Raw genomic sequence first — 70,227 nt, 5'->3', positions numbered from 1 at the left:
ATGAGCCCAAGCCTGGATGTTGTCCAGGTCTTGCTGCATGCTGGCTTGGACTGCTTCATTATTTGAGGGGTTGTGAATGGAACTGAACACTGTGCAATCATCAGCAAACATCCCCATTTCTGACCTTATTGATGAAACAGCTGAAGATGGATGGGCCAAGGACACTGCCCTGAGGAACACCTGCAGCAATGTCCTGGGGCTGAGATGATTGGCCTCCAACAACCACTACCATCTTCCTTTGTGCTAGGTGTGACTCCAGCCACTGGAGAGTTTTCCCCCTGATTCCCATTGACTTCAATTTTACGAGGGCTCCTTGGTGGACAACAGCTTAGAGCACATCTGTGATGCATTCTAAGGCCGTGGCTAAAGTATCTGTCTGCCTGTTTAAGAAAAGTTGGCATCCTGAGTCCGCACGGCTGTTGGTATGGCCTAAATGGACTCATTTGGGAGCTGTGCTTGAGCTCAATGGAGGCTGCCATTCTCTCCATCACAGACATTCCCACACTCAACCTGAGCCACAATTCCACTAATGCCGGAGTTGGACTCCTCCATCTTCTCCGCTATTGTGGAGAGTGTGTGCGGGACGTTTTCCAGTACCTCGCAAAGGTGCAGCTGTACCTCTATCATTCTCCATCTCAACGATGGCCCCTAGGGTTCAGCATCTGTGTCCAGCTGAGCAAAGCTTGGAAAGGAGTGCGCCCCCCCCCCCCCCCCGTCGTGGACTCTCCATAGCTGCCCCTGCCACCAGTGTCTGCTCGTGCTCACTTGTGAGTGGGGAATCACCAGTTGACAACCCAACCATCTGCCTAACGGGACTCACCAAAGTGTGAATATCTGCGCTGGTGCGTGGTTGGATATGATGTGTCGGTGCACCCTCAGATGAATGGAGCTCCTCTGAAGATTCATCCTCTTCCATGGCGCGTGCCTCATCCATCCTTGAAGGCCCTGGAAGAGACTATAAAGCAATATTAACAATCATCACAGAAGTTAATTTGCAATGTGCAAACTGAAGTGTGCAACAGGTCAAACATTGATAACATTCATGACGTGAGTGAAGGATGTTAAGGTTTTGTCACCAACTGTTTGCAGTTGCCGGTCTCGCCATCACTGACAGTCAGGCATTCAACAGTGCAACTGAGCTCCAAGGCCCACTCCTCCGCCAGCGGCACTATTTGTGGTGGCCCCCCCCCTCCAGTCCTACTCCTCTCCCATGCATTTTGCACTCCTCTCCTACAAGGGGAGAAAGAACAGACTTGTGAGTGAGGGTGGTGTGGTCACCTAATGGATGCATTGCTTTGGGTGAGGCTGCCAATGAAAGAGATGCATCAGAAGGTGAGTATCAGACAGACAGATCATATTGGATCAGGATTGGGGTGAGTGGGTTCACAAGTGAGGAAGTGCACAGAAAGTGAAGATAAGTTGATAATGAGACTTAAGTGGGTGTGAGGAATGATGTGATGGAGTAGACTTGGCAAGACAGAGGGAAGTGGGGCGGGGGGTAATGTACAACACAGGATGTAGGTGAATCAGTAACTGTACTCACTTTTCCTGACAGGGTTAGGTCATTAAAATGCTTCCTGCACTAAACCCATGACTTTGCCATGGTGCTCCTGCTGTTCAGCTCCTCGACCTTCTTGGTGGCAGAGGCAGGGTGTTTCCTCCGATCACCCAGGTACAGTATAGCCCTCCTGCTCCTCACACCGGCCAGTAGCAACTCAAGCGAAGAATCATTAAACTGTGATGCTTGCTCACTCCTTTGGTGCTCCATATCTGCAAATTTCTTCTTCCTCCCTCAAAATCCAGGGTTGCAATGGCCTTTACATACTCCAGTTCTCAGCACGTCACTCAGGTGCGCAGTACGTCTGCCGCGCAGCTTGGAGACGTGAAACCCGGAAGTTTCATTAAGGGCCTTCAAATGAGTCGCAATCGCTCGAGCCAATGCACGCAAAATTCTTTCGGGTTTCCCACACGGCTATTCACGACTGAGTTCCCGCCATATTAAAATTACGCCCTAGATGTTGGACAAGCAACCTGACACTACAGAGGGTTGAAAGAAATGGTAGGGAGATAGAATTGGTGTCATTAACATACTTGTGGAAGCTGACCTCACTTCAATCTGGATCGAAAAAAAAACATTTCTGTTTCTGTCACAATGTAAGGTGAATTATCTAGTCCAATGTATTAAAATATTAAAAGGTAGAATTATATAGACAGGGAATGTTTTGTGAACAGTTACTGAAGTTACTGCCCTGAAACTCTGAATCTTCAAATTCCCACCTATTTTTCTCTTTATAATGCTGACTGACCTGCTGTTCATTCCCAACACTTTTTATTTCAGATTTTCAGCCTTTTAGTGTCTTTCTTTTTATCTTAGGTATTTTAGGAGTATTATTCATGAGTTTCAGCTTGCGGTCCCAGGGATGAATAAGTCTCAGACATAAATACACTTTGCCAACTCATGCAATTTCATTCAAATATTGATTTAATGCACACGATTCAAGGAAGAGAAAAAAAAAGATCTCCCGCGAGGCTTGGTAACACTGTAAATATTAAACAGTTTAGGTTTTTTTCCCCCTTTTTGTAAATTATTCTATTTTTGTTCTCCCTGGTTTCCTCTTTGCCCCTTTACAATCTTAAGTAACCCCCTTCCCCCAGACCTACAAACCAGTGATGGGTTTACTTTCACATTTTCATTTACTTGCATTTTCCATCTATTGCACTGGACTGATTGTGAAATTGGTTGAACACAATAACACAATAAATGCTCCAGTGTGTTGAAATGAGGAATGATTGTGAACCTCCTTGATTCATACATCCTTCCCTAATTCCCACCTCTCTTTTAGAATCAGTGTGTGTTTTTTTAAAATCTCCCAGCCATATGTGTGATGAGTTTTGTTGGCACCCAGATATCCTGTGAGGCGAGACGTCCCTCAGAATCACTGCACGCCATCCTAGTTTATTTTAAATTACAGCAACCAGCTCTTCTCTCTGCAGGAGTGCAGGCAAATCTGAAGTCACAGAGGAGCCTGCGATTTGTTTGCCTGTTCTTTAGCTGCCATCCTGGTTAAGGAAAGATCGAGAGACAACAAGTATAATAGTCTCTCTCGATAATTGCGTATTGGAGAGCAGTAAAAAAGTGTGTTATACATAAGGTCATGTTACAAAGAAGGTGTTTTGTATAGGTCCTGTATTAATGAGATATCCATAAATAATGTGCTCTGTCAGAGATGACTGTATGTGAGAGATGGTTACAGTGAGGGATTGGTGTGTTGTACATACAGTGTGGGGGCTCTGAATGGATCTTGTTGATTGTGTTGTCTTTATAACAGACGGAGCAATCAGTGTGCCAGACTGTCAACATTGCTTTCTACATACTGAACATGTAGTACCCTGTCGATAGGCTGCATGCCAGATACATTAATGAACTGCAAGGAGATCCTTATGCAAGTTAATTTCTTATGTTATTAGGATCACGACCTCATTCATATTCACTGAAACATTTCCCCTGAATGTAGCAATCAATTAAACCCTTTTCTTATCTATTGTACCGTCTGCACCCCCCTTCCACCCCCCGCAAAGTGCCTGAGGATATTAAGAATTATAATTTTGTTAGTTGGCAATCAGAAGAGCCAGAATCTATTCCCTTGGATATGTGGCTTTCAGACTTTTACATCAGCTCAGCCAGAGATTGCTTGAGAAATTGCACCCAGGGTGCTTCTTAGAATGTCATGGATTGCTATCAGACTCCAAATTAAAGCCCAGAGGCTGCTACAAATAGCATCCAAAAATCCCCAGATGTACTAATCTAAGAAAGGCAACATTCTAAATTCTTGAAGACATAATTGTTAGACAAATCAGTCAAATTAACTTAGAAAATGTAGTAAACACTGTACACAATTTGTTAGCTTAAAAAGATCACACTTGACAGGTGACATCGGGATTGTATAATTGTGCAGAATTTAAAACAAATCTGACAGGTAACAATTCTACAAAATTCAAATATTTTTACTGTCATTTTTTTGTGCCAGAAATTTAGGAACATTTACAAGATAGAACTGCGTTTTACGTTTAAATTTTCTTTTATTCCTTTACTCTTGTGATTATGGAGATGAACCAAAAGTGAATTTTATTCTGCATGTTTGTTTAAGGCTGCTGTTCTTACTGATGATGTTGAGGAAGCTTTATCCATAGGTAAACCTGACCCAACAAGCTAGATGTTACTGTTGTAAATGGGCAAATGCTTAAAGCACTTCTATGACATTCCTGTGTTAGCAGAGGAGTTATTCATTTAATACAAATGGATAATCACCTGTGTTAAAAGACAACAAAGAATGTCATACAAACACATTGGGCTCGATTTTCATACCCCCGAGCGGGTGCGTTCGTGGCCGGGGGTGGGGGGCTGCGAAAATTGGGGATTCCCGGGGCAGGTCTGGAGCCCGGCTCCAACCCGCCCACTTCTGGGTTCCCCAGTGACGCGCTGACATGCGCGCGCAGCCCCCGCATGTGGGACTCCCGCCGGCAATTAAAGCCGGCGGGGTGCCACTTAAGGTAATTATTTAGGTACTTCAGGTCGTTTAGAGACCTGATTAACATGATATTTTAGGAGGGGTGGGATTTTCCAAACAACTGGGACTGTTTCCTGTACTGGGGGAAACACTCCCAGTTGAAATGGACGTGTTGCAGCCATCAGCCTGTGGCAGCTGCAAAGGTCCATTTGACAGGTTGGGGCGGGGGGGGGGGGGGAGACCCTCACTCATTGCAGGAGGCCACTCTGTCACTTTGAACAAAGTTTGGCCTCCACCACCCTCCTCCTAACAATAAAATTCACCAACTTGCACACTTACCCCGGTGTCCAGACACATTTACCTACCTTGCGGACCCCCTCAAATGTACATCTTCCAGATGGGGGCCGCCGTAGCTGCAGTCATGACCTCCTCGGAGGACGAACAGCATCACCAGCCTCGCCGGCCACGCCATCGACCTCTGACGTGGAGCTCCACAACACAGTGCTGTGACACATCCACCTGCACAGCAGGAGGGACGGCAACGGCAGAGAGAGATGCATTGCAGAAGGCACTACCCTCGCCTCAGGGTCTACAGACCAAGGCTCAGCTTCCTGGACCTCTCTGAGCAGCAGTGCACACAGAGGCTCAGAGTCACTTGACATCTGCAGCCTCCTTCAGGCCGAGCTGCTCCCGGCTGGCCCGAGCACCACCTTCTTACCTGTCACTGTCAAAATCACCACTGCCCTCAACAACTTCTCTTCCGCATCCTTCCAGGGTGCCACCGGGGACATCGACGACGTCTCTCAGTCATCTGCACAAAAGAGCCCTGCATATACACCTACACCCACTCTGCAGTGACACAATGGGTGGCATCAGTTGTGGGTCTTCATAGTGATCCTCAGGAAAGGGCATTATTGCACAAACCAGACAAGATTTGCAAAGACGTGGCAGTAGTGGTGCCAATATAATATGTAATGTGAGTTGATCAGAAATTAAATATAAGTAAAAACCATGACAAACCCTCAAACACCCTTGTGCATCCCCTTCATGCTCACATCACGTTTGCCTTACGCTTCCTACTGCACATATGTGATGCATGCCCTGTGGCTGCAGCACAGGTAGTGGCAGGTTGAGTGAGTCTGACTGTGAAAGAGATGCATGAGAGGGTGAGTATGAGATAGAGCCAAGAGATTGTATGAGGATTGGGTAGAGTGGTAGTGGCGGGATGAGTACTGGCGAGGTGAGTAAGTGCAGGTAAGATGAGGATGAGCTTTGAGTGGGTGTGAGGAGTGATGTGATAGAGTAGTGTTGGCAGTGCAGAAGGAGACGTGGGGTGGGGGCGGTGATGTGGCAGATGGAGTGTAGGGGAATGAGTAAGTGTACTCACTTCGGCTGAGCTACTTAGGTCAATGAAGCGCCTACTCCACTGTATGCAGGTGCGTGATATGTTGTTGGTGCTGGTGACCTCCTCTGCCACCTCGAGCCAGGCCTTCTTGGTGGCAGAGGCAGGCCGCTTCCTCCCGCCCACCGGGGGGGAAGATCTCTGTCCTCCCCCTCCTCCTCACCCCATCCAATAATACCTGGAGTGAGGCATCATTAAACCTGGGAGCTGCCTTCCCCCTGGGCTGCTCCATGCTGTAATTTTTCCTATTTTCTGCAGCATCAGTCAGTGGAGGACTGCCCCTTTAAATAGGGCTCCTCCAGCTGACAGCCTATGATGCAGGTGCGCAGTCCGCCCGCTGCGCAGCTTTCCAGCGCAAAACCCGAAAGCACAGGTAAGTGGCTGCAATTAGCCTGCGATTGTGTGCGGAGCACCCCGATTTCACTGGGCGCGTTACCCACGCGCCCAGTCGACCCGCCGCTGCAAACCCGCCATCCTCCTAATATCGGGCCCATTAATTTAGTTTGGCAAATATCAACAACACTAATTGCTAGGCTCGTAAGTCTCATGTGGAGAACTTTTATTTTGCGGGTGAAGCTTCTTCTTAAAATATTTTTCACTCTTTATCTTTCATGGTCTCCACACACAACCTGTGGCCACAGTTGCAAGCAGATAACCTGCTTCTGGTTCTCTTATCTCTGCTCTCAAGCTATCTGCTGGGTGGGATACAAGAGCCCATAGGTGACACACTCTTCAATCTTCCCTTTCTGAAAGGAATCAGCTGGCCTCTGTCAGATATTAATTCCCTCCGTTTGGAAATGGAGTGATACGGAGTTAAAATGAAGGTGGTGGACGTACCACCTTGTTCCCACTCCGCCACCATTTCTCCCGGGGCTTTCCACTGGATGGCGGCGGTGCCCACCTGAGGCAAGCGGGATCCTTGTTAATCCATGCAAATCAGGGTTCTACGATGTACATTAGGATCCCGATGTGATTTTAATCATCCACTGGGCAGAGCCTTGGAAGTTCCGTTCAGTAATACCTGGCATTATCAACTAATTCTGGAATTTCCTGAAACCATCAGGGTGATTTCCTCTGTTACCTGTGTTCAACAAAATTAATATGGGGGACCTGTATTATGCAAGGGCATCCTCCCAAAGTTCCATTACACCCATCACCCAAAAATTAAAAATGTTCACCTTTGTGTTTAAATACCATCATAGTCTTGCCCCTCCCTATCTCTAACTTTCTCCAGCTCTGTGTTCTTCTAATTCTGGTCTTGTGTATTCCCCACTCCCTTTGCCCCACCATTGGTGGCCGTACCTTCAGCTGTCAAGACATTAAGTTCTGGAATTCCCTCCCCAAACCTCTACACCTCTCCCTTAAGACCCTCCTTAAAACCCTCCTCTTTGACTTTTATCTGTCCCCCTAATGTCTCCTTCTTTGGCTTGGTGACTTTTTTTGTCTGATTACGCTCCTGTGAAGTGTCTTGGCATGTTTTATGATGTTAAAGGAATTACATAAAAACAAGTTGTTGTTGAAAGCTCTGCGTCCTGTCCAGTTGATGTCTCTTTTCCAAAGGGAAAGTGATGAAGTTGTTGACCCCTCCAAGCAGAGCATTTGTCGCTTGCTTGATATGTGTGTGCATTACAGATTGCCTGATATGGCAGCTGTTTCCAGGGATGGCTTGGAATAATCCAGTAGCATGAAAGCATCATGCTGTGGTAGCCTTCACTTCTATGCTAAGAGCCTTTCCTGTTCTAGATGTTGCCAGGAGGTCATCATGCAGCACATGGAACATCTCTGTGACAGCCTGTCTTCTGAAGCAGAGACTGGTCGCCTCTGACATGTCCGGGTATATATAAAGAGAACTATAATGCAAAGCCTAAAGTAGTGATGGGTGCAGACAAAATGCATTAGATCTTTTTGAACTCCTCTTCCTCATCTGAATCATGCAGAGCTATGGAACCCTCCCTCCTCCCCAAAGGAATTCTCATTCTCACCACTTTGAATGGTGCAATTTAAATACCATCAGCAACCAAGAATAATGAAGGGGGGAACTGGGAAAAAGAAAAAAACTCACAAAATGGCAGACCACACTCCAAAACCAACTGATGCATGGAGCAAAATGAATGTAGAAACACAAAAAAAATTTTGAACAGCAACTCAAATTGCATTCTCCCTTTAAGAAGCCTATTGAGCAGACTCGATCCCAGGAATTCCAGGGTGCCCATTTTATACAGGTGAGGTATGTACTGTGGTCCGAGCCTTGCCCAAAGATTTGACATTTGGCGTGGGGCCAAATTTAAATATTCAGCGCAAGTTACACTTGCACATGTCTGTGGCATTTGTGTCTGCCCCCAAAATCGTACATCAAAAAGCATGGCGCAGAGCAATTTGGGTGTATGAGTTTGGGGACCCAATTTTCCGAGGCACACCAGCCATCAGTGAAGTTCTCCATGGCAGGCGGAGTTTCAGAAAATCAGCATTATGCAGTATTTAATATTTTCTTATGTACAGTTTTCATGCACTGATGCATTTTATGTTCAAGAAACAGGTATGGGTAGAACTTAAGAAAGACGGTACTTTTCTCTGGACTTACATACATTGCATCAGCTGTATTAGATTTGGAGATATTGATTTCATACCAACCAGGCCTCCAGGTACCAGTGAAGGTCACACTATGCTCACATCCTGTGGCAAAGTCAGCTCTCAGTCTCCTACCACAATAACTAGGCGCCATCTCACGGCAGGAATACTCAGTCATTTCTTAAATCATGGCTACTTTGCTCATGTTACCTCACTGTATTCGCTGCCCACAGGCCCCACAACAGCTACAGACAGCCAGTGACATTCTTTTGTTATTGTTGACTTTGCCCTCACTTGACATCTATCAACGCTGCCCATATTCATGCAATTGCAGTCCTATTCTCATAGGAGAGGCTTTCATCTTATAAAATTGTGGATGTGGTGTGTGATGCCAAGAACATCACATAAGTACTACTGCCTATTGTAGTAGCAATTGCAGCTGATTTAACCATGCCAATTTAGAGCTAGGCATACCACTTCTGTCAGGTTAATTGATTGGTGGATGGCTGACAACTAACATATTAATCTGTAGATCTCTCCGTGGTACTATATGGGAAAAAAGTTATTGTGCAATAGCAAATTTGACAACTTTGTCGATGGATTTGGACGTTAATACAGGCTCATTTGCTGGATTAATTGATACAATGGCAGATTGTAGGTCATCTGACTGTTTCTCAATGCAATTGATAGATAATTAAGGAATTTGCCCAAATGGTAAAGGCAATCTCACACTCCGGAAGACTATAAGAAGAGCTAGTGAACTTAAATGTTGGAATTTTTAAATTATTATTATTAAATGTGCTTCTCTGATTTTATTCCTTTTTTTTGTGTGGGACTGATTTGTGAGAAGCATTGTAGTATTAATGGTCAGATGGTTTGCAGACAACCATCAGATCGGAGAACAATAAAGTGGTCACTACTCAAATGCCATGAGTAGCTTTAATACTGTAATGTTACACCACTGAAAGATTTAAGGGCCCCGGGGGGTTGGCAGGGTCTAACATTGGCAGAAGGGGCAGCAAAATGAGGCATAGGTGCAGGCTGCTGATGGAGATTGGGAGCCAAATGTTTTTACATTCAGCCTCAAGCCTGCCCGCAGGACCTCTTGTGGACTCTCCTCTCAATGGGGATCCAGAGGTAGGCCACAGCACCACATTCTTTGGATGCCTCAGTCCTGGAGCATCTAGCCAGTCAGTGAGCGAACCGAGAAATGAGGCAAGAGACCAGGGTCACCCCCTGAGGCGTCATTTCCAAGCTTCCACCTGGTCTGTGCCTTCTGCAGGCACTGACCAAGTTCGGCCCACTCTTTCCCAGAATTCCTGGGGCAACATTAAAGGGGGTCGAGATTTAGCGATTCAGGTCTCCGTCCCATCCCCCTGACCTTTGTTTCCTGTGGAATTGGGCAGCCGTTAGGGATAAGGGTCAGGAAAATTGACCCTTTAAAATTCAATTAATGTTAAATAAAAATAACCAATTTGACCACACTTTACTTCAGTAAGCTTTGTTATAAATTGGATAGCCAGGTAATGAAGGATAGAGGCTAGTCTTCAGTTGTTTCCAAGCCTTCATTCAGAGCTCCACATCATACACACCACACCTAGATAACCTTTCACATATGGATACGAAGAGCCCCAATTGATACACACCACCTGAATACAATTAACACTAATTGACATAAATCACATGCATATAATTAACAAGCTTTGTCTTCCTTCTTTCTCCACTCTCCTATATTTATACATTTATTTCTAATACAAATCAGTTTTATCTATACTACTCCTTTTCATTAGAGAAATAAGTTTTTAACACTTCTTCTACCTTTCTCTCACAGCCTCTCCTTTTGAGGGAGGCAGTCAAATCCAAAAATTAGTTGTAAGCTGGATCCAAAAGCTATTTCCACATACAGTTGATGCCTAGAAGTGTAAAATTTCTAGGCATCAACATGTGCCTCAAGTGGAAACCTACTACCACCTGACAAGTTACCACATTGGCAGCCCAGGCTGCGAGACCATGCCCTGACAGGATGGGATCATTTTACAAATCCGTGCTCCAGGTGGGGAGCCTCGCCTGTCCCCACCATTAAAAATGGATGGGCGGAAAGTCTTGGGGTGCCCACGCCTGATTTTCCAATTTGAGCTGTTGACGGGTAAGGCTCCCCACCAGTAGCATGGACTTATAAAATTACTACCAATAACTCAATGACGGTAAAGATAGGGTTAATGTGGAAGACAGATTGGCCATTTGGTAAGAGGAGTCTTACCAAGTGCTAGGATGAACCTGCTTAGATTATTCATCTAACCGGGCTATTTAGCCATGTGTAAATCATTAATTAGGCGAGATTTGGTCTGAAGCTGTGCTGTAAAATTTAATTCATCTGTAACTGTCTTGCCAAACCTACCTGTCTGACTCGAAAAGATTATTTCATAAGCTGTTTTTTCAAGCTGCTAAAGTAATGACATTGAAAGAGTCACTTATCCTTACGTTTTACTCTTAAGATTTAGCCACATTTTATAGTAGAGTACATTAATCTGCAGCTCAGATTGATAATACCAGACTGAGGAAAGAAGACATTATTGTATTCATTTTGTAACATATATTCTAATATACTTATTATTGGCTTAGCCCAACAGCATGAATATTTTTGTAAAGCCCATTTAATAGAGGGATAGTGCCAGAAGATCTGAAAATAATTAATGCTATTCCAATCTTTTAAAAAGGTCAAAAGTGTGATCCTGTCGAGTATAAATCTGTTAGCCAGGCGTCTATAGTGGGAAAAGTATTGGCGTCCTTTATAAACAAAGCAATTCGAGTGTATCTGATGAAAATGGAGGTGATAAATCCAAGCCAACATGAAATTATGAAATGCAAGTCATGCTCAATATATTTATTGCAATTCTTTGGGGTATTCAGAGTGACTGAATGGAGGTAATGGGGTCAATGTTATTTATCTTGACTTCAGAAAATATTTTATAAGAATCCTTCACTAGAGATTTATGGCTAAAGTGGGATCAAGGAGGAAGCAAAATGGAAAGTTAATTTAATAGACTAGCTAATTTCCCATATATCGATTATGGATAGTATGCGGTGTGGAGAAGATTTGTGCTGGTTAGCTGCTTAACTGGTCTCCCCCTTTAAGGACCGTGCTCAAGTACGTCCTATATTGAAGGAAGATATTCGGCCCATTGTGAGTGATAATCCGTGGAGGTTCTCCCGGCATTAACGGCATTTTTCCGTGGTTTCTGCGTCTTCCACTGACGTTACGGCAAACAAGCAGGAGAAGCCCCGGTAGATGTCCACCCCCCATTGTGTCTATGCTGACTCTTTGCTAGAGCAATTCAAAACTAATCCCACTGCCCTGCTCTCCTTATTGTTCCATATTGTCTCCTGCTTTATCCACTTTTCCCTTAAAAATTACAACGGATCCTCAACTATTTCCCATAGCAAAATATTCTAATTTCCATCAATCCTAATCTTCCTATTCTAGCACATGGCTGGGGGAATAATCCAAAGATTACCAAAGTAAAATCCTGCTCCTAAACTTGCTTCATAATCTCCTATTGTAGGATTTCAGGCCTTTCCTATATCATTGGCTCCCACATAGCCTACAGTGACTAACTGTTCTCCCTCCCCTAAACCTTTACCAGCCGTTCCAAAAATGGCCTTTACTTTAACATCAGAGAGGCAACAAAGCAGCTGGGACTCTCGGTCTAGACTGCAAAAGACAAGGGCTGATTTTAACTCGGGGTGGGAATCGGGAGCGCAGGTACCATCTGGCCCCCGGAAGTGAGGCCTGAGAGATTTTAACTCCCGGGCCTCATTAGCATGCCACGACATCGACTCTCACCCAAAGCTGGTGGGAATGACGTCATGACCAGCGGGTAGGAGTCAAATGTGGAAGGAGGTCAGGCCACAGAAATGGTCTCTGGCAAGGTAAGTACAGATTAGGGGGAGCAGGTCAGCGAGTTTGATATCAGGGGAGGGGAAGGCGAGTGGGGGGGGGGGGGGAAGCCCGAGATATCCTTGTTGGGGGGGGGGGGGGGGGGCTCAAAGGAACCTTTAAAACATTTTTTTTAAAAACTTACCTGGGCCTCCTCTGGCCAGGACTTTTGCTGGCGGGCTGGAGATGTGTGCGGGTCTTAGCCAAGCCTGCTGTTAAGATGGCGTGCACTACTCGATGATGTCATCCGGATGTGACATTACCATTTAAAATAGGCCCCCACTCTTCAGGGTCCAGCAACCTTCCCATGTCTGAATTCAGGCAAGTAAAAATGGTGGGGGTGGGAATGTGTAGCAAACCCCCACCTGCCATCTTAACCCTCTCCTCCCCACCCAAACTGTTCCTGCCAAGTGGGATTGGGGTCATTATCAGTCCTATAGTGTCTAACCCTCTAACTCTATTACTACTGCATTCCTAATTGAATTGCTAATCTCCCTCTCTTCAGCCATCATGTTTTTTGGTGCCATTATAATCAATTAGTTCTCATCCTCCCCACAGAAAGCCAGTGCTTCAGACTTGATAGAAAGGATAATTTGCCATGTCCCTCCTCACTTTCCCTGAACTGGGGATAGTCACCACTCCTTCCTCTACCACTGCCAGCTCCTCATCTCTCATCAGGGCAACTGCCCTCTGAAACTCTTGCTCCCAAAACCTCTCTCACTCATTATGTGTCGGATTGTCTTTAACTCTGTCTCAAAGTTCTAAGATCTTGAGCTCAAATCATTTCAATTGGAGACACTTCCCTCAGGAGATATTTGTGCAAGTTAACATCTGCTGCTCAAAGCTCCCACATACCACCAGAGTCATCCATCACTGTCACTTCCTTTGCTGCTAGGCTTACTATAAATGGAACTTAAGTTATTGTTAAGTTTTAAGTTTATATTTTTTTTAAAATCTACTTATATTGAACTACTCTGCTCCAAATTCCCACTCTGACCAAATTCTCATTTTGTAAGTACTGTTTTCACTCTATTCTCACCTCACTCTGTCACTGGCTCACTCCGTGGTGTGTTCTCCACTCAAATTCTTGGGTGATCTTACTGTCTTTTCTCCAGCTCGCACCCTAAAACTTCAGCATTGGCAGGCACAAAGGAGACTCTGGTCCAAACAATCGCTATCACCTCTGACCTTTGCGATGATTCTGTTCTGAAGTGCTTGTTTACAACTAAGCCACTTCAGAAGGTATTAAGAGTTAATCATATATTATAGAATTGGAGGCACGTGCAGGCCAGATCGGGTAGGGCTGCCAGGATACCTTCACTGAAGGGCATTAGTAAATCAGTTGGGCTTTTACAACAATCCAGCAGCTCTGGGTGTTCATTTTTCTCGGGGCTAACCCACCAATCACCATATTTATTGAATTCAATTTCACAATTTGCTATGGTAAACCTTGTGGTTGCTGGTCCAGTACCATAACCACTACCGTACCCACCTAATGATCCGTCCTTAATCCTTCTTCGTCTGATGACATTCTTGCCCTTATCTGATCTCGAATGGAACTCCCACATTTCTTCCGTTGCTAAAGCTACTTTCAAGAAACTTTGGGGGTGACATCAATGGAAAAGTAAAATAGAGAGTGTAAAGCGGGCTGCCAATTCGCTATCGGCCATTTTGCCCTAACGCCCAAGACAAATTGCAACCCCTTTATGTCAAAGACTTGATTTTACTCTATCTAAAGCCAAGCCCAGCTATGAATTGAACATTCAGGGATGCTCCAAGAAAGATGTTCACACCTTGTCTCCAATCTCTCTTCTCTCTCTTCCCCCTCCCCATCACCTTTCTTATTTCTCTTTATTTTATAAATACTACCAAGCTCAGCATTCCCCTGAACTTTGCTCTCGGTCATTCTAAGCTGCAAATATGACATTCCACACGCTTTTCCACCTCCCTGGATCCTACTATGCAGAAATCAAGACTCATTATGATAATCAGGGCTGTACGTAAGGTTTCAAGGAATGCTCGTGTTCTCTGCATCCTCAGAAGAATGGGTGCAATCAGGAGTGCAAATTTTCTTTAAAAATCTGTCTGGTCTGGGGTTTATGGAATGGCTAACGATTTGATGGCCCTTGAGGATCCCTTTCAATCGTATCTTTTTCTGCTCTTCCAATAGCCAAGTAGATTAAGATCTTTATATTAAAAAAAAGTCATGAGAGAGAGCTCATTCCAAAGAATAGATTTTCTCATAAAGATATTCTAACTGTGGCATTTATCTCTCTGGGATTATTGCTCAATGCTCAAAATTGCTGCCTTTTTCATTGGAAAAAATCTAAAACTATTCAAGCGAGAGCTCGGTCCAACATAATAATGCTTTTTTTATTACAACACTGGCATCGATAATTTGAATATCAAACAAGTTCCATTCTGAAGAGAATATCATGGGCTAAAAATGTGAAATCACAGCCCCATTGGTTGTTCCGTCTGCCAGGCACCAGCCTATCCCATCTTGTGGCTGAATTACAATATCTCGCGTTTGTTTCCTTCAAATGATCCCCAACCCTAAGAGTCACCTATTCAACCTTCTTTTAAAGTTTTTCCACCTCAATTTCAACCTCCATTTATGCAAGCTTAACGACAGGCAACATTTCCATGGTCCTAACGGCGGAATTAGCTGATCTCCATTGCGACAGGAATATGGGCATTACAATTGACCTGTGCAACCCTGGGTAGGGAGAAAGGGGGAAAGGAAAACAGCCAAGGCTCCTATTCCAGATCAGTATCCCCGCTGATAACTGCATGTTTATTGATGTCACTTGAGAAGATCAGATTCAACTGTGATGCCCTTCCTAGTTAAATAGCCAGTCATCATCCACTGTCTAGGCTCATACATGAAGAATGGCCATGTGGGCAACCAAAGAACTGTACCTCATGGATAATGAAGCAGTCCATTCCCACATTCAGCAAGACCTGGACAATATCCAGGCCTGGGCTGATAAGTGGCAAGTAACATTTGTGCCACACGAGCGCCAGGCAATGACCATCTCCAACAGGAGAGAGCACCTTCAGGAGGAGAGAGACAAATATTTTAAAAAGTAAAAGTTAATCCAGACAACTAGCTTCATATTATAAAATTGAAAGTTAGAGTTAAAACAGAATCTACATGCTGGTCTTTAGCCCACCTGTTTTATTGGTCCAGACTTCTATAAAAGAAGCACAAGGGTGTGGTGGATGTCCTCCAGAAACCCAGGTAAGAATTAGGGATGCAGATGATGCCCTTTGAATACCCAAATCAGGGCTAGGGATGCAGATGTAACACTGGATGATATCTGTATATTGGAGTTAGGGATACAAAAGTAATGTGGATGACCGTGACCAGAGTCAGGGATACAAATTTCACAGTGCATCCATGACAGAAGTCAGGTTATGCAACATCTACAAACTTTGGGTGGTGATTATTGCAAGGCTATTATTGGTACGATCAAAGAAACAAAACCATTGATCCAGCAGCAACCCCAAAGCTCAGAACAATTATTGAGTGCGTAGATTTGCGGTCCTGGTTGACATCAAATTGTTGTGGGGGGGGGGGGGGGTACAGTTAATACCGAGGAGGACAGGGACAAAATACAGGGAGACATTAGTAAACCTGCAGAATGGGTGTGTAATTGGCAAATGAATTTCAATATAGATAAGTGTGAGATATTACATTTTGGTAGGAAGAATAAGGGGGCCACATACTGCTTGGATAATAAATGGGGGTAGAGGAGCAGAGGGATCTGGGGATACAGCTCACGAATCACAAGGTAGCGATGCAGGTTAATAAGGCCATAAAAAAAAGCAAACCAAGCAGTGGGGTTCATTTCTAGAGGGATAGAATTGAAAAGCAGAGAAGTTATGTTAAACTTATATAAAACATTGGTTAGACCACACTTGGAGTACTGTGAACAGTTCTGGTCTCCATATTATAAAAAGGATATAGGAGGTACTGGAGAAGGTGCAAAAAAGATTTACTAGGATGATACCAGAACTGAGAGATTATACCTATCGGCGAAGATTGAGCAGGCTTGGGCTCTTTTCTCTAGAAAAAAAGACTGAGGGGTGACCTGATAGAGGTCTTTAAGATTATGAAAGGGTTGGATAGGGTAGATAGGAACATAGGAATATAGGAACAGGAGTAGGCCATTCAGCCCCTCGAGCCTGCTCCGCCATTTGATAAGATCATGGCTGATCTGTGATCTAATTCCATATACCTGCCTTTAGCCCATATCCCTCAATACCTTTGGTTGCCAAAAAGCTATCTATCTCAGATTTAAATTTAGCAATTGAGCTAGTATCAATTGCCGTTTGTAGAAGAGAATTCCAAACTTCTACCACCCTTTGTGTGTAGAAATGTTTTCTAATCTCACTTCTGAAAGGTCTGGCGCTAATTTTTAGACTGTGCCCCCTACTCCTAGAATCCCCAACCAGCGGAAATAGTTTCTCTCTATCTACCCTATCTGTTCCCCTTAATATCTTATAAACTTCGATCAGATCACCCCTTAACCTTCGAAACTCTTGAGAATACAACCCCAATTTGTGTAATCTCCCCTCGTAACTTAACCCTTGAAGTCCGGGTATCATTCTAGTAAACCTACGCTGCACTCCCTCCAAGGCCAATATGTCCTTCCGAAGGTGCGGTGCCCAGAACTGCTCACTGTACTCCAGGTGTGGTCTAGCCAGGGTTTTGTATAGCTGCAGCTTAACTTCTGCCCCCTAGATATAAAGGCCAGCATTCCATTAGCCTTATTATTTTCTGCACCTGTTCATGACACTTCAATGATCTATGTACCTGAACCCCTAAGTCCCTTTGGACATCCACTGTTATTAACTTTTTATCATTTAGAAAGTACCCTGTTCTATCCTTTTTTGATCCAAAGTGGATGACCTCACATTTGCCTACATTGAATTCCATTTGCCATGTAGATGTAGAGAAGTTGTTTCCACTTGTGGGGGAGATCAGAATAAGGGGCCATAAATATAAGATAGTCACTAATAAATCCAATAGGGAATTCAGGAGAAACTTCTTTGCCCAGAGAGTGGTTAGAACGTGGAACGCCCTACCACAGGGAATAGTTGAGGTGACTAGCATAGATACATTTAATAGGAAGCTAGATAAACACATGAGAGAGAAAGGAATAGAAGGCTATGCTGTTAGGGTTAGATGAAGTAGGGAGGGAGAAGGCGCGTGTGGAGCATAAACACCGGCATGGACCTGTTGGGCCGAATGGCCTGTTTCTGTGCTGTACATTCTATCTAATTCTATGTATACTTAAACTGGGCAAATTTGTTAACGGGTAAAACAACAGAAGATCGGTGGGAGGTGTTCAAAAAAGAATTTAATGTGATACAAAACCAATTTATAACCCTAAGGGGCAAGAGCTCTACTTGCCAAAAAAAACAGCCATCGACGACAAAAGAGGTAAGGGACAACATAAAACTAAAAGAAAAAGCATACAAAAATGCAAAAAATAGCACAGATCCTGGCAACTGGGAGAGATACAAAGAACAGCAAAGGGTAACAAAACAGATGGGAGTATGAAAAGAAACTTGCAAGGGATATCAAAATCAACACAAATTTTTACAACTATATTAGGAAAAGAGGGTGGTCAAGAGCAATGTGAGTCCCTTAAAAAACGATAATGGTGATATTGTAAATGAAAATAAGGAAATGGTGGACAAGTTAAATAATTACTTTGCATCAGTATTTACAGTAGAGGGAGAGGATAGCATGCCGGACACCCCAAGGAAACTAATTTTAAATCAGCGACGGGGGAATTACCGTAATTAACGTAAACAAATTAACAGTAATGAAGAAAATAATAGCACTAAAGAGTGACAAATCCCCAGGACCAGATGGTTTCCATCCCAGGATTTTAAAGGAAGTAGGTGAGAACATTGCAGATGCCCTAACTATAATCTTCCAAAGTTCTCTCGATTCAGAAACTATTCCTTTAGATTGGAAAATTGCATGTTTCACTCCACTCTAAGAAAAGTGAGGGGGGAAACCAGGGAATTATAGACCAGTTAGCCTAACATATGTTGTCGGGAAATTACCAGGTTCTATAATTAAGGATAGAGTGACTGAACACCTTGAAAATTTTCAGCTGATCAGAGAGAGCCAGCATGGATTTGTAAAGGGTAGATCATATCTGACGAACCTGATTGAATTTTTTGAAGAGGTGACTAAAGTAGTGGACAGGGGAATGTCTCTATCCAGAGACATTCCCCTGGACTTCCAGAAGGCATTCGATAAAGTCCCTCATAAGAGACTGTTAGCTAAAGTTGAAGCTCATGGAATTGCGGGCAAGTTATTGACCTGATTAGGAAATTGACTGAGCAGCAGGAGACAGAGGGCCCGAATTTAGCAGGCCTGCGGGTTCCCAGCGGGTGGTCCTCCGGGAGCGTGGTCAACACGCTCGGCAAAATTAGTGGGTTGCCCACGCGATCGTAGCAGGCAACCCACTAATAGGAATCAATTACCTGCTCCTCCGGGGTCCACGGCGCTGGCCTGCGTGTCGGTCGGGCTGCGCATGCGCAGTACGATCTGTCAGCTGGAGGCTCTCTAGTTAAAGGGGCAGTCCTCCACTGACAGATGCTGCAACCAATGGGACAAATTGCAGCATGGAGCAGCCCAGGGGGAAGGCTGCTCCCAGTTTAATGATGCCTCACCCCAGGTATCATCAGATGGGGTGAGGAGGAGGGGGAGGACACAGATCTTCCCCCCGGCGGGCGGGAGGAAGCGGCCTGCCTCTGCCACCAAGAAGGCCTGGCTCGAGGTGGCAGAGGGGGTCACCTGCGCCACCAACATATCGCCCACCTGCATACAGTGCAGGAGGCGCTGCAATGACCGCAGTAGGTCAGCCGCAGTGAGAAGACGAAGTCTTTCCCCTACACTCCGTCTGCCACAACACTGCCCCCACCCCACATCTCCTTCGGCACCGCCAACACTATTCTGTCACATCACCCTTCATACCCACTCACACCCCATCCTCATCTTACCTCCACCTACTCACCTCGCCAGTACTCACCCTGCCACTAACACGCAACCCACTCCTCATACAATCTCATTGCTCCATCCCATACTCACCCTCTCGTGCATCTCCCTCACGGCCAGCCTCACTCAACCTGCCACCACCTGTGCTGCAGCCACAGGGCATGCATCACATATGTGCAGTAGGCAGCGTAAGGCAAACGTCTCGTCAGCATGAAGGGGGTGCACAAGGGTGTCTGAGGGTTTGTCATGGGTGTTACCCATATTGAATTTCAGAGCAACAAACAGCACACATTATATTGACACCACCACTGCCATGTCTCCGCGAATCCTGTCCGTTGTGTCCAATAATGCCCGCTCCTGGGTATCACTATGAGGACCCACCACTGATGCCACCCATCGTGTTCCTGCAGAGTAGGTGCAGGTGTATTTGCAGGGCTCGTCCGCGCAGACGACTGAGAGACATCGGCGGTGTAGCCGGCTGCACCCTGGAAGGATGCGGAGGAGAAGGTGTGGAGGGCAGTGGTGACTTTGCCAGCGACAGGTAAGCAGTTGGTGCTGGGGCCAGCCAGGAGCAGCTCGGCATGAAAGAGGCTGCAGATCTCCACGACTACATGTCGAGCGAATCTGCGCCTCCCTGTGCACTGCTGCTCGGAGAGGTCCGGGGAGCTGCGCCTCGGTCTGTGGACCCTGTGGCGAGGGTAGTGCCCTCTGCGACGCGTCTCTCTCTGTGGTAGCCCTCCCTCCTGCTGTGCAGGTGGGCATGCAACAACACCGTGTTGGGGGGCTCCACGTCCCTGCGGCGGACGGCGTGGACTGCGAGGCTGCTGGTGCTGGTCATGCTCTTCGTCCTCCGAGGGTCTCCACACACCACCCAACTGGCAGGTGTTGGTCTGAGGGGTTGTGCAGGGTAGGTGTGTGGTTCCTCGGACTGGGGCTGCAGTTTCGTGTCGGTCTGTCCTCTGGCTTGGCGGGGGGTGGTGGAGGGCAGGGGTTGCCCTATGTGACGCGGTGGCCTCCTGCGTGGGTGAGGGCTCTCCCCCGTGGAGCGCACCTTGGCACCTGCCACAGGCTGCTGGCTGCAACACGCCTGGTTGGAGGGAGACTGTTTCCCCCCAGTGTGGGAAACTCACTGCCTTGAACCTAAAATCCCACACTTCCTCTTTTGACAGCTGCTTCAGCTCATTAACTGACCACAACGAGCAAGGTAAGTACTCTCAAGTGGAACCCCGCTGGCTTTAATTGCCTGTGGGATTCCCACCAGCGGGGCTTGCGCGCGCAGCCCCGCACGTCAGCGCGGTACCCGGAAGTGGCCGGGATTTCGTCGCGATCCGGTCACGTGACCGGAGATCGGGATTTTCGGGGCCACCCCGCTGGGAACCTGCCGGAAACACGCTCCTAAAATCAAGCCCAGAGAGTGGGGATAATGGGCAGGTACTCAAATTGGCAGGATGTGACTAGTGGTGTCCCACAGGGATCTGTGTTGGGGCCTCAACTATTCACTGTATTTATTAACGACTTAGATGACAGGATAGAGAGCCACATATCCAAGTTTGCCGATGACAGAAAGATAGACAGCATTATAAGCAGTGTAGATAGAAGCATAAAATTACAGAGAGATATCAATAGATTAAGTGAATGGGCAAAACTGTGGGCAAATGGATTTCAATGTAGGCAAGTGTGAGGTCATCCACTTTGGACCTAAAAAGAATAGATTCTAAATGGTGAAAAGCTCAAAACAGTGGAGGTCGAAAGAGAGTTTGGGGTCCATGTACATAGATCATTAAAAGTCATGGACATGTACAGAAAATAATTAAAAAGGCTTATGGAATGCCGGCCTATATGTCTAGGAGGACTTGAATTCAAAAAGTGTAGAAGTTATGCTATGGCTATAGAAAGCCCTGGTTAGACCACACCTGGAGTACTGTGTTCAGTTCTGGGCACTGCACCTTAGGAAGTATATACTGGTCTTGGAGGGAGTGCAGTGTAGAGTTACTAGAATGATAGCTGACTCCAAAGGTTAAATGAGGAGAGATTACACAAACTAGGGCTGTATTTCCTGGAATTTAAAAGATTAAGGGGTGATTTGATCAAAGTTTACAAGATATTAAGGGGAACTGATAGGGTAGATAGAGAGAAACTATTTCCGCTAGTTGGGGAGTCTAGGACTAGGGGACATAGCCTAAAAATTAGAGCCAGGACTTTCAGGAGTGAAGTTAGGAAACACTTCTACACACAAAGGGTGGTAGAAATTTGGAACTCTCTTCTGCAAACGGCAGTTGATGCTAGCTCAATTGTTAATTTTAAATCTGAGATTGATAGACTTTTGTGAACAAAAGGTATTAAGGGATATGGGGCTAAGGCAGGTATGTGGAGTTAGGTCACAGATCAGCCATGATCTCATTGAATGGCGGAATAGGCTCGAGGGTCTAAATGGCCTAATCCTGTTCCTACGTTCCTATTTGTTCTTGGCTGGCCGTGTAAATTATGTCATTAGTCATTATTTTACAACATTATTCTTGGTCCCTTAAAAATAAGTCTTCCAGTTAGTTAGCCTGTTGGTACGTAAGACTGCCCAAGGATGAAGTCATTTATTGACCATGGGAACTTTGCACTCAACTGGAGCCTCAGGTTATCAGCAAAGTACAGTACCTGCAAGATGAGGGAGTGGAAGCTTTTACTGTTGAGCTACACCATCAGATTGCTTTTGTTACCTCCAGACCCAATAATTCCAATGCTCTCTTGACTGGCCTCCCATCTTCCACCCTCCATAAACTTAAGCTCATCCAAGACTCTACTATCCATATCCTAACTCGCACCGAGTCCCGTTCACCCATCACCCCTGCGCTCGCTGACCTACATTGGCCCCCAGTCCGGCAACGCCTCAATTTTGTAATTCTAATTCTCGTGTCCAAATCACTCCATGGTTTCGCCCCTCTATCTCTGTGACCTCCTCTAGCCTTACACCAAGAACTCTACATGCATTGCCCACTTCCTTCGCCCCACCATTGGCAGCCGTGCCTTCGACCATCTAGCCCCTTTGCTCTGGAATTCCCTATCTAAGCCTCTTTCCATTAAGAGGCTTTTTAAAACCTACCTTTTTGACCAAGCTCTTGGTCACCTGTCCAAACGTCTCCTTCTTTGACTTGGTGTCAATTTTTGTCTGATTACACTCCTGTGAAGCTTAAGTTTTACTACGTTAAAACAACTTCCATTTATATAGTGCCTTTAACAGTGGGCATATCTTTACATAGGTAGGTGCCTCCAAAGGGGCACTGTAGAATCATAGAATGGCTACAGCACAGAAGGAGGCCATTCAGCCTGTGCTGGCTCTCTGCAAGAGCAATCCAGTTAGTTCCACTCCCCCACCCTTTTCCCTTAGCCCTGCAAATTTTTTCCCTTCAAGTACTTATCCAATTCCCTTTTGAAAGCCACTTTTGAATCTGCCTCCACCACCCCTCCAGGCAGCGCATTTCTGATCATATCCACTCACTGCACAAGAAAGTTTATAGAAGAGTTTGTTCTCTAGCCAAATTATACATCCATTTCCTGAACAGTGCAGCAATCACTTCCCAAGCAATGTTACAATAGTCTCACGCAGTTCCCTAAAAGAGAAAAGACCCATTGCCAAAAAGATTATAGATGGTGATTCACATTTGCAGGTAAGACAGTGGGAGTCATTGAGTTCTCTTCAGATCTACCGCCAGCATACCTGAACGATTACCTCCTAGGTCAGCACGAGCCTGTGTACACTGCTTCTCAGATAATGACCTATAAGGCCAATAACATGGATACGGTCTCCTACAAGTGACCCTTGCTCTTCTTTGTACTGAGTGTTCACCCTCTAGAAGTAGCATTGAGATAGGTTGTAGAACTGCACTGATTGTTCTTACAGCAGTAATAAAATCTAATTGGAATTGGAACTGGTCTTACAGCACACCTGGGGCACGTGGTTTCAAAACTCAGTAAATGGCTGAGTGGCTGCTGTTAATGAGATCTGTCCTGCTAATATTTAGCTCAATTGGCATTTTAGGTGCAGCAGCAATAATCCATTACCACGGTTTTAAATTCAGTAGCACAAGTGCTGCTAACCACACCCAATTGGATATGCACTATTCCATTTTAACTGAGTCATAAGATGGCCATATCAACATTTTCTCTTCGATTACATTTCTTTAAATGATTCACAGGTGGGGAACACATTCCCGACGATTCTGCATTAAACATAAGCATTTCTTCCATAAAGCAAGATGCACGTGTTAACAGTTCTGAACTTGCTGAGGGCACTTTTAAACTGCAGGGCTGCCAAGGTGTGCAACACATTTATTTTTAATGCTTTAATTTCTTGGAAATCTCTGCAAATCGCCTGGAAAGCTTTAGTTTTGAAAGACTATTTGCAGAAACGTGCCTCACAGCTCGTTACTTTATCCGTGCAGAATGTGCTTCTGCCGAATCTGCAGTCTCCCCTTTCTACCAGGCCCTTAGCGCCATCCAGTGGCTAGAGTCACAACCACGTCTTTAACTCTTTTCTTGGTGGTGTTGGACTGGCTGCGGAGTTCCAGAATGTTCTGTGGTTAGTTTAGCAATCTACCCAGTTAATCGTTACTAAATGTATTAAAGAAGAACAGCGCCCAAGCTCTATCAGCTATTTCTGTTGACAATTGGCTAAGTTTCAATTTGAAAATGTCCAGTTATTGCACTCTCTTACTTATTTTCCAATAATTATCTACTAATGATAAATAATCCTTCTGTTTAATCGGTGCTTCATCACACTGCAAACACCTCACGACACATTGAAGTCACATAAATCCGCAGATCAAAGACCAAACAAAATCCCAAGTAACTCATTTTATTTTTGGATGCTAGTTGTTTCATAGTTTTTAAAAATTGCAATAAAAAGCGTGACCTAAGCATTAAAAATGTTACAGATTCACAGCAACAATCGAGGCTACAATAAGGGGCGAAATTCCTAAGAGAGCCCGTTTTCCCTGTAATTTATGACTTGCTAGCAAAATTACTCGGAAATTGCACATTTCAAAGTCATGCTCTCTCGCAATTTTGCAAATGGGTCGTTAATATCAAAGCAAAAAAAATGATTTACCCAAGGCTGTGAAATTTGTGCCTTCATTTTTAATATATTTTTTCAAAACAAGCATTAAAAAAGGTACTTGAGATGCTGTTGTATATTCCCAGCATCTTTTTTTTTTAAAATGTGATTATTTGAAGAATAATTTCATCCCGTCCTTAAGCCTTGCTGTTGAAACATTAGAACAAAGGCAAAGGGAACAATCAGGGAGATCTCCATCCCATCTTTGAGCTAATTATAACTGGCTTGCCTGCCTGGATGCAGATGACAACTAGCCTCACTGCAATGAACTATAATTGTCCTTGTCTCGTGGCATTTCACGTTACTACCACATCAGTGTAGAGTCTCAGGCTGTGATATTACACTATGCTTCAGGCAGTATTCACCTTTGATAAATTGCAGGAGATTTCAGACAGGATTTGTTTCTGCAGAGGAGGAACGGAAGGTTCTAGATGAATGCCACGGGCTTTAATGTGCTCTGTGTTATCGTCATTGAATCAAAAAAGTCATAAGAAGTTTGGTTCTGAATCTGCAACATTAAGCTGCCTTTTCCTGGTCGACCTGCTGTCTATTCTCACATTTTCTGCTTTTAATTGAGGGGCTTGGAGTTTGCCAGTTAGTTTCGTACCCAGTGTTCTAATCACCTTTATTGCAAGAATTAGTCCTCGTTCATCACAATATTCATAGCACCATTGTTTAAGCCTTACAGTATACGTCATATTTCAGTTTTGCTCCTATTTTGGTGCCTGCTAGACATGCTTCAAATTTCGCATCCATCTCCTGACTCTGTTCTTCAGTGAAGAGGCTTTTCCAGTCACCAACTGCACCTAAATTTAAAAAAAAAATGCAACGTCAATAAAAGTGATCTAGTTCAGCCAATTATGTAGAATCCTCTGACTGGCTCCCTCAAAGCAAAGTAAATAGGATGTGAGATGGCCTTGGAGAGGGAACATGTGGTGTCCACCGATATGCTTGAGGCCTTCCGCGACTGGTGGGTACCATAGCGAAAAGAATGTCTTATAGACGCTGGCAATAACTTTATGATTGCTTTGAATTAGATCCAACCGTGTTTGGATGCTCTGAAAGGCTTTGCCACAACTACTTTTTCAGGCATATTATTCCAATATTTGTCACCATTTGTGTGAAGCGGTTCCACCTGGAATATGTTCAAAGTGAATTGAACACTTCATTGTGCATTTTCACTCACTTTCCCATCACCTGGAAAAACAGGAGACATGTCACTAACAGCCATCAACGTAGACCAGCCTGGAATTCAGTACACCGTTCACTGGTCTTCAGCAGTACCGCAAAATGGATGACAGCGAATCGGCAGCCCATAGGAACAGGAGTAGGCCATTCAGCCCCTTGAGTTTGTTCTGCCATTCAATGTTCCTGTCTATATAGACATACAGACAGACACACAACGAGGATAGAATCAGGCTCAGTTTTAATGTTCCAGATGGTTAGTCTACCATACTTGCAGTCAAGGATCACATGCAAGTAATAGGCAGTAACTGGTCAAGGGTGAAAAATTCTATAAAATTTGCTGGTGTGAAAGTGTGGCAAGGTAGGTGTACCAACATGTGACCAATGTTAATATGTCACCATCTTTATTGCCCATCACTGTAAACTGATGGTGCACAACTGCAGAGGGAGGATGCAGCAGATTTTGCCAACTTTTCACCTTTCCAACTACACAGGAATGCTCATGTACGTCCATGAATAATTAAGGTGATTGGCTAAAGGACCAGAGGACTCGAGATCTGGAATGCGCTGCCTGAAAGGGTGGTGGAAGCCGATTCAATAATAACTTTCAAAAGGGAACTGGATAAATACTTGAAGGGGAAAAATTTGCAGGGCTATGGGGAAAGGGCAGGGGAGCAGGGCTAATTGGATAGCTCTTTCAAAGAGCCAGCACAGGCACGATGGGCCAAATTGCTGTATGATTCTATAAGGCACTGTGTAATGTTAGCATATCAAAGTGATGACCAATGTGGCATGTAACAAGTGCCAAGTGTAATTCTTGCACAAGGTTCCTCAATGCTCCACTCACCCAAGATGGTTAAGTGTTCTCGACATTTGGGTGGCACACGTTATCTCTCACATTACTGTTTCCAACATGTGCCCCATTTGTATATGCTTACAGGAGAAGGCTGCACATAACAAGGGGTAGCACACAGACAGGAGTGGGTTCCATCAACCTGCGAACCTTAAATGCTTATAAAGAGAGATCTGAAGTTTATGGGTGTAGAGGTAAGAGAGAGAGTGGACGTAGGGCAAGGTCAGAGGCCTCCCCCAAGCTCACGTCAGGTATCATTCTTCGCGTTTTGTGTTTTCTCTCCTTATTTTCAGTCACTCACTCTCATTCCCTAACACACAGGCATGAGTTGCAATATAATGCCCAACACACTGCAATGTCATGCAGTGCAAAGCTCTGCTGCAAGGAGATCCTATTGCTGGAAGTTGCGAAATATCTCCTTTTCCTATATGTTACATCTGGTGAGCATCATCACCAGTAAAAAGTGTTAGCAAATCAAGTGGGAAAAAAGCATTGCCAAACACCTGTGGTGAAACAATCCACATGAAAAAATAAATGTCACGTCACACTTCCTAGAACAGCAATAATATCACACTTCCTGTCTCAAAATGGCCAATTAAGACCCTCTCAAGACTACATTTTCACCTACCCCTTCGGAAGATAACCTTGCCAAAGGAGGAGTGAGTCTCCTGGGAATTTTCACTCATGGCCTGGAAGCTACCTCTGCGAACAATCTTTTGAATCCGTTCTTCACTCAGAGAGATGCCGTAGTACTCTGCTATCTTCTGCACCCCCTTTCCCAAGTTCTAGCAGGGTGGGGGGGGGGAAAGAAAAACAAAAACATTTTAATAAATCTATGAAAAGGAAAGTAGGCAGAACAAAATAGAAGAGTAAATTCAGCGATCCTGTGCTCCCAGCAACGAGCTGCAATCAAGGGAGATGCAGGTCGCACAATTAGGGCCACGGTACATTAGGCCTCCGTCTGAGCCGTGCTCCCTTCAGGCAAGCTGCAATGCCGGGAGAGCAGGATGGCTAAACTCAAGTAATATATCCCACACCAATCTTCAGTTTATTTATCTCTTGTCCTTTTAGAACCCACACCCTGCATCTTGGCCTCCTACCCCTTTGTCATTAACACAAGCAGGCCGTATGCTTTTAAAAATATATATTTACACATTACTCTAGAGACAGCACGTGGCAGGTACACAAATGTCACCAGGGAGTAACTAATCCTTTCCTACTCTGTTCCACTTGGAGCTCTCTCTCTCTCTCCCTCCAATGCCATGACCGAGATCAGGAACTCACCACATGAGCAATGATGGAGGAAGACTTCCTCTGTACATCAGGTTTAGCCAAATCAAAAATGTGTTTATGAAGAACCCGTTTACGATTTTGCACACGGACGAAATCTGTCAGTATAAAGTCACAGCCCCCCCACTCTGTGGCACAGAACATCCTACTACCCATAAGCCAAGTAAAAGATAGAAAATAGATTACTATTAAATTGATTAAAGTACATCCTCAAACATTATAGATTTTTTTAAATTCAGCAAGTGTTGGATACATAGCTGATTTCACAACACTTGCGCTGTAAATGAGTTTCTTCCCCCAATTTTTTCTCTTCTCTCTCCTAAAAGGTACAGACTCCTGCAGACGAACAGGTTTCACAGGTGCTGGCAACCCTCCAGTGTCTCATCCAAGTGGCCATTCCTAATGGGTGAGCCTGGACAGCTAGTATCAGTGTGGTACTCAACCAACTCAGACCTCATTTGATACACACACACACACACACACACACACACACACACTTTCCAATAGGAGTTAATGGGTAACAGTCGGGAGTATGAACCATGGCCAGTTTTCGTTTCCTTAATCCATAGGCAAAAATGCCACTAAAGTTGCCCAACCTAAGATCAGCCAATTCCGTACAAACCAAGGAATAAAACATGGGATCTTCCTGGTCCGAATTGCTCGGTTCCACTCACTTCGATCTGAGCTATTCCAGATGTTCCTTCCCCTTGTTTCACAAAAACATCTACAGTAAATGTTGGGACACCAAAATGGATTCAAAACCCATGCTATTACGTGAAATAGTGCTATTGCCACACTATAGAATAAAATTGATGTGAATCACATAATGTGCTGCTTCGGATGACACAATAAAAGTTCCAATGTTTCCCCAACTTCCTCATGACATCACACAGTGATTTAAGTGTCTTCGGTGTTTAATAAAGACTGTCTAAAAGTAGCTGTGTAATGCTGAGTTTTAAACTGGACCAAGACAGGAAGTGCAGTGACACAACCTCTTGATGCTCCAATGTATCATGCCACAGAGTGGTATAATGTAAGCTGGAGTCCATGTTTCTCCACCCCCTTCTCCTTCCCCGCAGATTCAATAATAACTTTCAAAAAGGAATTGGATATACACCTAAATAGGAAAAAATTGCAAGGCTATGGGGAAAGAGCAGGGGAGTGGTACTAACTGGATAGCTCTTTCAAAGAGCTGGCACAGGCACGATGGGCCAAATGGCCTCTTTCTGTGCTGTATCATTCTATGATTCTATCACCACCACACCATCTGAGGTGATACCAAGCAAAGACTTGCTCCCAGAAAGGGGATGGGTGAGCGGGGCGGAAAATATTGAATAAATAAGTCAAGGAGCACATCACTCTGGGGGTCAGTGTTCGGGACTATACAACATAATTTAATTCAGTACTGGTGGGGGTACTGCATGGTCAGAGGTACTGTCCTTCGAATGAGATGTTAAACTGATGCCCCATCTGCACGTTCAGATGGACACTAATGAGCCCATGGTACTATTTGAAGAACAGCAAGGAGCACTATAGACCACTAATAATAAGTCATTGATCTCACTGTTGTTTGAAGGATCTTGGTGTACACAAAATGGATGCCGTGGCTGTTTACTTATCGGCCACTGCACTTCAGAGTAATTCATTATGCAAAATAATTTGAGAGACATGGGGCCCAATATTAGGAGGGAGGCGGGTTGGCAGCGGGGGGTCGACTGGGCGCATGGGTAACCCGCCCAGTGAAATGGGTGGGTTTGACACGCGATCGTAAGTAAATTGAAGCCACTTACCTTGGCTTCTGGGTTTCGCGCTGGAAAGCTGCGCAGCGGGCGGACTGCGCACCCGCATCATAGGCTGTCAGCTGGAGGAGCCCTATTTAAAGGGGAAGTCCTCTACTGACTGATGCTGCAGAAAATAGGCAAAATTACAGCATGGAGCAGCCCAGGGGGAAGGCTGCTCCCAGATTTAATGATGCCTCACTCCAGGTCTTACTGGCTAGGGTGAGGAGGAGGAGGAGGAGGAGGGAGATCTTCCACCCGGCAGACGGGAGGAAGTGGCCTGCCTCTGCCAACACGAAGGCCTGGCTCGAGGTGGCAGAGGAGGTCACCAGCACCACCAACATATCATGCACCTGCATACAGTGCAGGAGGCGCTTCAATGACCTAACCAGGTCAGCCAAAGTGAGTACTCTTACTCATTCCCCTACACTCCGTCTGCCACATCACCGCCCTCACCCCACATCTCCTTCTGCACTGCCAACAGTACACCAACACATCACTCCTCACACCCAATGAACCCTCATCCTCAACTTACCTGCACTTCCTCACCTCCCCAGTACTCATCCCACCACTACCACTCAACCCAATCCTTATACAATCTCATGGCTCTATCTCATACTCACCCTCTCATGCATCTCTTTCACGGTCAGCCTCACTCAACCTGCCACTACCTGTGCTGCAGCCAAAGGGCATGCATCACATATGTTTAGTAGGAAGCGTAAGGCAAACGTGTCGTGAGCATGAAGGGGATGCACAACTGTGTTTGAGGGTTTGTCATGGTTTTTACTTATATTTGATTTCTGCTCAACTCACGTTACATATTATATTGGCACCACTACTGCCACATTGGCCATTCTTGACTGGCTTGTGCAATAATGCCCATTCATGAGGTTCTCCATGAACACCCTTGATGCCACCCATTGGGTCACTCTACAGTGGGTGTATGTGTAGTTGCACAACTACTTTGTGCAGGTGTCTGTTGCGCAGCACTGTGTTGTGTAGCTCCACGTGGCGGAGGTGGACGGCGTGCCTGGCGAGGCTGGTGATGTTGCTCGTCCTCCAATAGAGTGATGAATGCAGCTATGGAACCCCCCCACCCCGATCCTGATGGTGTGAGTGTGAGGGGGTCCGCAAAGTAGGTAAATGTGTTTGGACAGCAGAGTTTAGGGTATGATGTAATAATTTTGAGTGTGGAGACAACGGTGTGGCAGGCAAAACTTTGTCTGAGGTGACAGAGTGCCCTGCTGCAATGAATGAGGCATTCCCCTCAACTGTCAAGGAATCCTCCACGGCATGGGAAACATGCTGAGGAGAGTCCAAAATCACATCCCTGCTAAAATCTCTTCCCATTGAGGTCTGTCGACGACCCCAAGTACCCCCCTAACTATCTAAACTGTCATCCTGCCGGCTTTAATTGCCGGTGGGAGTCCCGCATGCGGGGGCTGCGCGCGCACCAATTCGCGATATTGGGGAACCCGGAAGTGGGCGGGTTGGAGCCGGGCTCCGGACCTGCTCCAGGATTCCCCAATTTTAGGAACTCCCCCCTCCCGCCACGAACGCACCCGCTCGGCCATCCTAAAATTGACCCCATGGTAAAATGTTATAAAAATGCAAATCCTTCTTTCATTAGTTTGTTAATTCACTTTTAATTTTTGGCTATGCTTAACAGATTTTTTTTTTTGCACTGTAGGCTTTTTAAATGGATTAAATTAAATGACTGCGTGCTGACATTTATTGTGTTAACTTGAATCCCAAGGAAAAATTGCTGGTGACAGTTAGCAAACTGATCTCGGTCCACTTCCGCACCTGTAGCTACAAATCAAGCTATTTGCACCCCAGCTATTGATAGGGCTGGACAGTTTGAACAATTACTTGCTTCAGTCCGACTGCATTCCAGGTGAATTAATAGGAACAATTCCACTTATATTAAATTGGCAACAACTGACTTGAAACCTGGGAAAAATAAATCAAGTGACAGGAGGGGGAAATCCGTTTGCATTGTATGAAGTGTCATTAAAAAAAAATGGAGGTGCTTGAATAAATAGTTGATTAATGCAGTAAATATGACATTTGTAGGGATATAGGAGAGGGTGATGGGGAAGAGGTCCTTCAGCACATTCCTGTCATAGATTTTATACAATCCACTATCGTGCTCTCCAGCCAAGCTTTTATCATCACCTGAGGAAAGGCTGTGTAGGATTTCTTTCTATTCCTGAAAGATAATTCTATTTAATTTTACATTGTTTACACGAACATGAGAACATTGTGTGGGGAGGGAGGAAGGGGCACTGATAATACGATCAACACACACCATCACTGATGCTACGAGCGCCTGCACACAAAGTGCACTAACCTTGCCAGACAACACAAGGGAAACTCAATAGCATAAATTTCTGGCATTCCGGCTGTGTTGCACAATGACACGTGTGGAGTGCCAGGCCTGGGGACGGACTGCGGCTACCTGCTGTGCACAGGGAAGTAAAGAAAGGAAAAGAAAAGAAAAAGAAAAAGGGAAAGGAAAGGGCATTTCACGACCTCAGGATGTCCTAAAGCACTTTATAGTCAATTAAGTACTTTCTGAAGTGTAGTCACTGTTGTAATGTAGGAAACACAGCAGCCAATTTGCACACAGCAAGCTCCCATAAAACAGCAATGAGATAATGACCTGTTTTAGTGGTGTTGGTTGAGGGATAAATGTTAGCCAGGACTCTGAGACACTGCTGCACTGGAGTGTTAGCCTAGATCATGTGCTGAAGTCTCATGGAGTGGAGTTTGAACCCACAACCTTCTGACTCAGAGGCAAGTGTGCTACCACTGAGCCACAACACCAGGCAAGATTGGCAGCCATATCAGGAGGCCAGGAGCCATGGAGTTTTTTTCCTTTAAAAACAGTTGTCCTTCTGCTACTAATTGTTCTGCTGCCTTTTCTATAGTTCAACCCACCCAACTGCCTTTTGTCTACTGAAACGTCTAATTGCGTATGACACCCATTTATATTGTTTGCTTCAACAGCCTGCCCTGATAATGGATTCCACAATCTTATTACCATTTGGATTCCACCTGACTTCCCTTCTTAATCCAATCTTTCTAATGTTTAACTTATGACTTGCTAACCTGCTTTTTAAACATTCTGCAGGATGATTCATTAGATCAATTTGTCAATCGTTTTTAGTCTTGCAAACTTCTATTCACTTGAAGACTCTTCCTTTCCAAGGACAAGCCCAACTTCTTTAGTCTTTCTTCACAAGTTACATTCCTGATACCCATGATCTGTGGATGGATTTATGCCAGACACCAGCGGTATTGCGACAAAGGGGTAAGAATTCCCATTCTCTGTATGTGTAGTGATACTGTAAATGCATTGGTGCAGATTTGTTCCATTAGTTAATTATTGTACGATGTTGCAAAAGAACGTTATAATTTTATTAGAAATACTGTAAAGAGGAAATCTTCAGACGCATTTACAGTGTTGTTACACACAAGCAGACGGGTTTCCATCCCTATAAGTGGAAAATGAAGATCTGTAGTTCTGCCAGCTGCCTCCAATAGACTATTGAAACAGGAGCTCTTGAAACATTTGCCTGAGGAAGGAGAAAATCTCCGAAAGCTTGTGAATTTAAAATAAAATTGCTGGACTATAACTTGGTGTTGTAAAATTGTTTCCAATAGACTAGTTAGCAACCTTTAATCTTGGCAGTAATTCTCTACCAATAAGAGCAAGAGAGTGAGAACGTTAAGGAGGTAGAAAAGGCCGGGTTCAACAATGCAAAAAAAGCACACAATAGTCCGGAAGTTGGACACGGGGTCAATCATTCATGTATCTGTAAGAGTGCATCACGCGCCTGCGTGCTAATCTGTACAGAATTGGGTTTGCACAGATATAAAGAAAGCTCCACTGTACCTCTTTCAGCTCTTCATACGTGATAACCATCACACCCTCATCATCAATGTGTTTCTCCCAGATGAGCGCATGATCAAAGTAGGAGCCCCAGCCGACTGGTAAAAAAGGAAAAAAAAGTGTCAAAAAGAAAAATATCAATCAAAGGCAGAGTCACACTTGGGTGGCTGTTATGATTTTTGGGCCACACGGGGTATTGTCCAGTGCCAAGAACCATTCCTGTAAGCGAGTCCTCACTGACCACGGACAGAAGGGTGACTTCACACACACACAATTTGGTGGTGTAGCGTAGACCACTGTAGAACACAACACCCTTGTTAATGTCATTTTCTCTTTCCAAATGACCCTTTTGTGTCTTCTTAACGGAATAGTTAATCCATCAGACGATGCATCAAGACTAAAATCTGTGAATCAGATTTATTAAAGTAAACAGTAAACAGTAGCAAAAGGTTAAAATATAATTTTGCATACAGGGAGTCAAGAAGACATGTAGTCTTCAGGTGAAGTGGGGCTGGAGGCTGGGAGATAATCAGACTGGGGCACATTCAGCCCCCATTTTAAAGTCATTCATTCAGTCCTTATTTATACATTTTTATCTATTATAAATTCCTATGACCACATTTAAAATGGAAATTGCCTATGTAAATGTGTCACGCTGTAATTACATCCTTGCACCAGTGGTGGTGCAGCACTGCTTCCAGTGACAAGTTTACATACCGAGTTTCCATTATAAATGAGGACATAGGAATTTATCACAGCGCCAGTGAGAGACTAGCGGAACACCCCGGGAAATGACACTGTATTTACAGCACAGAAACAGGCCATTCGGCCCAACAGATCTATGCCAAAGTTTACGCTCCACATGAGCCCCCTCCCACCTTACTTCATCTAACTCAATCAACATTTCTTTCTAGTCCTCTCTCCCTCACGTACTTATCGAGCTACCCCTTAAATGCATTCTCCTGAATTCCCTATTGGATTTATTAGTGTAAATGGTATAAACAGCTGAAAATGGCCAATTGCACAGTTGCCCTGGGGGTTCACCAGAGTTATGGTGGGAGACTAGGAGTATACTAATAGGTTAAGAACTAAAGTCAGAAGCAGCAAAACAAGAGCCTGAAGCCAGGAGAAAGAGATCAGTGGGAGCCAAAACTAAAAATCATGAGTAGGGAGGGAGAAGACAATGATATCTTTTTGACCATTTTTTGTTTTGCTCCATTTGATGAAGCTGGACTGATCGATTCCTCTGATGGACAGAGTGAAATTGTTCGTAGAATATAAGTGGCTGTAACAAAGCAGAGCAGAAGCTGAAGGGTGTGCAATCACACACCACTAAGCTTTAAGAGCATAATTTCCTCTGCAACTGTCCAGAAACTGTTGGCACATTTTCCCTCGTCAAATTACCAGCCCTAATCATGAAGTACGGAATAGGTTTAATAATCCTGATCCAAGAGAATCTTCACCCACCATCTATTAGACTCAACTAACTCTGCAGAAAATACACTGGGCGCTAAATTGGGCCATGTAGCGCCCGTTGTTTCGGTGCTACACGGCCTCTCCGACATCCAAGATGGCGTCTTGGATGCGCACGCATGTTTCCTGCGCCATCTTGGTAAAGGAGTTTGCGCAGGCGCAGATAAGAAACGCTCGTATCATGTAAAGTAGGGAGAAAATGGCTTCAATAAGTGTGCAATGCCATTTTGGGACTTAACGCTCAACTCAATGCACAGTCTTAACCTCGACCATCTGAGCGTGTCTTAGAGTGCCTGGAGGGCCCCCCACCAGCGCAATTTAAAGGGACCATGCAGGATTTACAGGTTAGTGTCTGGATTATTGCCTCTGGCTGCCGAGACATTTGTAACTGTTTTTGGAGGTCTCCTAGACTTCAATACTAGGACGCGGGGTCGCAGCATAACATTTAGAGCCAGGACATGCAGGAGTGAAGTTAGGAAAAGCTTCTACACGCAAAGGGTGGGAGACATTTGGAACACTGTTCTTCAGATGGCAGTTGATGCGAGCTCACTTGTGAATGTTAAATCTGAGATTGATAGATTTCTGTGAACTAAGGGTATTAAGGGATATGGGGCTAAGGCGGGTATATGGCGTTAGGTCACAGGTCCACCATGATCTCATTGAATGGTGGAACAGGCTCGAGGGGCTAAATGCCACTGCCACTTGCTGCCTCTTGATATGCGCCACCTTCTCCTGCAAGAAAACGAGGCCTGGTTGAATAGCTGCCAGTGTGTGTGGCCTGTGAGTTGTGGGCGGCTTGAAACAGTGGTAATGTGTAAGGGTTGGAGGAAGCATCTGATTGGAAGAGTTGAGTACTGATGGAAAGAGTTTGTTGGTATGTGGGTGATGGGGGGTGTAGTGCGTGGAGCAGTGGATGTGGCTAGTGGTGCAGTTGGTAGGAGACGCCACTTGACAGTTGACCTCACTCACCTTGACCACTCTTGTCAAAGCATTGAACTCCTTCCTGCACTGCACCCATGTTCATGATGCGCCTGGCATTGACTTCATCCCCCGCTGCCTCCCACTGTCTTTTGAGTATATGTCTGGAGGGCCTCTTGCACCCCCCCCCTCTCCCCTGCCACTGCGGATATAGGATGTCCTTCCTTCTGTCCACCTCTTGCACCCAAGGTCTCTAGTGCATCAGCAGAGAACCTTGCTTCATGCACTCTCGCAAGCCTGGTACCAACTCAGATCGGCAGATTGGTGAGGTCTGGTGTGCAGATTGGAGGATGTGGGATTTAGTAGTGCGCAACCTTTACTCAATGTTTTTACAAAACTCATCAGCGTGTAAACATAGGGATGGGATCTGCATCTGTGTTTTACGTGTGCAATGTCTGATCTCTGTTCAGACTCCATGCAGACAGTAGACTGTTATTTTCAGCAAATAACAGGTACAAGCTACCTTTAAGAGATTTCTAAGCAACATCTTCCCTTTAAGAGATTGAGCTCCCTCTGGTGGTGGAAAGTACAAATTGCATTGATTCCACATGCAAGGCCTGGAATGGAACACTGATTGCAGGTAAGTGCTCCCTTGGGACCAAACTTGCGTCTTGCCTGCCCAGAGTCCGTCGGGCGTGACATCGCCTAGAACAGACCCTTGACCAATTTTTCCCCCTCTGACTGTTCCATTATATTCCTTTAAATTACTGGAGTGGGGTTGATTTTAAACTTGGGGTAAGATCGATATGGGGGGGGACCTGAAACAGGCGGCAGACCCGGAAATCTGAAACCTCGCCAATTTTATCGGCCGGGCCTCGTTATAATATCTGAAATTGGTCTTCTGCACAGTTAAAGTGGTCAGCAGTGATGCCAGAATGAACAGAATGCACTGTTCCTCATATGCATTGGAAGTTGCTGTGGAGAAAAAAGTCAGAAAAGGGGGAAAGTTGGGTTTCATTGAGAAATAGAAAAGGCAGACAACAAAGACAAGGTACACACATTGTGCTTTTTTCCCTGCAATGTTTTTCCAGAGAGTTTCCCTCCTGTACAGAAAGGGTTTTCGCTGCTTTGAGAGCCAACTGCATACACTTCTAAATCTTGAAGTCGGCTTTTCAGGGTGCAGGTGGCATGTTAGTACCGCACAGCCGGCTTGTGATTAAAACTCTAAAAGAACTATGCAGTTTGAAAAGGTTAAAAGTTACAGTAATTGTAGTCAAGACATATACCTTCTCCAATCATGTACTTTTTGAAGAACTCGTCCCAGGATGCGAAGCTGGGCAGTAGAGGGTTATTCTGACAGAAGTGATAATAGGACACAGCATTGTCCTTGGGATTGCGAAACACAACCAGCACCTGTAGAGAGGTGATGAGAGAAATCTGGATTTAATCTGTTTCTGCAACAACAATGGGGAAACAACATTAATAAGAGGAAAGCCTCGGGTGTGGTTTGTGGACCTGATCCCAATCAGCATTCAATTTCATAAAGGTGGCACTGTTCGCATTACCAGAAGATAAATATTCTGTTCTGTTCATGGTGTAAAGTCTACTCTGCAACCCCAAACTTTAAAAAAAAAGTTTTTCCCTTCCTGGTTTCAAGCTTTCCTGGCTGAAGGGGTCACGCATGTCGCTTGCTGTCATGACTATGTTAATTCCACATCTTGATCTGGCCATCAGGTTCAAGAGCAATTTTGTATGACTTACCCTCCCTCTCTATATAGAAATGCTTGACCTATGCTCTGCTCTTTCCTGGTGACAGTCAAATTTGTGAGGGATACCCAACTCCAGTTGGCATTTTACCATCTGAGGCTTAAGACACTGGGCACCAACCTACCCGACCACACACAATACCGTGCTTGAATCACAGATAACTGCCACTTACTTTCTTTCGCTCTTTCCTTCTTGCCAAGTTTCTCCCCACCCCATTCTCTTTCCTGAATTCTTCGAGTCTGTGCTGAGGTACAGTTCCACAGGTGCTGGTTGTTCTCCAGTACCTCATCCAATTATTGGCTATTTTCATGCGAGAGTTCAGAGAGTGAATGCTAGAAGACTATTCGACCCAAGGGTTGGGGAAAGACTGGTTGAATCCTATCTATCCCAATCTGTCTTCACTTGGGTCTGCACATGCACACATTTCCAGCACGGACCACATTATTAAACCACTTCTACCCAAAGCAGTTTTGCAATTATAAACAGAGTTTAACTTTGCTTGTACTGACTCAGCTCTGTTACATCTGGTATAATTAGCATTCTTGTTTGTACACAGAAGTCATAACCTCACTACTCTGTGTAAAGAAGTTCCTCCTGCCCTTTGTTCAAAATCTCTTACATTTAATCTTGTATCCACGGCCCCTTGTTCTCGACCCCTTAACCACTGAAAACAGTCTGCTTCTACCTACCCTATCCCATCCTTTCTTAATTTTAAATACTTCTATCTTACTGCTCCATAATATACATTGTTCCAACAAAAAAAGACCCAGTATAGGCTAGGTTTTATATTCTATACCTCGTGATAAAACCTAGAGTTCCATTGACTTTTTTTTTAACAACCTTATCAACCTGAGCTGCTGTGAACCTGTACCCCCAAATCGCTCTGCTTTTCCACAGCACCAAGCTTAATTCTTTTCAGGGTATAATTACTGCTGTTATTTTTTTTAAAAAACTAAATATATCACCTCACACTTACTGACACTCAAGGGGTGAAACTGGTCTTAAGCGATAGCACAAAACAGGCGATAGCGAATCGGTAGCCATTTTACACCCCTTGGGCCCAATGGAATAGAATATCAGGCAGGGTGTAAAAGGGGCTGCTGATTTGCTGTTGCCCCTTTTGCGCTCCCACCCCAGGGCTAATTTCACCCTCTGAATTCCACCTGCCACTTTTTAGCACTTTCCTCCATCTTATCAATATCCCTTTGCAGCTTCCAAAGGTCGTCGAAAGAATCAACTATAACTCCCATTTTGCTATCATCTTCAAATTTTGACACACCTCCTTCAGGCCTATATCCAAATCAGTGATGTACGCAGTGACCAGAAGTGGTCCCAGAACTGAACCCTATGGAACACCACTACTTGCTTCCAACCGCTGAAAAACTGCCCTTAACTCCTACTCTATTTTCTCCTTTCTAAACAATTTTTAAACCTAGTTTGCGATCCTCCCCCTAATTCCATACCCCTTAATCTTCTGTTGTAATTTCCCATGTGGTACCTTGTTAAAGGCTTTCCTAAAGTTCATGTACACCACATCCATTGCATTTCCCCCCTCTAGCATGTCTGTTTCCCCTGCTAGTAGAGGTCTGCCAAGCACAGTCGTCCCTTTTTGAAATCCGTGCTGGCGACTTCTAACTATTCTCTCTTTATTCAGATACATGGCATTTTCATCCTTACTTAATGACTAAAATTTTCTCCATCACAGATATTCAACTAACTGGCCTGTAATTACCAGATTAGCTCAGTCTCCCTTTTTAAAAATAGGTACTACATTGGCCACTCTCCAGTCCTCTTGCTCACATCCACACTCAATAGAGCCCTGAAGTATAATTTCTAGGCCCTCTGCAATCTCAGGATTCTAGGGTGTAGAGTCCCCAACGCTTAAAGTGGGCACCTCGGAGTCAACGCAATTTGCCAGCTACAATGCAGTGCCAGAGTAACTAAGAATTTCTTTTAAAAGCACGGAGGGAATCTTCACCCTCCATCTCTCCACTCCGCTCTATCTAAATGCCCAGCAATGATCCAAACGAGTGGGCGTGGGGAGGAAAGAGAGAGAGAGCGAAAGCGTTTTATAGCAGTCTGGTCACTATTGCACTTGAACAGCTGCTTGAACAACAACTTGCACTTATATAGGGCCTTTAACATAGTCAAACATCCCAACCCACTTCACAGGAGGGTTATCAAACAAAACTGCTCGAAATAGGTCAGTGCATTTAATACGGTTTAAGCAGTGTCCTTTGTATTTGAAGCCTATGGTAATGGCATATGGTTAGAGCCATTTGCCCAATACAGGCAGCTGTCCGGGATAAGCGGGGACGGTGTAAGTGTTGGGGACTGCATTCCATCGGGCGCTGGTGCCTTGACTTCCTTTGGCTTAACTAACATCTAAAATTTTCCTTTTGTCCATTGTAATGTTACTCATCTCGCTGTCAACCACTCCCAGCTTTACCTCTTCATTCCTTTCATATTTTTACTTTTTGTATAATGTTTAAAATCTGAAATAGTGATAGCTAAAACAAGTTGTCTCAATCCCTGCAACTTGCTGTCCAGTTATTTTTCTTACTATTTGTGTTTCTGTGGTCCCAGTTTTCAGATGGTGGCCACACAGGATCACAACCAGCTCAATTGAGTCGCTTTACGATTCAAATTGGGCGACTAAAACTTTTGTTTGGTCTCACATTTCCATGCATTGACATTTAATGTGTAACCTTACCTTTGTTTTCTCCTCAAATACAGACTGCGGTAGATTTTCGTAATGATGATGCGTTCCATAAACCCGTGGAGATGGGTAGTTTTTCATCATCTTAAATGAATCAGCAAATATATGTTTTAAGAAATGGGCAGACCAGGAAGGGTAACTACACATGAATGAAGGCAGAAATTAGTCCACATCTACAAAACAATTTTCTGCTGACAACATGACAGCCGCTAACACCAAATACATTGCAGCTTGGATAAAGAAACGTTCCAGTTCAACAATAATGGAGGCATTGGCCAGATCGGGTATAGCACAGGCTAGACAGAGCCAAGCTCCCGCTGATGTGCCATAACAATGTGCATTAAACTGAGCTCTTGGGGTAACCACAGAAATTCACACTTCACCAGTGTGGACCTTTCTACTCCCCAAAGTAGCCCATTCTTTCCACTTTTGGGGTAAAGCATCAGAATCAAGCTCCCCCAATTCAGGAGTTTCTCAGAGGCCACTGGCACAGAAATGACTACCATGTGAAAAAGGGGAGGATGAAGGCCCAGGCTACACTGTCGATGATGGGCACAGGGATTGTGAAAAATATAATTCATGTAGAAAAATATATATACTAATTATAACCATTGGTACATTAGGTGAGATGATGCTCTCGAGGTTGTGATTTAGGTACATTATTGGAACACGGTACAAGGAATATAATTAAAGAAAGTAGAAGACTGGAAAAGACACTGCAGTCCATCTGGCAGGTCCCAAAAACTCACTACCTCAAATGTCTATCCAATTCTCCCTTAAATGTTTCCACACTATCTGTCTCCCTGGGAAGTCCATTCCACACATTCACAACACCCCCCCCCTACCCCCGCTCTGTGTGAAGTAAATAAACTACCTGTGCTGCTTCCCTTTAAGGAGGCAAAGTAATTCAAAAAGCAAACCTGAATGTGTAGTCAAAACAGTCGAGTGCAATGTCTCCAGAGGCTGCGCTAAAGTTTTTACAATGGGCACTGTTTAGATCACACTCGGCAGTACCGTGTTTAATATTAATCATCACACGACAAACAGACATGAATTGGAGAGGGTGACAGGAAGAGCAACAAGACTGATTCCTAGTATAACATGGGAGGAGTTTGAGAAAAGATAAAGGAAACTCCAGGACCAGAGGACATAAATATATACGGAAGTAAATTTAAGAGATTTTAAGACAAGCATCTTTTACTCAAGATCTTCTAGGCAGGGTACTAGAGAGGAAAACATAAGCGACTCGCAAATCCAGCTGGATGCTATAACAGTTGAGTTCATGTACAAGGAATAACTTCCATCAGTTGAATAGCCTTTACTCGGGTCCTTATGTAAAACGTGGAAACTTAAAAAGGTCCAAGAGGAGCACTCACAAACATTTCCGTAGAAATTTCCAATTGTCGTTGACTTTTCCTAGCAGAGCTCAAAATTTATTATTTGCCAGAAAGGTCTTGCACAAAATGTGCACTACTAGTTTATTCATAAAATATAAGACAGCTGGTCAGTGCAAGGAGCTCTCACCTTAACATTGAGCACACTGAAATAACCTATCAATCAGTAACTTGTGATGCAAGGAAGATGGTTTCATAATAGATTCAAATCTGAATTATAAACTTGTTTTGGGGTAGATGCCTTGGCTTCTGAGATAACAGACTCAAAAACTTTTTAAAAAAATGTTCTAACATATAAATTGACAATGTACAGCTATCTGTTGCTTAAAGAAAAGCTACAAAACACAATGGATTACAGCACAATAGCTTATAGAACCCGTGTAAAGTCCTCATTACTATTACTAATTGGCATTTGACCACCCCTCCCTTGTACATATTTCATGCTTTAGTGCAGCACATCTCGAGCAGATGTCAATGTCAAAGTAAAAAAAAAGACTTTTATATAGCACTCCTCTTGGGACGTCCCAAAACACTTTACAGCCAATAAAGTACTTTTTAAAGTGTAGTCACTGTTGTGATGTAGGAAAGTAGGTACTCACAATAAGTAGGTTATCCCATTTAAGTAAATACAATAAGCTTTTGGTGCCAGCAGTAGCCCTTAGAAGCTATTTACTTAGAATCAGCAACATGTTACGAAGCAAACATTAAGGTTCAAGAGCTCTTCAAAACAGGAAAATGAAAAATATGAAGTATGATTTGAGGGGAGGATGTTATGAAAACAACTTTCTCCTCTAATCGATGAGGTAATTTTTACAAATTAGGGCTCCTGGCACAGAGCTATGGGAGATGGGGAATTGGGGCGCAGAGGCCAGCATAATGGAGTGCTCATTGTGAATTCAGACAAGATAGTACTTGAGCTGGTTAACAGTCGCTGAGCAGCTTGTACAAATGGAATTGTGCAAAATGGAATTCATTTTCCTGGTCTTAGTAACCGGTAATATGTTCATTCAAATCCGCAAGACAGTGCATAACCCTGATGATATTCTTGGACAAAAACATGTACAAGGGAGGTATTTTATGGATACATAGAAAATTGGATGGTTTCCTTTCAGAAAATAACATTTTGGGATACAGTACATGAGTAATTTGAGACATCCATGTGGCAAGTGTAGTATGCTCGGGAGGAACATGTGACTTTGGACCTATGGTTCCTAAAGCTCTCCACCACTGGGGTTTTTCATCGGGTCATGTCTGGGTCTGTTGTAGACTAATTGATAGAGATTGATTAGATTGCTATGATTAGTCAACAATTCCATTATCGTTGTGTCATGCGTCGACCAGGATCGCAGGCGGCGAACGAGATGGACCTTGGTCTTTTTTCATCTAGCAATTCCTATGTTACACTTTATAGGACATGTTTATCAGTATTTTTAGCTCTCCTTCCCTCTTCCTCGACTGAAGGCATTGGCCCCTGGCTGCAGTGCATTTCATGAGAACTAGGCATCCTCCAGCACCTCATGCAAGTGGCCATTTTTCATATTCGAGCTGAGACAGTGAGGATGTTCAACTGCAGGGGCAGGTGGACAAGAAAAACCACAGCCAACCCTGATCCTGTCCTCACCCGATGTCCATGCATAAATATATAACATATTACTATCATCAACATTGACTTTGGTTATTGTTTATTTGATGGTCTCTGTAATTTATGCTAATTACTAGTTATTCTTGGAATTGTATCAATGAAATCTTTAAAGAATGAGCTTCATTCCCAAGCTTATGGTGATCAAATCTATAATGGGCAATTGTCGTGGATGTGTTTTAAAAGAAAGGAATTGCTTGATGACAGTCACATTCCTGAGTTTCCAGGTGAGCCAGGAACAAGCAGTATCTCTTTTCAGTGATGCATTCATTATACAGGCTTTAACTACCAGCTGTGACTACTTCCTAGGCGTTGTTTGCAGGGATACATTTGGGCCTGTATTACAGGATTTAACGGGGTGCTATGGTCAAAGGCTCCTGAAGCGGTCTCATTCAGCTGACGTGGATGGTAACCCCCAGGATTTGCTAAGGCTGGGGTCAAGAACACAAATCTGGTTCTCCAAGCTACTGCAAGTCTGGCAAGTTTCACTGTGGGTTGCTACCGGCTGCACATGGCCTGCATGTCTGAACCTTTACTCCTATGGCACCCAGGCCCTGTAATGCTTAATATGCTCGTTTGAAATTTCTCTCCAATATTTTAAGCAGGGGTGTTTCCTAATTCATTTGAAATGGTCTACCATATTTGCTCAAATAGTGGGGCACTGAATTTCATACAAATATAAACATTTATATTCTAGTATGCCATGGGTTCATTGCTGTCCTTTGCCTGCACCCCCCACTTCCCACTTCCCCACCTAACCTTTGCCACTTGTTAGTGTGAGGGATCTCAAAGCATTTTTTTCACTCCTACTCTTTAATGGGTTAAAAGACTCAAACTACCATTTGCCATGCACATACCTCACGTCTACTAGAATCTTCAAATTCCAGTAATAGAACCTTAAAATGAGTATCAAGCTTCACTTCTTCAGATTCATTTTGATTGGCAGAAGCAATGTCTTGAAGCAACTGATTCACCCAATTAAATCCTGTAGTGTACAATAAAAAGGTTACTATAACCTGTTACATGGCGTCACTGTAATCTGACACATGCCACAGTAACACTGTTCTGCCCCTAGAGCAGGTCCTAACTCAAGTCACACATGAGATTCCTGAGTCACTTACTAGGGAAGTGTAGGTGAGGTCGTTTTCCATTACCTTCCTTGCGGTTTTTATCTTCAGAGGACCTTCTCCTGGGTGGGCTGCAGCCAAGGCTAAAGAGCCCCACCTACCCTTTACGATTTGGGGGGAGTGGGGGCATCAGCAACAATCGGCACAAATACTCTCGCTGGATGTCAATCGGATATTCAGAGCCGGCGCTCTGGTCTCCGCTTGCTGGGGTTTTCTGGAGTCGGGTTCGAACCCAACCCTTCGGACTCAGAAAGCCACCACTGAGCCAGTGGTCACTCCGTCCGGATGGAAGTACCGTGCTGGATGTCAATGCAGTATTTAAAGTATTCAGGGTAATCCTACCTGTACCAGCAAGGCAAAGGCTCGTTCCTGCTACAGTGATAAGGAACAATAAGTACTAAACAAAAAAGAATTGTAAACTTTTAAAGAGCTAGAAGATACTGACCATATGGAGCAAGTTATTCATTGGGTGCCCTGTAGATTATAATTGATTAACAATGTTTAAATTGTAGATTTCTAGTCACACCAGCAACAACAATCGACAGAATAAAAATCAAGTGGTTTACATCTTGGCATTAATTTTGGACAGACGATCTTATATCATGGCTCAATATTTGTGCTTTCTGTGGAAGTTTTGCTTTCACTTTAACAGATTACTGGATGTGCCATAAGAGACCAGCTTTTTAAACACAGCACATTGCTCAGAAGATTGTCGCATTCCAGGGATCCCTGATTTTCTGATGCTGTTGTGAAGGTGATACTGGAGCAAGTGAGGGCCAGGAGGGAGGTCCTCTTTCCTTCCAATGGCAGACGGATGGCCAGGCAAACCTGCGCTGTTAGCTTAGCGAAAACAGCATCTCGCTGTCTGCCTCGCCAAATGCATTGAATGGCATAAAGTTCCTGTACATGCAGAGTAGATACGAACTAAACTCACCACAGAAAGTTAGGGCTTGTCCATTTCAGTCTAAGTACTCTTTTTAATGGTGTGATAAGTCTTAAGTACTGTCAAACAACCACTCTGGCATTAAAAATTAATCAGCAGGCACGGAGAGAGGTTGCCGAGCATGTCAGTGCCTGCAGCATCATAACCAGGACACGGAAGAGGTTCAACAACTTGATCAAGACAGTCAAAGTGAAAATGTTCCTGTCTTTTTTGTCCTGTCTTTTTTCTGAATGAAGACTTGCAACGCTACTTTCCTCCCTGCACTCCCAATCCTCCTCCTCCTCCTCACTCTCCCACCACTGCACACACTTCTCCAAATCACAACAAAACACTGTACACAGCTGGTTCTCCTTACAATCACACACTCAACTTCTGCTTCTGGCCTCGGAACTGGCACAAGCATTCTATTGCTATCCAGTTACAAGCTGAACCTCATTTCACTGTTCTGAAAACTATTTTCACACTTCACACTGGAGATGATTTGTTGCACACAACCACCATCCCATCTCTTCCACAAACGGCAGGTGGTGCGAGGTCAATTGTTAATTTTAAATCTGCGATTGACAGATTTTTGTTAACCAAAGGTATTAAGGGATATGGGGCTAAGGCGGGTATATGGAGTTAGGTCAGAGATCAGCCATGATTTCATTGAATGGCATAACAGGCTCGAGGGGCTAAATGGCCTACTCCTGTTCCTATGTTCTTGCTGACAACTTGCTGCTTGCGCACTATACATGAAGCTGCATCACAAGTCTGCACCACCCATTCATGAGCCACACACTAACTCCCACTCTTCCTACAGAAGATGTTCTTCGACAGCACCTCCCAAACCTGCAACCTCTATCACCTAGAAGGACAAGGGCAGCAGGCACATGGGAACAACACTACCTGCACGTTCCCCTCCAAGTCACACACCATCCCGACTTGGAAATATATCGCCGTTCCTTCATTGTCGCTGGGTCGAAATCCTGGAACTCGCTTCCTAACAGCACTGTGGGAGAACCTTCACCACACGGGCTGCAGTGGTTCAAGAAGGCGGCTCACCACCACCTTCTCAAGGGCAATTAGGGATGGGCAATAAATGCCGGCCTCGCCAGCGACCCCTACATCCCATGAAGGAATAAAAAGAAAAGGGAGCGAGGGGCAGGGAAAGGGAGCGAGGGGCAGGGAAAGGGAGCGAGGGGGAAGGGCTGAGGAAGGAGATGATGAGTGGGAATGGGAGGGGAATGTTACACAAGGGTTGCACCACTCAAGGAAGTGTGACAAATCGCTTTTAAAATGTTGTGTTTCGTAAATACAGAATTACTCATGTAAAATTGATTTCCAAAATTTAGCAACACTAAAGTTGCCGTCTTAAGTTACTGCCGCCAAGTTACAGCCCCACAACAAACTGCCACTATCTAAAAGCTATAAAAATTGTAACAGAATCCAGCTATAAAATAGTAATAGAATTAAACAGAAATAAAACAGAGCTGTTAAAGTGAATCATAAAATCCCATCAGCACCTAAAAAAAAAAATCAATATTTGGAGAGAGATGCTGTTCAGGAAAGGACTGGGATTTAAACAGAATTTTAAGAAGTTTGCACTTTTTGACAAAAACTCGTCTTAAGTTTTTAAGATAGTAGCCATGATGTGGAGATGCCGGTGATGGACTGGGGTGGACAAACGTAAGGAGTCGCACAACAGGTTATAGTTCAACAGTTTTATTTGAAATCACCTTTGTCAGGTGAAGGAGCAAAGCTCCGAAAGCTTGTGATTTCAAATAAAGCTGTTGGACTATAACCTGGTGTTGTGCGACTCCTTACATAAGTTTTTAAGAGTTCGAGCTCAAACTTATTTTAAACAATTCATTTCAATTTTTAAAAAAAATACATTGGAGCGGACGTTCTCACCGCATTTGGGATAAGAAGCGATCATCATGTCCCCAGAACGCGCCTCGAACCTGGGGAGCTCCTGCAGGGTCTCCACTGAGCTCAGCACTGCGGGGTACAGCACCCCGTTATAGCGGAACAGCAGATCCTCCGACTGCAGCTTGCTCGCCCTCTCCAAGATGTTCTTGACCCGCTCCTGGAAGTTTTGAGGCTCGCCGGCTGCTCCAGCCTTTGCCGATGCGTTTTCCTCACTCGCCATAACCAGACTAACACTAATCTGATCCTATCGTCTCGCCTCTTCCCTTGACGGAGCCAGCAACCGTGCCGAGAGAGCCTGCCTTTTTATAGTGGACCGAGGGTCCACTCGGCTGTACCCAGGAGGGCGCGGCTTGGCTTGCTTCGCACGCAATTCCGTGCCATGCGGGCTATCAGAATACAAACAAATTGCTTTCGACTATCTCTGGTTCGTAGTTCAACGTTGTGGTCGGCTGATGCTTTGCATTGATTGGACCTGTTGAGTATCCAGTGTACTAAATTCTTCCTGTCAAGCATCAAGTCAGCTCTTTTAAATTGAACGATAAGGAGACTCTGAACATAAGAACAAAAGGAATAGGAGCTGGAGTAAGCAATACCCCACCTCGAGCCTGCTCCGCCATTCAATAAGATCATGGCTGGTTGCCCCAGTGTCATCAAACAGAAACCAACAAAAGTGCCCCCTTTTAAAGGGGCACAACTAATAGAAGACTAAATCATAAAAAAAACAAAGGAAAATTATCAAATTAAATAATATTATTGACACCAAGCACTGTGCACTCCAGTCCCTGCGGTGCCCGCCGGCCGCGGAACATATCAAGTCTATAAGACTAGGAGATCTCTTTTTAACTCCTTCTTAGCTGTTTCAAGGCCATTCACAGAGCACATGCGCTACGTATTTTTTACTCATAATGTGCAGTAGCGCCAGCCTTGGCTCAGTCATTGCACTCTTCCCTCTGAGGTCGCAGGTTGGGGGTTTGAGCCCCACTTCAGAGATTTGAGCACATAATCTAGGCTGCACTTAGTGTCCTGAGGGAGTGCTGGACTGATGGAGGTGATAATCCTTCAGCTGTGATGTTACACGAATGCTCTACCTACCCTTTCGGAGATATAAGCGATCCCAGGGCAATGTTCAGTGAAGAGCACAATTTCTCCTGGCATCCTGTCCAACATTTATCCCTCAGCACTGTTAAAAAAAAATTGATTATAGAATCATAGATTCATAGAAGTTTACAACATGGAAACAGGCCCTTCGGCCCAACATGTCCATGTCGCCCAGTTTATACCACTAAGCTAGTCCCAATTGCCTGCACTTGGCCCATATCCCTCTATACCCATCTTACCCATGTAACTGTCCAAATGCTTTTTAAAAGACAAAATTGTACCCGCCTCTACTACTGCCTCTGGCAGCTCGTTCCAGACACTCACCACCCTTTGAGTGAAAAAATTGCCCCTCTGGACCCTTTTGTATCTCTCCCCTCTCACCTTAAATCTATGCCCCCTCGTTATAGACTCCCCTACCTTTGGGAAAAGATTTTGACTATCTACCTTATCTATGCCCCTCATTATTTTATAGACTTCTATAAGATCACCCCTAAACCTCCTACTCTCCAGGGAAAAAAGTCTCAGTCTATCCAACCTCTCCCTATAACCATCAAGTCCCGGTAGCATCCTAGTAAATCTTTTCTGCACTCTTTCTAGTTTAATAATATCCTTTCTATAATAGGGTGACCAGAACTGTACACAGTATTCCAAGTGTGGCCTTACTAATGTCTTGTACAACTTCAACAAGACATCCCAACTCCTGTATTCAATGTTCTGACCAATGAAACCAAGCATGCTGAATGCCTTCTTCACCACCCTATCCACCTGTGACTCCACTTTCAAGGAGCTATGAACCTGTACTCCTAGATCTCTTTGTTCTATAACTCTCCCCAATGCCCTACCATTAACGGAGTAGGTCCTGGCCCGATTCGATCTACCAAAATGCATCACCTCACATTTATCTAAATTAAACTCCATCTGCCATTCATCGGCCCACTGGCCCAATTTATCAAGATCCCGTTGCAATCCTAGATAACCTTCTTCACTGTCCACAATGCCACCAATCTTGGTGTCATCTGCAAACTTACTAACCATGCCTCCTAAATTCTCATCCAAATCATTAATATAAATAACAAATAACAACGGACCCAGCACCGATCCCTGAGGCACACCGCTGGTCACAGGCCTCCAGTTTGAAAAACAACCCTCTACAACCACCCTCTGTCTTCTGTCGTCAATCCAATTTTGTATCCAATTGGCTACCTCACCTTGGATCCCGTGAGATTTAACCTTATGTAACAACCTACCATGCGGTACCTTGTCAAAGGCTTTGCTAAAGTCCATGTAGACCACGTCTACTGCACAGCCCTCATCTATCTTCTTGGTTACCCCTTCAAAAAACTCAATCAAATTCGTGAGACATGATTTTCCACTCACAAAACCATGCTGACTGTTCCTAATCAGTCCCTGCCTCTCCAAATGCCTGTAGATCCTGTCTCTCAGAATACCCTCTAACAACTTACCCACTACAGATGTCAGGCTCACCGGTCTGTAGTTCCCAGGCTTTTCCCTGCCGCCCTTCTTAAACAAAGGCACAACATTTGCTACCCTCCAATCTTCAGGCACCTCACCTGTAGCTGTCGATGATTCAAATATCTCTGCTAGGGGACCCGCAATTTCCTCCCTAACTTCCCATAACGTCCTGGGATACATTTCATCAGGTCCTGGAGATTTATCTACCTTGATACGCATTAAGACTTCCAGCACCTCCCTCTCTGTAATATGTACACTCCTCAAGACATCACTATTTATTTCCCCAAGTTCCCTAACATCCATGCCTTTCTCAACCGTAAATACCGATGTGAAATATTAATTTAGGATCTCACCCATCTCTTGTGGTTCCGCACATAGATGACCTTGTTGATCCTTAAGAGGCCCTACTCTCTCCCTAGTTACTCTTTTGCCCTTTATGTATTTGTAGAAGCTCTTTGGATTCTCCTTTGCCTTATCTGCCAAAGCAATCTCATGTCCCCTTTTTGCCCTCCTGATTTCTCTCTTAACTCTACTCCGGCAATCTCTATACTCTTCAAGGGATCCACTTGATCCCAGCTGTCTATGCATGTCATATGCCTCCTTCTTTTTGACGAGGGCCTCAATCTCCCGAGTCATCCAAGGTTCCCTACTTCTACCAGCCTTGCCCTTCACTTTATAAGGAATGTGCTTACCCTGAACCCTGGTTAACACACTTTTGAAAGCCTCCCACTTACCAGACGTCCCTTTGCCTGCCAACAGACTCTCCCAATCAACTTCTGAAAGTTCCTGTCTAATACCATCAAAATTGGCCTTTCCCCAATTTAGAATTTTAACTTTTGGGCCATTTTTGGGCCATTATTTGGTCATTTATTTCATTGCTGTTTGTGTGATCTTGCCAAGTGCAAATAGCCTACCACATTACCATACATTATAACTTACTACACTTCAGAAATATTTCATTGGCTTCGGGAAGTCTTGAGGATGTGAGTTTTTTTCCTGCTTTACACTTGTCTGCATTAAATTTCATTTGTCATTGTTTTGCCCACGTACAGATTGTGTCCGACTCATTCTATAGTTTCTGAGTTGCCTCCGCTGATTCCGCTGGCCCTCCTTCTTTAAAATCATCTGCAAATTTGACTACTTTGCGTTAGGTTTTTGAGTCCAAGTCATTGATATAAATTAGAAACAGCATTGGTGCTGACACCCGTTTCTGCGGCACCCCATTGTGTTGTAAACAGTTAATCCAACCCAGTGACCGTGCAGTGTGTGAATCCAGTGAAAGTACAGTGTGCAAATCCAGCGAGAGCAGTGTGGATCCAGGGAAAGCAGTGTGCGAATCCAATGACTATACAGTGTGCAGATCCAGTGAAAGTACAGTGCGCAAATCCAATGACAGTAGTTATTCCAGTGAAAGTACAGTGCGCAAATCCAGTGGCAGTAGTTAATCCAGTGAAAGTAAAGTGTGAGAATCCAGTGAAAGTAGTGTGTAAATCCGGCAAAAGTAGTATGCAAATCCAGAGTAGTGTGCGAATCTAATGAAAGTAGTGTGCAAATCCAGTGATTTTGGTTAATCGGGTGAAAGTAGTGTGCAAATCCAGCAAAGTAGTGTGATAACTCACCATGTCATCCAGTTCACCTGTGGCAAAAATTTAGTTTCATTTTATACACTTTAAAATATAAAGAGCAAGCATGATGACAGAAGATTGTAGTTTCAAGTACAAATGTCTTCATCCATGAAATTTTCTTTAAAAATAGGAAAATCTATGAAATTTAAGATATTTTCAATTAGACTATGAAAAAGTTAGCCAAAAACATTAAAACGGGCCCTAAAACATAGTATTGCTTTGGCTGTGAATTTTCAACTTTCATAAAGGGAGAAGCTCTGACATTACACAGTGGTTCTCGGTCTTTTGACATAACTCTGGTGGAACCTCTCTTATTAACAACGGAGATCCAGCATAATCCAGGCACACTGTGCTTCCGTTTGTCCCCCGCTCAATTTACAGCAGGAGACCAGAACCCCTGCAGAATTTTAGGGTCGAAGTATCTTGAATTTAATAAGCTGCTTGTTCACACGCAAAATCAAGGTTCCATTTTTTACAAGCTAAAGTACACAAATTACTGGCTGCAGAGGTAATGGACTGCCGCCAAAAAGCACTGACTGTTTGATTTACTATGATCAGAATCTGTAGTGACATAATCCAGATCCAGAGAGTAAGATATAATCTCCTTTGTTCTCCATACTGACTGATAATCTTAAATTGTGTGTGATTACTGAGGGAGAGGTGGAATGGAGGTGAGGGAGAGGTGAGGGGGTGTCCTTCAGATGAACCATTAAACTGAAGCTCTGTCTGCCTGCGCCAATAGTCCAGGAGGCAATAACAATCTGAAGAATGACGGAAGTACTCCCCATGTCCTGATCAACATTCCTTTCTCAAACAACTCCACCAAAAAGAGATGAACCTTTCATTCATTTCATGTCTCTTTGTGGGATCTTGCTGCAGCGTTGGACGAACAACAACAGTCACTGCACTTCAAACTAATCCATCACACGTGAAGCTCTTTTGGATGTTTCTGAGAGACGGGATGAAATGCTATATAAATGCAAGCCTTTTTTTCCTGTATTGATTAACAGGAAATACCTCTTGGTCACTGTCGGGTTCAGCAAAGCATGGATTCGGCCCGGAAGGAGGTCTCAAAGTAGCTGGTCTCATGTCTGGCAAACCTCAGCTCATCACAGACCTGGTGGATATCAACTGAGGTAAATCAGAAAGCAAATGCTGCTTCAATATTTATTTTGAGGGGGCAATCCCTCATTCTGCTGGCTGCCAAGCATGTTCACTGAACAGACTCCTGGCTTGTAAGGGAGGGCATTGATTGATTGACTTGGTTGGGTTGTGACTTTGCATATAGCTACGCTGGACAGAGCTGTAAGGTAACACTCGGTCAGAACATCACAGCCACAATTGCCCACACTGCACTGGACTTGTTGACAGGCCGCACAAGTGGGGAGGACGGAACCTTGAGTGTAGGTTGCTATCTCTCTATCATTGTACTTGATTTGACATTGAATTCACTATTCTAACTTACATTTCCTGGTTCTGACTGCGCTGTTATTAACAAAGCTTCAATCTGATTGTTAAGGAGATATGTGTTTGCTGTGTTCACACAGGTCCCAGGTACCCTGTAGAGAGTGCCATGCCTTTTGGCTCTCTAATTTTCAGGAACTTGCTGTGCAAGATATCTGCTGGCAGAGACATCAACTTGGAAGATCCCGACACAAAGATGAAAGGAGCCTGTTATTATGGTGCATGCTTAAAACCATTCTGCACATTTTACTAATGCCAGTACATTGTGTAACATGCTGCTTCTACTGGACAGATGTCCCTATGTGTTTATGAGTGAGTGAGTTTGAATGAAAAGCAATAAGAAAAATTGAAGTGAGCACTTGTTTTGTTGGGCTGGCACCAAGCCACCAAGCTCTCCTTGGCCTATAAACCTCTATTGCCTCTATTGCCATGATTTAAAGGCTGAATCCTTATTATGGTTCAATGTTCAGAGTTTGGCAGACTTGCTGACAGTCCTGTTTCTCTCGGTTATGTTTTGCAGCCTTCTAATTTTAAAGCACAGAAAACAGGCGTTCAGCATTTGACAATAACTTGTCATCGGGACTTAATCTGCACTTTTAGTTGGAGGCCTGGACGGGGAGCAGTGACGGCTTCCCCATCAGGCCAAACCTGTCGGGAGGGGTGCGGTGGGCCAGCAGTTAAGGTTCACAAATTGTAGGCCAGGAGGGGCAGGAGTGCTTGGGACCTCCGCGCCCCCTCCTCCCTCAATCACGGCCAGAGCCCCCTCCCCATCACAGCCAGAGCTCCCTCCCCCCCATCACGGCTAGAGCCCCACCCCCCATCACGGCCAGAGCCCTCCCCATGATGACCAGAGCCCCCACCCCCATCACGGCCAGAGCCCCCACCCCATCACGGCCAGCGCCCCCAGCCCATCACGGCCAGAGCCCCCTCCCATCACGGCCAGAGCCCCCACCCCATCACGGCCAGCGCCCCCACCCCATCATGACCAGAGCCCCCCCCCATCACGGCCAGAGCCCCCACATCATCACGGCCAGCACCCCCTCCCATCACGGCCAGCACCCCCTCCCATCATGGCCAGAGCCCCCTCCCATCATGGCCAGAGCCCCTCCCATCACGGCCAGAGCCCCCTCCCCCCCCATCACAGCCAGAGTCCCCATATCATCATGGCCAGCGTCCCCTCCCATCATGGCCAGAGCCCCCTCCCCCCCATCACATCCAGAGTCCCCATATCATCACGGCCAGCGCCCCCTCCCATCACGACCAGAGCCCCCTCCCCCCCCCCCCATCACGGCCAGAGCCCCCTCCCCATCATGGCCAGAGCCCCTCCCATCACGGCCAGAGCCCCCACCTCCATCACGGCCAGAGCCCCCTCCCCCCCATCACGGCCAGACCCCCCTCCCCCCCATCACGACCAGACCCCCCCCCCATCACGACCAAAGCCCCCCCCCCATCAAAACCCTCCCCCTCCCCCCTATCACAGTCACCCCCCGGCCCCCCGATCACGGCCCGAACCCCCTCCCCCTCTCGCGGCCAGTATACCTCACCCCCTGACCGTGGCCGGAGCCCCCACCCCCACCTCTTGCCCCGATGGCAGACAGATCCCCCCCCCGCCCACCCCAGTCTCTATATAAATCGTCTTTCTATCTTTGAAAATAAGCAGAGACTGTGCCGTCCCCGCTCCGCTCTCAGCGCTGCTGCTGTCTGAAGTGATGCAGATCATCGTGTGGTTGAATTATCGTCGAACCAGTGATTCCTGCCTCCGGTATGTGGGGGAGGGAGGAAATCATTTCCATTAGCAGCAAGTCTTGGGTGGGAATGGCATTGAAAGGAATGGAGAGATGGAGAGGGAAGGGGCGAGGAGCTGGGATCACTGTTTTAGGACAGAGGGTGGAAGGAGAGGGACAGAAATAACTAAGGGAGGGGAAACGGTGCCAGCATAAACTGGGGGGTTAGCAAGCTAGCTTGAACTGAAGTTGCTGTCAGTTGCTGTAACGGGTCAGTTGCTGTCTTTTCTATGTTTCTACCTCTCTATCTCTGTTTTTTTTTGTTTGTTGTTTTTTTTGGTGATTTGTATATTCTGAGACCTGGCAGGTAACACCTGTCTGTCTGCACACTGATTGCCTTGGCAACGGGCAGTTGAAAAAACTGTCTGTACTCACCAAGCATTGTTCTGTGAATTATAAATGCGATTTCATTTCGAGGATTTCATTTTCACATCGTTCACCTGACGAAGGAGGAAGCCTCCGAAAGCTTGTGAATTTAAAATAAAATTGCTGGACTATAACTTGGTGTTGTAAAATTGTTTACAATTGTCAACCCCAGTCCATCACCGGCATCTCCACATCATGAACTGAAGGAGTGAGGGTCGGGGAGCGAGGGAGAGAAGCCTCCGCTTGGAAGAATGTTACTTAGCTTAAACTGGGTTGCAGGAGCACTTAGTACAGAGCGCACTTCCCCATGTCTCTCCATCTCATTTATATACAAAGTCTACACCGTTCATTTCTGAAAGATGTTTTCACAATACCCTTGGGCAGAGACATCAGCAATCAAACTGCTCCCAACCTCTGCTGATTCCGCTCTGAATCTGGCCACTAGGTGGTATATTGAGATTGGACAACCCTCCCCTCCCTCCAGTGTTCCTCCCCTTCCTGTGGAGAAATGTTGAAAGTCTCACTCTCTGTTCCTGCTTCTCCTCAGCAACAACGCATTGAACGACTTTCTACAGGGCGAACCACCCCAAACATAAGAACAAACTCTGTTGTAACAGTAGGTTCTGTGCAAGTTTATTTTGGTCGTATAGTAAATGCATTTTGATTATCTTGATACAGTTTGCAGCCACAATGTACAGCATGCCTATATGTTGCGCCAGCTTTAGTAAAAAGGTCCTTTACTGTTTACTTTCTTACACCTCTGTCAGATGTCTCAATTCCCTCTACATAGCAACAGCAAATCATGCAAAAAGGTAGTATGCATCTTTAATTGTGCAAAACGATATAATCACAAAGGTAATCATGAAACAATTGACAGATGTCTGCTTTTGCATTCCCTTGTAAAATTATTTATGCCTTGTACACATGCATCTGAGGGCTGAAGGGAATTTAGGGACTTTCCCAGAGATTCATAGATCTGGATGATAGTTCAGGCAAAGAAAGTGACCTGATGGGGTAGTTTTGTGAATCAAAGTGATTCTTCATTCAGTAATCTAAAAAGAGCACAGAGCAAGCATTACTCTACCCAATAGTACAAGTGGGGGTTTGCAATGTTCCTTACTTAATGATTTAAAAGAGCGCATAAGCAGGCACAAAGCAAAGCGAGCAAGTAACGGATACAACCTTATGCATCAAAGCAGTCGTCTAGGTCAAAGCAGTCGTTTAGGTCTAAAGTAGGGAGTTGATTACTGTGGTAACAGGTGATGTGTCGCAGTTCTTCTCATCAAAGTTTGCCTTTTCATCAAAGTTTAGAGACAACGTGGTTTGGTCAAACAGAGAATCAAAATCTTTTTGTCAAAGTTCAGAAACAAAGTCTCGTTGGAGGAGTCCATGCTGCAGTCATTAACTCTTGAAGCTTCTTCCAGCTTCTCCGATGTTGTCTGTTGTTTTGACTGCTACGATGTCTTACCTTTATATGCTTCTGAGCAAATAGGTCTGAACCAAGTTGTGAGAAGGTCCAATTAGTCCATAGCATTAAGATGGATGGCTGGTTGGACCACTCGTGAACCGTATAAACCCCTTTATATCCTCCCCTCTACGCACAGCCAGGTGTCCTATCAGTTCTTTGTCCTTCGCAGTTGTTGACATCAAAAACTTTCTGGAAACTTCTCCTTATCAGTTGTTACTGAAAGTCACAGCCTGTCTACAGTTTCTGTACTGTATTGCTCCTGCAGTGTTAAACTGATATCCAACTGTCCAATTTAAACAGTCTGCACTTCGCTGTTTTGCAGTTGTGTATTTATATTGTAATGTCCAGGGCAAGTTATCCCTTGCTTTCAAATGTACTGTAAATGTACTATCCAAGTGACCGTCCAAATCCTTAAAGGGACTGGTTAACCCTTTATGTTGAATCGTCCAGTAGTTCAAAAGAGTAAAATGGGGTTTGATCCAATGTCCAAAATCCTTACTGGGCAGTGATTGTTTGGTTGCTGTATGTTAGTGACATTGTAAACATGGTGGGAAGACTTCCCTGGATCACAGTTTCCAGCAAAATCATAAATCTATTGGTTTAAAAGGTAAGAATGGCATTTTGCTATGAATAGAGAACTTAGGGTGGACAAACTTTCCTCCCATTGTGCCTGTTATAAAGGATCGCCTGGCACAGCACAAAGAGGAATCTCAGGTGGACTCTGCTGTGTGGATAAAATCCTCTCCGCCTCATTATCCTCTAAGTACTGCGCACAGGCAATCCTTTACACCGAAGCACGATGAGGATAGTGTGCTCTGAAATCTCCCTGCTATGTTTACGCTGTCACCAATGATAGTGACCAGAGGAAATCTCCCTGCTATGTTTACGCTGTCACCAATGATAGTGACCAGAGGAAATCTCCCTGCTGTGTTTACGCTGTCACCAATGATAGTGACCAGAGGAAATCGCCCCGCTGTGTTTACGCTGTCACCAATGATAGTGACCAGAGGAAATCTCCCCGCTATGTTTACGCTGTCACCAATGATAGTGACCAGAGGAAATCTCCCCGCTATGTTTACGCTGTCACCAATGATAGTGACCAGAGGAAATCTCCCCGCTGTGTTTACGCTGTCACCAATGATAGTGACCAGAGGAAATCTCCCCGCTATGTTTACGCTGTCACCAATGATAGTGACCAGAGGAAATCTCCCCGCTATGTTTACGCTGTCACCAATGATAGTGACCAGAGGAAATCTCCCCGCTATGTTTACGCTGTCACCAATGATAGTGACCAGAGGAAATCTCCCCGCTGTGTTTACGCTGTCACCAATGATAGTGACCAGAGGAAATCTCCCCGCTATGTTTACGCTGTCACCAATGATAGTGACCAGAGGAAATCTCCCCGCTATGTTTACGCTGTCACCAATGATAGTGACCAGAGGAAATCTCCCCACTGTGTTTACGCTGTCACCAATGATAGTGACCAGAGGAAATCTCCCTGCTGTGTTTACGCTGTCACCAATGATAGTGACCAGAGGAAATCTCCCTGCTGTGTTTACGCTGTCACCAATGATAGTGACCAGAGGAAATCTCCCCGCTGTGTTTACGCTGTCACCAATGATAGTGACCAGAGGAAATCTCCTCGCTGTGTTTACGCTGTCACCAATGATAGTGACCAGAGGAAATCTCCCCGCTGTGTTTACGCTGTCACCAATGATAGTGACCAGAGGAAATCTCCCCACTGTAGATGCTGGAAATCTGAATGAAAAATAGAAAATGCTGGAAGCACACAGCATCTCAGTCTCATCTATGATGAGAGAAGATTTCAGGTGTCGTTCTTCATCAGAACTGAGAATTGAAATCCAGCAAAAGATTTTAGTATTAGCCAAACGTGTATATTAATCTAGAATTAAACAACAAATTGTACTACCAGCATCAACCACTTGGTGGCAGTCAGTAAGAACAAAATTGAAGGGACCAATTTTGCAAAATAATCATTCTGACCAAGGATGTTTTTTACATCAAATCTCCCTGCTCCAAACAAAATGACATTCGAGCCACTTTTTCCAAGACAAACTCCTTGGTTTAGTATCTGGTAAGCAGGCAGGTCAGCAGAAACAGAGAACCGTGTTAGTTATTTGAACCAGTTTACTTCTGATCTTTTTGTTACACCCATGTTTTACAGCAAGCTTTTCTTAAAAAATGGATAAATAAACTCAAGTCTTGACTTTCCTTTGTGCTACCTCTTTTTCTAGTTTAAAAACATTGGCCCCAAATATCCTTAGGTCGTAATCCTGGCAGTTACACCGAGATGACACAAAGGGGGCCGATAAAAAGATTTTTTAAAAATTTCAACGAAGGAGGTAAGCTCTGAAAGCTTGTGATTTTCAAATAAAACTGTTGGACTATAACCTGGTGTTGTAAGATTGCTTACATCTGTTGAGGAAGACCGTGTCCAGGCCAGTGAAGTGGAAACTTGGCAGCAAACCTGTAAAGCAAATGATTTTCCAACTTTCGTGCATGGAGGGGATACCTTACCTTAGAAAGAGGGATGTCTTAAGGGCAGCAAACAGAATAGGAATAAATGTGCCACAGGGATTTGTGCTGGGATCTTTCTTGTTCTCCATGGACATAAATAATTTGGATGTTGGCATAGAGGCACTAATATCAACATTTACTAGCAATGTTAAATTAGGGAAATTGCACATCATGAAGAAGAATGCACAAGATTGCCAGAGGGTGCATTGATAGGCTAGGAGCGTGGGCAGATACGTGGCAAATACAGTTCAAAATGTAGATAAATGTGAAAGAATACATTTTGGGAAAAAGAACATGTCCTCAATGGAGTGAAGACAGAGCTACACTGTGATGATGAATCTGCACTAACATTGGTTAGGTGGCAGCTGATGTAACAACCATAAGAAAATCAAGAGCAACAAAAGGCATTCAGCCCATCAAGCCCACTCCATCCAGAACAACAAAAGGCATTCAGCCCATCAAGCCCACTCCATCCAGAGCAGCAAAAGGCATTCAGCCCATCAAGCCCACTCCATCCAGAGCTAAAAAAGGCATTCAGCCCATCAAGCCCACTCCATCCAGAACAACAAAAGGCATTCAGCCCATCAAGCCCACTCCATCCAGAGCAGCAAAAGGCATTCAGCCCATCAAGCCCACTCCATCCAGAGCAGCAAAAGTCATTCAGCCCATCAAGCCCACTCCATCCAGAGCAACAAAAGGCATTCAGCCCATCAAGCCCACTCCATCCAGAGCCTGTGCATGATTACTGTGTCATGGACTCCCACCCACACCATCTGTTCATCCCTACTTTAAGGAACAGTAAGTTATTTCTCAGAAAAAAAAATCAAGCAATGCTATTAATATCCCCGTAACTCTTAATTCCCCTTCTGACCAGATATCAGCCCAGTTCCCTTTCAAAGGCATCATTTCACCCCAAATCAACCATTGACTCTGGGAGCCTATTCCACATGGCCACTGGCCTGTCCATTAACTTTAATTGAGGCTTGTGAATTTTGTGCTTGTGTCTTCTAGTCCTATGCTCACTGTCCAAATTAAGAAACTTGCTTATTTCCATCTCATTTTTACCTTTAAAGACCTATATCATGTCTTCTCTTAGTTTCCTTTTCTGCCATGAAAGGCTCTTGAGTCTTTTCTCATGGCTTATTCACTGGAATCATGCTAGTAAATTTTTTCTGAACCCTTTCTAATGCACCTATGCCCTAAGTGACCAAAAGATGTATGCCAAACTCCAGAACTGGCCTCAGCACTGATCTCCACAATGTCAGTGTAACTTATTCTGATTTGTAATCCAATGAACTGCAATATCTGATTTGCATTATTGATAGCTGCTTCACATTGGCTAGATGCTTCTAGGGTAAGATCAATGAGCACTTCCCAATCCTTTCCCTTTTCGACCTCTGCCAATGTTATACATGCGATATTCATCTCGCCTGCTTCTGTTTGCATTACTCTATATTTGTCCACATTGAAATCCATCTGCCATATCTCAGGTCATCTATATAATTGGTCCAATTCTCTCTGAAAATAATCATTCTCCTTTCTACTTCCTACCTGTACAGATTCGCAACGGTGGGCGAGTATCTTTAGCATGGGCTAGGATATGAGCTGCTGCATTTTGGACAAGTAGGAGTTAATGGAATGTGGAGAATGAAGACCAGCAAGGAATAATCGAGTCTGGAGGTCACAGAAGTTTTCAATAGCCCTGATGAACACTGGCATCCTAAAAAAGCCCAGATCCAAACCATAATAAAACACCCCACATAGACATCGAAACAATATATAGTCCAAGAAGTCACCTCACTATAGTAATCAAACATATAGGTCCTGATATTAGCGGGGAGGCGGGATGGCAACGGGGGGGGGGCAGTGATTGGGTGCGTGGGTAACCCGCCCAATAAAAAAATGTCCATTTCTCACATGATCATGAGTCAATTGGAGCCACTTAACGTGGCTTCTGGGTTTGCCGTCCGAAAGCAGGCAGACTGTGCACCCGCATCACAGGCTGTCAGCTGGAGGAGCTCTATTTAAAGGGGCAGTCCTCCAATGGCTGTTCCTGGAGCAAACACCCACACACCACAATGGAGCAGCACAGGGGAAAGGCTGCTCCAAGATTCAACGATGCCTCACTCCAGGTGCTACTGGATGGGGTGAGGAGGAGGAGGGATGTCTTTTACCCGGCGGACTGGAGGAAGTGGCCCGCCTCTGCAACCAAGAAGTCCTGGCTCAAGGTGGCAGAGGAGGTCACCAGCAGCAGCAACATATCCCGCACCTGGATCCAGTGCAGGAAGCACTTCAATGACCTAACTGGTTAGCAAAAGTGAGTACATTTACTGATTCTGCTACATTCCGTCTTCCACGTCACCGCCCCCACCCCACAACTCATTTTGTACCGCCAACACTACTCTATCACATCACTCCTCACACCCACTCAAAACTCATCCTCAACTTATCTGCACTTCCTCAGCACTTCCTCACTTCCCCATTAGTCACCTCACCACTACCACTCAACCCAATCCTCATACAATGTCCTGGCTCTGACTCATACTCACCCTCTGATGCATCTCTTTCACGGTCAGCCCTACATAACATGGCACAACAGAGAGGGGCACTTCCTGCACTGGATCCAGGTGTGAGATATGTTGCTGCTGTTGGTGACCTCCTCTGCCACCTCGAGCCAGCCCTTCTTGGTGGCAGAGGCAGGCCACTTCTTCCTTTCCACCGGATAAAAGACATCCCTCCTCCTCCTCATCCCATCCAGTAGCATCTGGAGTGAGGCACCGTTGGCCTCCTTCTGTGCTGTAACAATTCGATGATTCTAAGATTCAAGGCAGTCATCTTATTTTGGATTCAGAAGCAATTAGAAACTGCCTGAGCTTTACAGTTCTGCTTTATGACGATAGCTAAACTTCTTGATTAGATTACAGCCTTGTAGTCACTCCCAGGTATCTTTTTATTTTCTCTGTAATTTATTCATATTAATACATTTTTTCAAGCGGAAAAATGCCTCATCTGCAACAATCCAATATACCAGATGACAGAGTTTTCCGTCTTAACTCCGATGATCCCAGTGATGATTAGGGCAGAAACCAGTATTTTCACTGCCTCCAGCACTCGGCGCTCGGCAGCACATTGCATTCCATGCGGATAAAGGTAGTAATTCGCAGGATTTATCCAATAGTCCAATTCTGGCCTTTTGCATATCTCCGATTTTCATCGCTCCACCATTGGCGGTCATGCCTTCAGCTGCCTAGGCCCTAAGCGTTTGCAACCATCTTCAGCCAGAAATGCCAAGTGGATGATCCATCTCGGCCTCCTCCCGATATCCCCACCATCACAGAAGCCAGTCTTCAGCCAATTCGATTCACTCCACGTGATATCAAGAAATGGCTGAGTGCACTGGATACAGCAAAGGCTATGGGCCCCGACAACATCCCGGCTGTAGTGCTGAAGACTTGTGCTCCAGAACTAGCTGCGCCTCTAGCCAAGCTGTTCCAGCACAGCTACAGCACTGGCATCTACCCGACAATGTGGAAAATTGCCCAGGTATGTCCTGTCCACAAAAAGCAGGACAAATCCAATCCGGCCAATTACCTCCCCATCAGTCTACTCTCAATCATCAGCAAAGTGATGGGAGGTGTCGTCGACAGTGCTATCAAGCGGCACTTACTCACCAATAACCTGCTCACGAATGCTCAGTTTGGGTTCTGCCAGGACCACTCGGCCCCAGACCTCATTACAGCCTTGGTTCAAACATGGACAAAAGAGCTGAATTCCATAGATAAGGTGAGAGTGACTGCCCTTGACATCCAGGCAGCATTTGACTGAGTATGACACCAAGGAGCCCTAGTAAAATTTAAGTCAATGGGAATCAAGGGGAAAACTCTCCAGTGGCTAGAGTCATACCTAGCACAAATGAAGATGCTAGTGGTTGTTGGAGGCCAATCATCTCAGCCCCAGGGCATTGCTGCAGGAGTTCCTCAGGACAGTGTCCTAGGCCCAACCGTCTTCAGCTGCTTCATCAATGACCTTCCCTCCATCATAAGGTCAGAAATGTGGATGTGCGCTGATGATTGCACAGTGTTCAGTTCCATTCGCAACCCCTCAAATAATGAAGCAGTCCGAGCCCGCATGCAGCAAGACCTGGACAACATCCAGGCTTGTGCTGATAAGTGGCAAGTAATACTTGCGCCAGACAAGTGCCAGGCAATGACCATCTCCAACAAGAGAGAGTCTAACCACCTCCCCTTGACATTCAACGGCATTACCATCACCGAATCCCCCACCATCAACATCCTGGGGGTCACCATTGACCAGAACCTTAACTGGACCAGCCATATAAATACTGTGGCTACAAGAGTAGGTCAGAGGCTGGGTATTCTGCAGCGAGTGACTCACCTCCTGACTCCCCAAAGCCTTTCCACCATCTACAAGGCACAAGTCAGGAGTGTGAAGGAATACTCTCCACTTGCCTGGATGAGTGCAGCTCCAACAACACTCAAGAAGCTTGACACCATCCGGGACAAAGCAGCCCACTTGATTGGCACCCCATCCACCACCCTAAACATTCACTCCCTTCGCCACCGGTGCACTGGCTGCAGTGTGTACCTTCTACAGGATGCACTGCAGCAACTGGCCAAGGCTTCTTCGACAGCACCTCCCAAACCCGCGACCTCTACCACTTAGAAGGACAAGAGCAGCAGGTACATGGGAACAATACCACCTGCACGTTCCCCTCCAAGTCACACACCATCCTGACTTGGAAATATATTGCCGTTCCTTCATCGTCGCTGGGTCAAAATCCTGGAACTCCCTTCCTAACAGCACTGTGGGAGAACCTTCACCACACGGACTGCAGCGGTTCAAGAAGGCGGCTCACCACCACCTTCTCAAGGGCAATTAGGGATGGGCAATAAATGCCGGCCTTGCCAGCGACGCCCACATCCCATGAACGAATTTTTAAAAAACTCCCTCCCTAAACCTCTCCACCTCTCTACCCCTCTCTCCTCCTTTAAGATGCTCCATGAAACCTCCCTCTTTGACCAGGCTTTTGGTCACCTGTCCTAATATCTCCTTACATGGCTCGGTTTCAACTTTTGTCTGATAACACTTCTGTGAAGCACCTTGGGACGATTTACTATGCTAAAGGCGCTTTATAAATTTAAGTTGTTATTGTTGATTTGTTGCAGGATGTCTTGCCCAATAAATCAGTAACTCTGGTGTCTTTCAGGGTTGGATAGATCGCCCAACAATTTTTTTTATATCTCTTATGTTTGGGTGCTCATACCCAATTACTCATAGAAGGTAGCTGGTGAAGCACAGTTGATACAGGCTGTCTCGAGTCCAACAGCTACCCACTAGAGTGACCAAACTGCATCGTGATAAACGGTTTGATCTCGTTCCAACTGTTTCTCGGGATATAACCATAATTCCACATATGCCTGTGGATACAGAAGCAGCAATCCAGGCAGCTATTACACCTCTCAAGCTTAATATCTCGATAGATTTCATGCAGTGGGTTACGGAAACTGGAGTATACTTGAGACCCATTTTATATCCAGTGATATCGATATTAAACGGGTACAGCTTTTGCATTTATCCGTTTGGCTATAAACACAATGGAGAATGAAGATGAAACCTGCTTTCCATTCTATATTGGGAATATTTGATTTTTGCATCTATAGTGGTATTCTGATTTTTCGAATCTCTGGTTTGTGAAGTTTTCCGCAGTGGCCACGAGAGTCTGTACTGATACCGTTGTGATTTATCACACTTACAACAGCTACAACCCATAATGGTCACTGCAGCGAGATTGATTTTTATCTGATCAGTCGGCAGTCTCTAGAGTGCAGTAAAAGGCTGTGTTGGAGACCACTTCCTTGGAGCACTTGACACTTAGGTCTGTTTACGTAATTGAGCAAAACTAGTGAAGTACAGAGTCACAGTGGGTAATTTGAGCTTTGGGCAATAGTGTAAATCTGATGATATCGAATGGACTTCAGTGGAATGGAAAATCAGGCGGGGTGTATAATGGACGGCTAATTAGATATTACCAGATTAGTTGTGGCGATGTATTTAAGGGGAAGCTAGATAAGTGCATGAGGGAGAAAGGAATCGGATGGTATGCTGATAGGGTTAGATGAAGTAGGGTGGGAGGAGACTCGTGTGCAGCTTAAACACTGGCATAGACCAGTTGGACTGAATGGTCTGTTTTTGTGCTATGTAATTCTGTGCAATACACCAGCGCTCAAAGGTAAAATGAACCCCACTGACTGGATAGCTGAGGTCAAACTCCCAGCAATATTTTTAATTATCTTAGTATATCTGTGAACACATTTACTGTAAACAGGGTGATCAATACGATAAACATATCACGGAGAGGAACTTCAAATGAGCTTTAAGCCCGTTTGTTACAAATAGCAATGCCAGTAACTTGACCTCAAAACTCCCCAGCTCTGCGAAATAAAGTACAAAGTGACTGACTGATTAACTGAGGTCGAACTCTCTTCCTGACTTGCTGTCTGAGCACTCTAATGGACCCATTATACTAACGTGAAGGCTGAGTGACGTTTGAGAACAATTAAAGCGGCAATATCATTTTAGTGAATGCACTTCACCACTGTGAGGAGACAACATTCTTCACCGCAGCGCAAGCTCTGTATCTTTATAGTTCATCCTGTTCTTTCATAATTAGACAGTTGAAATGCTGCACACTAATGCTGTATAATGGGTCCTGACTGCTTTCTTATTATAACTATTTTCAAATAAAAGCTGCCAAGGTTTAAAAAAAAGGGAAAACCTCAAATGCATCGAATCTGAAATAGAAACAGCAAGTGTCAGAAAAAGCACAGCAGGTTGGTCAGTGTCTGAAAGAAAAAGAGATGTTAATATTTCTGGTGGGACCATTTACCACAATACATGGCTAAATGTTAACCTATCTCTTGCCTTCTGATGCTGATTGACCTGCTGTGCATTTCCACCATTTTCTGTTCTAATTTCAGGTGTCACTTCTGATATATCCTGTCTGTGCCTCAGTGTCTGCTCCTGTGGGTTTGCATTATAATTACTGTGTAAACCAGAATGATTGAGGGGATGGAGGGATTGGATTATGAGGAGCGATTATGTAAATTGGGCACATTCTCACTGCAAAAGGAAAGGTTGCCAGGTGATAGGATTGCTGTTTTTAGAATTCTGTAGGTACTAGATAATGTAGACCACGACAAGCTATTTCACCTTGTCCAGAATAGTAGAACCAGAGGACAGGGCCTGCGCTTGAAGGGGTTAACTTCAAAACTAATCTGCGGAAATAATGGGCTCAACATTTAAACCCCCCCCCCCACGGGCTGGAGAGGGTCGGGGCGGGTGGGGTTTAAATATGAGGAACGTGTCCCCAACACGGTGCGCGCACATCTGCCACCTTTTTTACAGTGGTAGATATCAGGGCGTCCAAGCATTCAGCCGTGGAGAGGCGGGACACTTCATTAACATATTTAAACCGGGCTCCCACAGTGCAATTGGGAGCCTGATTTAAAATTCACTGCTGCTGTGCGGGGTTCCAGGGGTCTGAAACCAGGCAGTGAAAGGGAGGCAGGAGTTGCCGACTCCACGAGGTAAGTGCCTTTTCCAGCACTCTGCCACCGGCCCGTCAAAGAAGTTTTTGGCCTCTTCCCCCTGCCAATTGCGGCCTCTCTCTTCCCCCCCTTCCGATTTTCGACCACCCAACCCCCCCCCCTTCCAAAACTAGCTCCGATCGCCAACATTCCCCCCTCCCGATTGCCGAGAGTCCCTGGCTGCAGCCTCCTGTCGCTGGTGTTCCCTCCTGGCCACTGGCCAGCATGTCTATTTGGCTGGCTGCCAGGTGGGAAACAGAAAAATAAAATTACAAAGGCTCAAAATTTGCTATAGCCGGGCAAGGAACGGCGTTCGCCATTAGTGAGACTTGCCCTTAAACCCATTTAATCTCCCGTGAGATTTTGCGCGCAGGTTGCTGGAAGTGGGAGATGGAAACGATGCGGCGCCCTCTACAGGGCATCTGGGATCTGCGTGAACAGGGCAAGCAACTGCGTATCCCCATAACCAATCAGATTGAAGGATTCTGAAATTAACAGCGCAAGGACTGAGAAGGAAGTGTAAATTAGAGTGGGTGAATTCAATGTCAAATCAAGTACAGAAAGAGAAATAAAGAGAGGGAAAGAAAGATTGGATTAAGATAGACTGAAAAAATAGGCAGAAAGGAAAACTAAAAAATGTTACATTTAAAAAAAAATCTCCAACATCAATTAAAACCTGAAGGAATGAGACTCCACACTTGTAATAGTTAATTTTCAGTGCCAGAGAGTTTGACTGGCAGTAATTAACACTTATCACGTCATTAAAAGGTTACTTAGACTTGAAATGACTTAATTTTCTGTGGCGAGTTTAGTTTGTATCTACCGCGCAAACTCTGCTGCACATATTCTAACTCGCACTAAGTCCCATTCTCCCATTACCGCTGTGCTCGCTGACCCACATCGGCTCTCGGTCCGGCAACATTTCGAATTTAAAATTCTCATCCTTGTGTTCAAATCCCTAGATGGCCTCGCCCCTCCCTATCTCTGTAACCTCCTCCAGCCCTACAGCCCTGCGAGATCTCTGCGTTCCTCCAATTCTGGCCTCTTGCACATCCTCTATTTCCATCACCTCACCATTGGCGGTCGTGCCTTCAGCTGCCCAGGCCCTAAGCTCTGGAATTCCCTCCCTAAACATCTCCGCCTCTTTACCGCTCTCTTCCTTTAAGACGGTCCTTAAAACCTACCTCTTTGCCTGTCCTAATATCTCTTTATGGGGCTCAGTGTCAAATTTTGCGTGATAACGCTCCGGCGAAACGCCTTGGGACGTTTTACAACATTAAAGGTGCTATATAAATGAAAGTTGTTGTTCTGGTTCTCAAAGCTCTCCAGCACTGGGGAGCTCATGCCTGGGTCTGTTGATTGATAGAGATTGATTGCTGTGATTATTGTTGTATCATGTGCATACCAGGATGGTAGAAGGTGAACTAGGTGGATCTTGGTCTTTTTTCAGCTAGCAATTCCTATGTTCCCATGTAAATTATGTGCCCCCTACAGCACAGGAGTAAAGCAGTTTATTAAGACAGCAACAGGTTGTCAGGCAATGCCTGAATACAGCAGCAAGAGCAAGGCTGAAAATTAAAGAAACAAACTGGAGTCACATGCTCGGCTCCACATATTTTAACATTACTACCTCTGCCACCTTGTTTAACTACAGAGACAACTGCATTGGTATTGGAGGAACCAGCGTTAATTTGGCTCCCGCATTGAGTTAGAGGCTGCACTTGTATAGATGGATAATTTCTCCTCTACAATTGGGCTTATACTTCCTGAATGAGATATTTGCGACAAGTGGAAGGTGCATACATGGTACATATACCAGTGCCTGCTTTGACATGGTACATATACCAGTGCCTGCTTTGACATGGTACATATACCAGTGCCTGCTTTGACATGATGTGGAGATGCTGGTGATGGACTGGGGCGGACAATGTAAGGAGTCTTACAACACCAGGTTATAGTCCAACAGCTTTATTTAAAATCACAAGCTTTCGGAGGCTTCCTCCTTCGTCACCTAAAGGAGGAAGCCTCCGAAAGCTTGTGATTTTAAATAAAGCTGTTGGACTATAACCTGGTGTTGTAAGACTCCTTACATTTGCTTTGACATGGTGTGAATTGTAGCCAGGCAAGATTTAATCTACTTTGCAAACATTGAAGAATCGGCTCTTATAGATTACACTAAAGAATGAAGAAAGAACTTGGATTTATATAGTGCTTTTCACGACGTCAGGACATTCCCAAAGCACTGTACAGCCAATGAAGTACTTTTTGAAGTGTAGTCACTGTTGTAATGTAGGAAACGTGGCAGCCAATTTGCGCACAGCAAGGTCCCATAAACAGCAATGTGTTAGATTAATTTTTAGTGATGTTGGTTGAAGGATAAATATTGGCCAGGGCACACATGCTCCTGATGCGGAGCCTTGCCTGCTGGGAGCACGTATTGGGAGATTGCGGGCATTCTCCTCATCATTTCCCAATATGTGTTCCCAGTGGGCAAAGCTCCATGCTAGAGGCGCGCAATCAGAAAATCAGAAATTAAGTGTTTGCGTCAATGCAAAGGAGTTTCAGCTTTGCATCAACATAGACTATATGGTGTCATTCAGAGTGTGAAGTCACCCAATGTGCACTTAGGCAAGGGCTTGAGACCATTGCCAAGTGTTAGTCTCACATTGCATTGGTTTCACATCGCTGCAGTATAGAATCACACAGCACAGGAGGCCGCCATTCGGCCCATCTTGGCTCTGCCAGCTCTTTGAAAGAACTAACCAATTAGTCCCACTCCCTAGCTCTTTCCCTGGAGCCGTGTAAACTTTTCCTGAAAACCGTTGCCACTGGGACAGGTGACCCAAAATTGATCCTTTGGAAATGGGTGAGCTGCCTCTGGAGGCGCGAAAGGTGGTGGCAGCTCACCCCAAAGTATTCAAATGTGGCCTGAGGCCCAATTTAGGGCGCGATTTGGGCTTCCCGGTTTGGGCGCGCGGTGCCTGCATACCATCGGTTATGTGTCCGAAAACGGCCAGTGAGGGCACTATCTTGCTTGAGGACCAGTCTCAGGAATCCTCCAGTAAGCTGCATCAAAAGAGTCCTCATGCAGTGAGCTGATTCCAATCGTGCTGCAGTGTGAAGCTGACAACTGGCATTTTCACTTGTATTATAGATGCTGCAATAATATGGTTTACTCGTAGTGGTTCGTTTGCTTTTATTGAAGCACAAGAGAGGAGAAGAAGCAGCAATACATGCCTGCTCTGTTGATGCCCCACAGCCAGGAGAGCTATGAGTGAAGGCCCAGAAGCACATGGAACAGGCGGTATGTTGAGGGCCCTAGGGTGAAAGCAAAGGCACCTGCAAGTGGCCCCTAAGTTGTGT

The 70,227-nt window shown here is 44.9% G+C and overlaps 1 protein-coding gene and 1 long non-coding RNA gene across 4 annotated transcripts; both read right to left on the bottom strand.

Annotated features, from left to right (window-relative positions):
• Window positions 1-24,172: 24,172 nt before the first annotated feature.
• Window positions 24,173-59,767, bottom strand: LOC137324411 (sulfotransferase 6B1-like). Of its 3 annotated transcripts, XM_067988666.1 has the most exons (7): window positions 47,424-47,767; window positions 44,318-44,445; window positions 40,422-40,511; window positions 37,228-37,354; window positions 33,554-33,648; window positions 27,213-27,369; window positions 24,173-25,352 (listed from the first exon to the last, which is right to left on the bottom strand). In XM_067988666.1, exons 1-7 carry the CDS (start codon window positions 47,659-47,661, stop codon window positions 25,222-25,224), a joined length of 966 nt encoding a protein of 321 aa, XP_067844767.1. In that variant the 5' UTR covers window positions 47,662-47,767; the 3' UTR covers window positions 24,173-25,221. The 3 variants fall into 3 exon arrangements, 1 of the variants encoding a protein (XP_067844767.1); XR_010963605.1 differs by lacking the exons at window positions 24,173-25,352; window positions 27,213-27,369; window positions 33,554-33,648; ... (1 more) ...; window positions 40,422-40,511; window positions 47,424-47,767 and adding exons at window positions 48,534-48,621; window positions 56,434-59,767 and having other exon boundaries at window positions 44,358-44,445; XR_010963606.1 differs by lacking the exons at window positions 24,173-25,352; window positions 27,213-27,369; window positions 33,554-33,648; ... (1 more) ...; window positions 40,422-40,511; window positions 47,424-47,767 and adding an exon at window positions 56,434-59,767 and having other exon boundaries at window positions 44,361-44,445.
• Window positions 59,768-68,358: 8,591 nt separating this feature from the next.
• Window positions 68,359-68,854, bottom strand: LOC137324143 (uncharacterized). Its single transcript, XR_010963511.1, has 2 exons — window positions 68,745-68,854; window positions 68,359-68,686 (listed from the first exon to the last, which is right to left on the bottom strand). It is a non-coding gene; the product is annotated as an uncharacterized lncRNA (long non-coding RNA).
• Window positions 68,855-70,227: the final 1,373 nt, after the last annotated feature.

Source organism: Heptranchias perlo, chromosome 8 (genome assembly GCF_035084215.1).
Source record: "Heptranchias perlo isolate sHepPer1 chromosome 8, sHepPer1.hap1, whole genome shotgun sequence".
NCBI classification, from domain to species: domain Eukaryota; kingdom Metazoa; phylum Chordata; class Chondrichthyes; order Hexanchiformes; family Hexanchidae; genus Heptranchias; species Heptranchias perlo.
The sequence above is the reverse complement of the archived record's forward strand: the minus strand, read 5'-3'. Positions and strand labels throughout refer to the sequence as shown.

Bases quoted from the DNA above. Each gene is read 5' to 3' on its own strand.
- LOC137324411 (XM_067988666.1), bottom strand. From the start codon at position 47,661: ATGGCGAGTGAGGAAAACGCATCGGCAAAGGCTGGAGCAGCCGGCGAG. The intron at 37,355-40,421 runs GTAAGGTTACAC...ACCTCTCTACAG, and splicing joins TATTTGAGGAGAAAACAAAG to GTGCTGGTTGTGTTTCGCAA. The intron at 25,353-27,212 runs GTAGGTGAAAAT...TTTTAAATTTAG, and splicing joins CAAGGTTATCTTCCGAAGGG to GTGCAGTTGGTGACTGGAAA.